The 71,587-nt window shown below is 41.8% G+C and overlaps 2 protein-coding genes and 1 long non-coding RNA gene across 8 annotated transcripts; all 3 read left to right on the forward strand.

Moving 5' to 3' along the window:
- Window positions 1-13,822: 13,822 nt before the first annotated feature.
- On the forward strand, window positions 13,823-40,011 carry ZKSCAN1 (zinc finger with KRAB and SCAN domains 1). Of its 3 annotated transcripts, none has more exons than XM_037044449.1 (6): window positions 13,823-13,954; window positions 24,246-24,749; window positions 25,834-25,984; window positions 30,444-30,535; window positions 30,815-30,941; window positions 33,265-40,011. In XM_037044449.1, exons 2-6 carry the CDS (start codon window positions 24,324-24,326, stop codon window positions 34,158-34,160), a joined length of 1,692 nt encoding a protein of 563 aa, XP_036900344.1. In that variant the 5' UTR covers window positions 13,823-13,954; window positions 24,246-24,323; the 3' UTR covers window positions 34,161-40,011. The 3 variants fall into 3 exon arrangements, with proteins under 3 accessions (XP_036900344.1, XP_036900507.1, XP_036900430.1); XM_037044612.1 differs by having other exon boundaries at window positions 24,257-24,749; XM_037044535.1 differs by lacking the exon at window positions 13,823-13,954 and adding an exon at window positions 13,984-14,003.
- A 4,006-nt stretch (window positions 40,012-44,017) lies between these two features.
- On the forward strand, window positions 44,018-46,957 carry LOC118985831 (uncharacterized). The gene is made up of 2 exons (XR_005066210.1): window positions 44,018-44,636; window positions 46,684-46,957. It is a non-coding gene; the product is annotated as an uncharacterized LOC118985831 (long non-coding RNA).
- Window positions 46,958-47,819: 862 nt separating this feature from the next.
- Window positions 47,820-60,092, forward strand: ZSCAN21 (zinc finger and SCAN domain containing 21). 4 transcript variants are annotated; one of them, XM_037044734.1, is made up of 4 exons: window positions 47,820-47,921; window positions 56,229-56,719; window positions 57,009-57,201; window positions 58,837-60,092. In XM_037044734.1, the coding sequence occupies exons 2-4, from the start codon at window positions 56,324-56,326 to the stop codon at window positions 59,673-59,675; spliced, it is 1,428 nt and encodes a 475-aa protein (XP_036900629.1). In that variant the 5' UTR covers window positions 47,820-47,921; window positions 56,229-56,323; the 3' UTR covers window positions 59,676-60,092. The 4 variants fall into 4 exon arrangements, with proteins under 4 accessions (XP_036900629.1, XP_036900672.1, XP_036900700.1 ...); XM_037044777.1 differs by having other exon boundaries at window positions 47,821-47,902; XM_037044805.1 differs by lacking the exon at window positions 47,820-47,921 and adding an exon at window positions 53,059-53,080.
- The last annotated feature ends 11,495 nt before the right edge of the window (window positions 60,093-71,587 follow it).

Here is a 71,587-nt window from a genome sequence, read left to right on the forward strand (position 1 = left end):
GATAAGGAGGTACTTGCTGTACAACCTGATACCTTCCCCTGGAGGGATGCCACATACCACAGAGACAATGGGTATGGCTAGTCTTTGCCAAATTATTCTGTGGCCGACATAAACCTAGGAACTCTTTGTTTGAGCCTCACAACAACCAACTGGAGAGTCTGTTGATAGCCCCATTTTACAGACAGGGAAAGTGAGACTCAAAGAGATTAAGTAATCTTCTTAGGTCCACACTACCAAGTCCAGTCTCTGTTTCATATACACAAAAGGTTAAGTAACTTTCCCAAGGAGGGCAGAGCAAGGATTGAAGCCTAAACCAACTCCACAGCCAAACAGAAAAATTCCCACATTGCTTTGCCTCTCTTCTCAAGGGAGAGCGGTGCTGAGGGCTGTCTTGTTAAGGTGGGGAGTTTTATTCTCAGTTCATCCAGAGCTTCAAGATATGCTTGTATATATTCAGAAATCATTAGCTTTTTCTTTTACCCTGAATCTTATCTATTTCTGACCTTTTATAATGGCTATTAGGCAGCTCAGTGTCACACCCCACAGACAAAACTCTTTCCCCACAATGTCCTTGGAGATGCTTCACATATGGGAAAGAAATTTGAGGCATTGGCTATTGAGGATAAATGGAACATATTCCTAAGTTCCCTATAAAGGATCCTTTCCCCTTCCTATGAGACTTTCTAATACTCGTTCTGGGCAGTTTCCTTTCATTATCAGCACTATGGCAAGAAGAATTTGATGTGGAAATAACTTTATGCAATAAGCAGGGCCTGTCCCCATCCCTTTCTAAGCCTCCTGTGACCTCCTAGCTATAAACTAGGGAAAAACCATAGATTTTGCATATTCAAAACAACCAAGAAACCAAGAGAGATTTGTGTGGAAGGAAGAACCCATCATATGCCAGTTTTGAGGAAAGTAATGGCCCGTACTGGGTGCAGTAGTGGCTGTCACCATCACAGTTTAGCAGGGAACTGCTTTTTCCAGGGAAACATTATGGTCTCAGAAACGAGGATGGCTAGAGACTGTTAATGGCACATCTTTAGGTAAGTCTGGGCATGGCTCACTTTCCCATGGAGGGGCTGGACATGCTATGATGAGCAGAGATCTGGAATTAGACTTTCTAGCTGGGGGGATCAGGGCACTAAGGTGGGTCAAATGCAACTGAGAACATCAGGAGGAAGTTCTGACACATTCGTGTGAAAACGAATGTCCCAAGGGTCAGGGACAGATAGGCAGAGTCGGTACTAGGAATCCCATGCAAAGTAGAGGCTCCAACACTAGCCAAGAATCCAGGAGGGGTGATACTGGGAAGCAGGTCAGCAGGCAGCACCCAGGTTTGCCAGGAGAGATCTAGGATCCGCTCACTGTGGACGATCAGGACATGGGCTCCAGTCTCTAGATGAGGCAGGGCCAAAGCCCCGTGCCTGTCCTAAATGGACCGGGATACTAGATAAATCCAGGACATCAAACACAGGCGCAAGACAGGACTCCAGATGTGGGAACTCAGATACAAGATGGGAGAAGACCTGATCTTTGAAATCAAACAGAAGTTCAGGTCACAGAACTGATGTCCAAGAACAGCCAGGGTGACCTTCTGCTGAGACCCTGTGGTCAGTTTGGTCCCCTTACATCCTTCTGATATTACGTCTGATATGAACAGACGTGCAAACAGAGGGGCAGCTTCCCTGCAAGAGGGCCACCAGGGGTCCCGGTTGGGTAGAATCAAGCAGGATCTGGCTTCCCCCTCCCTCTGGGGTACCTCATTTTGGTCCAGCCACTACTCCTGCTTTGTGCCTGTGCTTAAAAGTTAAGGACACAAGAAATGGCTCCCTGATCCAAATCATGGGGTCACCAGGCCCAATAATAGGTCATTTAAGGGGAGCACAATAGATATTTTTGTAACTGTGTGTGTATAATTCTCAAAAATTATCTTCAAAACGCTAGTCTTAAATAATCCAGCAGACATTTATGAGCTGTTCTTCATCCTGCCCAGCACCCCTCAGCATCAAAGAACCTCAGGCTGGTAGATGCATATTGAGGGATCGTCTAGTCTGCCTCTTCTCTGTTTTTTCCAGCAAGAGACTATCCACCCCCTCTCTGACCACCTTTGAAACCATCCCTTTCTAAGGCAAGGCTTTTCCTTATACCAACCCAGAATTGGTGTTCCTTATAACTCCCACACAGTAGTCTTTGTGTTGTCTGAAGGAATCTCAAAGGAGAAATCTATTTCCTTTTCCACGCGTGAAGGCAAGATTCAGGGACTGTTATAGGCTGAGTTGTGTGCCCCCTAAAACGCATACATTGGAGTTCTAACCCTCACCCCCTCAAAACGAGACTATATTTGGAGATAGGATCCATAAAGAGATCATTTAAATGAGGTCACATAGGTGAATTGTCATCCAAGGAGCCCTTAAGAGAAGAGGAGAGCCCTAACTGGTGTGTCTCAGTGGGTCGGGCATCATCTCACAAACTGAAAGGTCATCAGTTCAATTCCCCATCAGGGCACATGCCGGGGTTGCAGGCCAGGTCCCAGGTTGTAGATGTGCGAAAAGCACCTATTGTCACACATCAATATTTCTATCCTACTCCTTCTCTCTCCTGTCTCTTCTCTCTAAAAATAAATAAACAAGATACTGTGGGGGAGAGGGAGAAAGAGGAAATTAGACCATGTAAAGAAACAGGGAGAGGGAGAGAGGTCTCAGAAGAAGTTCACCCTGTTGACACCTTGATCTTGGACTTCCAGCCTCCAGGCCTTAAGGCAATAAATGTCTGCTGTTTAAGCTGCCCATCTGTGGTGCTTTGTTATGGCAGCCTCAGAAGACTAACACAGGCCCTTGCCAAGGCCCTGTTCGCCTAAACAGATGCTGCTCTTCTTGCTGAACCCCAGAGAAGTTTCCATTTCTTCTTCCCTGTGTTGCTAATCCTCCTCTCCCTGAATGCTGATTTGTTTTTGTGCCCAGAAGGCAAATCCCTGCACTCAGGTGGCCTGACCACTGCAGAGGAAGGCATGCCTCTCACTTTACATTTGGACTCTGTAGTCCTGCCCATGGACCCTAAGATTTGTTTAACTTTATTGAATTGCACTCTTAGCTCGCTTCGAGCCTACAGGCCATAAAGAGCCCCAGGTCTCAATCGCTGTCAAAAAGCCACATCTTCCACTTGCAGTACCTTCTTACTTATTTTTTTCCAGACTAATGTTCCATCTTGGATGACAAGCATAGGAATATTTTGTAGATTTTTCCACCTACATGCAGAACATTTGGCCTTTTTATATTTTAACTCATCCATTCCCTATTTGTGTTTCTCCCTCCGCCCCACCCCACCCAGGGAAGGGGGAGGAGTAACAAGGATTGCTTTTCTATCTTTAACATACCAATGAATACCATTAGCTAAGGTCGTGCACAAATCTAATTTTATGTCATGAACACTCTCATATATAACACTGATAAAACAGGAAACAGATCATATAAAACACATATAAGAGGATCCTGTTGAACAGGAAACAACAGGACCCAGGGGGATCTGACTCTGGGGACTCCATACAAAGCTGATATGATTTTTTTTAATGTAACTTGGGTTGGGTCCATCCAGCCCTGTCCTTACCTGCCTTCCATTCATTTAGCAAGTGTTGGCTGAGAGCCACGCATCTCCAGCTTGTCCCACTGTAATAAGATCCATAAACACACTATCTTGTCTATAAATTGGTATCGCTAGGTCTTTGCCCTTTATATCCCTACTAGAGGTTCTTCATTCTCGTATTTCAAGATTTAATGGTTGAGGTTTACTCCAGCCATGCCATCTATAAATTTTCACACTTACAAATCTTAAATATATCTCCTCCTGGACTTCTATTCTGGCTATATGGCAGACAAGATGATTAACGAAATCTTTCCCGTGTAGCTCACTCAAAAATTATGGGTTCCATGCAAAAGGCATTTTTTTAAAGATTTTTATTTATTTATTTATTTATCTTTTAGAGGGGAAGGAGAGGGAGAGAAACATCAATGTATGGTTGCCTTTCGTGTGTCCCCTGCTGGGAGTTGGCCTGCAGGGAACTGGCCTGCAACCCAGGCATGTGCCCTGACTGGGAATCGAACCGCGATCCTCTGGTTCGCAGGCCCGCGCTCAATCCACTGAGCTACACCAGCCAGGGCTAAAAGGCATTTTTTTTTTAATGCATGAATGAACTGACAAGAAAGTGAGGGAACTCTCTGGAGGCCAGAAATGACAAAAAAGCACAAATTCAGAGGAATAAGCACACCTTCGAGAGACTTTTCCCTGAAGTGTCTGCTCTTTAACAGACACGTGGGGGTAAAAGTTGGGGGGTCTGAGACCTCTGCTTAAAGCTTAGGACCTCAAAGGACAACACTGTGGAGGGTGAACAAAAATAATATTCATACCAAGGAAGAAGGCGATGGGAATACGTGGCCTTGTAGAATTTGGGCCTTGGAAATTTCCTAACCACGAAGCCATCCTCACAAAGTTTTGGAGCCTGAAATCACGCTGAGTGACCGAACAGATCTCTAGCTAAATTTAGTTTACTACGACCCTGGCTTATTCATGTTCCTGAGTATGAAACTGAATCAAACACAGATTCTCATGATAAACCCAGGGCTCATCTGGCTCCCACAGAGAACTCGGAGGACCTCACAATGAAAACTCACAAGACACAGGAGGAAATATGCCAAGGCCCCAGTGCTTGTGTTGGTGTCGTGCTCAGGGAGTGCCCCTTCAGTGTTGACTCCACCAGCTTTCACAACACGGAAGTCAAACTTGGGAGCCCAATTTCTGAAGTGCCCTTCAGCAACTTGTATTTGTTCAGGGCAGCCTGCCAGTCCTTAAGCACAGCTTCTATTTGTCATAGTAAATCATTATATTTAGTGGTTCTTTCAACACTTTTACCTTTGAGTTATTTCAGAAGTCTTGGGTAGATGCCACAGGACCACACTAGCTGAGCTGATCTGACGTTAAGTCTCGGACAGTGGGGGGACCAGCACTCTTTCATACAGACCCTCGGACTCTTTGTGGGAGCAGCAATCTCATTTGTCCTTAGGAAACAGTCAGGGATCTCTTTAATGATTATGCACAGAGATGTTTTGCTATTCTCATAGCACCATAGAAACTGTCTTATCTATTTATTTATCTCTTTTCCCCGTACAGATGTAAGCTCTATTACTTCCTCCTCAAGCTAAGATAAGAAGAATAACAGTAACAATAATAATGGGTAACATGCATTGAGTATTAACTGTGTGTTAATAATAATTTTGCTATGCACTTTTTACACATTACATCATATAACTCTCTCAAAAGCTTTTATGAGGTTAGTTTAATTATCATCATCAGTTACCATCAATAATTATCAATTATTAATTATCATAATTTTACAGATGAACAAACTTATGGCTTAGAGAGGTTATTAGAAAGCTTTCAAACACATAGCTAGTTAGTAGGGGAATTGAGACCTGAACTCAGCTTTCATTTGACTCTAATTTTTTAAATTTATTTAATTATTGTTCATAGAACAACTGTAATGGTATGATCAATAAAATATATTTTTTTAAAAATTATTGTTCAAGTACAGTTTTCTGTCTTTTACTCCCATCCCAGCCCCTCCCCCAGTGCTCCCTGACTCTAATTTTTATGCTTTGAATAAATACGCTATGCCTGGTAAACGGTGAAGCTTAAGAGGAGTCCACCAGTCTCACAGGTCATTCCAGGGAATAGGCAGTATCCCAGAGAAGTATCGTGGATATTTAAGTTTCCTGTCTAGTGGGACAGAACCTGCTGGTTAGTCTACTCAAATCTCTGCCCCTACACCCCTAGGATCTCAATTGTTCTACTTTTTTCCTCGCCCATAGAGTCCTGGTTTTGTTTAGGTTCTCACCATCCATACAGCTCACAGGTACTATATCCCAGGAAGCAAAATCTTCATAAGCCTTAGCCAGTTGTGCTAATTCCATCCTCTGTGTTGGCATTGATTGGTATGTGATTCTCTTTTAGCTGAGAAGATGTGCAGGTCTACTGGGAATGGGGGCGGGGCAGAGAGTAATGAGATTTTCCTTGCTCTTAAAAGGGGACACAAGACAGAGGATGACCCAGCCCTTTTTGCGGCCCCTGGGTGTGCTGTGCGAGGAGACAACTGGCAGCCATCTGGGGACCACACGGTGAAGCTGCCCAAAGCACCCGGCACATGTGTTGCAATTGTTCTCGCTTGTCTTTTAATTTTGTAAGAGATATTTTTTTCTTTTTTTAAAACTGCTTTTAACAAGATTTTAACTTAAAATCTATCATTTTTCTGGTTCCTATTTCTGGATTGTTTGAATTGGAAATTTGAGTGGTAAATGATAGAAACTGGTCTAAAATAAGCTTCGGCAAAAATGAGAATTTATTAATTCACATAACTAAGAAGGATAAGCATGTAACCTAGCATTGTAGGAAGGAGGAACTAGGCACCACCTCTTTGCTTCTCAACTTGCTTTTCTCTCTTTGTCAGTTTGTTTTCTGCACGATGGCTATATCCATCCACAAGGTCAGATTCACTTCCAAAGGCAATGCCAGAACACACATCTCTTCAGTTCCATGAGCAGAGACAGGTTCAAGGAATCTCAAGGTGGCTCAGAGTAGTGGCCAGGGGAGCCATCAGCCCAGTGTGGATGAGGAGCTCGCCTTTAGCCCAGCCACCATGGTCAGAAGAATTCGCACAAGGAGAAGACATATTCTGTTCAAACCACGTGTCCATGTCAGGGGATGGGGAGGGTGGAAGTGGTTTCTCAGAAGAGGGGTCTGCTGGGCTGACAAGCCAATACATGCTTGCCTCAGGTGTCATACTTAATAATCCCCTCATTCTCTGAAGTGTGCAGATAGTCATGCCCCTTTCCTTCTGCTACTCATATGACTTTACATTTAATTTTTTTTTAATTTTACTTATTTATCTTTAGAGGGGAAGGGAAGGATAGAGGGAGAAAAATATCAATGTATGGTTGCCTCTTGCAACCCAGGCATGTGCCCTGACTGGGAATCGAACCACAATCCTCTGGTCCGCAGGCCCGTGCTCAATCCACTGAGCCACACCAGCCAGGGCTTTACCTTTACCTTTACCTTTAACCTATCTGGAATTTATTCTGAAATAAGTATGAAATACGCATCTAATTTTTTTCCAGATTGTTAGTGAGTTGCCCCCAAACACTACTACACAATGAGTTACAGAAATAAGACTCATAGCAGCTATGCATATTTTTTCTTATTTGTATTATACTTTACATAAGTATTTATATTTCCATAAATTCACTAATCATTCCTTCCCCCACCCCTTTCTCTTATTATTTTATATAAAGATTGTCATTAACTTTACATCAGAAGTAGTTAACCTTACAGTTCCGATTTTAGGTTACAGAGTACGCAAGTGAAAGATTAGAACCAAATAAGAAGGTAACAACACCCAGTGGCAGACAGATATAGTGACTGATGAGACTTTGTGGAAAAGGCAAAAATGTTTTGTCTGAGGGAGAGCTGAATCATCTTAAATAAAAGCGGAACATGTTTCATTGTTACTGTTGTTGCGTGGAAGTTAAATCTGGATGGAAGAGTGAGAATGGATGTGATGGACTTTGTCTGTCTGCTCTCAGCTCAGTTCTCTCCCTTCTGTATTCCACTTTGTGTGGAAGAAGTCTAGGAACCTGCAAGTTACACTTTTTGGACTCTTTTGCCAACAGATGATTCTATTGTCATTTTCTGTGGGGTTGGTGGCAGCAGCAACAGCCACCACGGTGGTGATGGTGAGCCAGCAGGATGACGGCTGGTGGTGAAGTAGTAGTGGGGGATGAAGGTTCATAGGACCCCTGGACCTGGAGGTGGATTTACAGCCAAAAAGGAGGGCGTGGAGGGTTCTTCTCTCAGGAAATTGTGGTAGGCAGAATGATTCCCACCCACCCAAATACATGTCCTAATTCCCAAAACTGTGACTATGTTATCTTTGCAGATGTAGTTAAATTAAGGCTCTCAACATGGGGAGATTATCCTGGGTTGTCTGGGTGGTCTCTGCCGTCATGAGAGTCCTCACAGGAGTGAGAGGGGGCAGAAGGCTCAGAGTCAGAGGGTGACGATGAGGATGGAAGTCGAGGTTGGAGAGAGGAAGGGAGATCTGAAGACTTGAAGATGCTGCACTACTGGGTCTGAGGATGGAAGCAGGGTCCACGGGCCAAGGAATACTAGTGGCCTGGAAAAGATGGAAAAGACAGGAAATGGACTCTCTCTAGAACCTCCAGAAGGAATGCAGCCCTGCTGACAACTTGATTTTAAGTAATGCAACTTAAGACCTACCTTCGGACTTCTGACCTTTAGAATTGTAAGAGAATAAATTTGCATTAATTAAACCACTAAATCTGCAGTTGCTGCAGCAGTGATAGGACACGGATACAGAAACTAATTCGCCTCAGATAAAAGGATCCTAGAAATTAACCTGTGGGAATCTGCCAGAGGGAAAAGTTGGTCGGCAGTCCAATCACAATGCGATGACAACAACCAGGATTCAGTGAAACTGCTTTATGGAATTTTGCTTCTACATATATGCCCTAAGGGCTGTGAGACTGGGACAGGTAGCCACAGGGAGCCAGGTCATGGAGAAAATCTGAGGGGCCGAAGCATCATACCATGCTCAGAAGTGTGGTCCCCTGTGATGACTAAAGTGTTGTCTTTGTTGCAAGACTTGTCTGCCGGCCCCTCATAGGATGTGAGCAATGCCTCAGGCAGTTTCTCAGGCCTTGGTGCAAGTACACCTGAAGAGGACACATTCCTCCAGTTCAAACGGCCCAGACATGCCTGAACTCCCAGGGTGGATTCGGGTCGGAACCAAGGTGGCACCTCCTCACTGTCTATACCCATGTTGTCCTCACAGCACTCACAGTCACCTTTCAGGTAGGTACCATGGCCCCCAGTTTGGAACTGAAGAACTGTATTTGTTAGGGCTGCTGTGACAAAGTGCCAAGCACTGAAAAACAACAGAAATTTTCTTATAGTTCAGGAGGCTAGAAGATCAAGATCAAGGTGTTTGTGGGGTTGGTTCTTTCTGTGGGCTTTCTCTGTGGCTGGTTGATGGCCAGTTTCTCCATGTGTCTCTTCACATTGTCTTCCCTCTGTGTGGGAATGTGTAAAAATTTCCTCTCATTATAAGAACACCAGACGTATTGGATTTGGGCCCACCCCTAACTTAACTCAATTACTTCTGTAAAAACCCTACCCCCAAGTATGATCACATTCTGAGGTACTGGGGTTTAGGACTCCAACACACCATTTTTGGAGAACACAAGTCAACCTGTAACAGAAACAAAGGCTCAGAGAGGTTAACTAACTTGCCCAAACTCACACAGGAAGTGAATATTCCAGCAAAGGTTTAAAACCCAGTCTGTGTTACCTTCCATGTGTAGCCACCAGACATAGCAGGAAAAAATCATGACTCATGTATTTTTGCCTTCCAAGCTGAGTTTTGTAATTCCTTATGGCTTCTGGGGAATGTTTTCCATATCTTTGGGAAAAAGAAAGGTTTTCTGTTATCCACCAACCTGTCTCCACCCCTCCCCTTATCACACACACCTATCAGGTGCTTCTCGAAGCCTTTTCTCAGTGAAAGCCACATTAGTGCAGCATAAATCAATATTTGAGTAGCACTTATGAGACTTTTTTCCAGGTGTTGACTCATCTTGTGCTGGGTGGTAGAAAGGGGACTGAGATATTAATTCTGCTCGTTTTTTAGTGACCAGCTACAGCTGAGAGATATGAAGTGTCTGGGGAAGATTACCCAGTTCAGAAATGGTCGACTTGGATCTGGCTGAGGCCTCCTCGCCCAAACACCCGGGGAGCCTCCTGTGGCCTCCTCCTGCTCCAGCCTTCCACCCTGCCCAGGGAGTACTAGCCTTCCTGCAAGCAGGCCTAGTGGGCAGCTTACAGACTCCTCAGGAATGTGTGCATGGCCATCACACTCCCCATGGCACTGAGGGCCACGAAGAATTGGGAAGCTTGGTTCTGTTTTGAAATAGTGCTGCTAAGAATTAAAAACAACCAGCCAGCCCTGGTTGCTATGACTCAGTGGACTGAGTGCTGGCCTGCAAACCAAAGGGTAGCCAGTTCGATTCCCAGTCAGGACACATGCCTGGGTTTCGGGCCATGTCCCCAGTCGGGGGGCACATGAGAGGCAACCACACATTGATGTTTATCTCCCTCTCTTTCTCCTTCCCTGCCTCTCTCTGTAAAATAAATAAATGAAATATTTTTTAACTAAATAAATAAGTCAAATGCCCTGGCTGGCATAGCTCAGTGGATTGAGCAGGGGCCTTTGAACTAAAAGATCAGCAGTTCGATTCCCAGTCAGGGCACATGCCTGGGTTGCAGGCCAGTTCCCGGCAGGGGACGCATGAGAGGCATTGATATTTCTCTCCCTCTCTCCTTCCCTTCCCCTCTAAAGATAAATAAATAAAATATTTTAAAAATGTTTTTTAAAAATAAGTAAAATAAAAACAACCAGCCACATCCATCAATGTCCTCACTGAGGGCCTAGTGGGTCTAACTACAGACTGCATCATTTCCTCATACAATATGCAAAAAAAAGTCTATTTGTTGAAAGGGAAGGAATTGCAACTGTGCTTCTATACTATGGAGGAGGATCAGCATTCACTTCACCAGCAGATGGTTCTTTGTTTAGGCAAACTCCCTGAGGGTTCTTTATTTAAGAAAAGGAGGACCCCTTGGCTGTGAGGCCAAGACAAGTAGCACACACCACCTACCTGCAAACCTGTCTGCTTCCATCACAGAGGGCATGTGTGTGCATGTGCCCTGGGCACGTGTGCCCCTTGTTTGTTTGCTGGGTACCATTTAAAAATGGAGAAAGTTCACCTCAAAATCCCATTTCTCTTTTCTCCTTGGAAAAATGAGCCTGTCTGCTAATTGTGAGTCCACACCCCAGGTGGCACAATAGCCTAAAGAATGACTTCCTCCCTCAGCCAGGCTATGTGCTCAACATATGAGTGGGTACCCGCAGACCCACTTCACAGCCAGGTAACAATTAAATTTATCCCACCCATTGGCTGCCTGGCCCATATGCACTTGAGGGGTGGGGTGAGGCAAACTGAGGTACATACAGAGAAATTAATGCTCAGGATAATAAAGGCTCCAAGTAATTGTTAGGTTCATAGAAGAAAGACATAAGGAAGATCTGGATGAAGCAAAGAGTTTGTGGGGTGGGAGTAGCAGGGAGCTGCGGGGGCTAAGCATCAGAGAGCTGGCCAGGGATAAATCCTGCTGGCTGGGAGGCCTAAAAATGTGAATAATCACTTTGAGGTTGATTCCAGCCTTCATTATTACAATTTTCCTCACTGATTCAGAAATCTAGGATTAAATCTATTGTGCATAACAGTCTTGTGTTATGGACCTTTCATAGGTCCAAAAGGCTATTCCAAGCCAGGGAACTCAGAGAAGACAGCAATGAGCAGTGGCACTGAGGGGCAGCAGGAGGAGAAGCTGCAACACTGTTGACCTTGGAGCAGGCTTGAGACAACCCCATATTTCACTAGCAGAGAATAACCTTCAGAAGAGGGGCCACACAGAACCCTTAATTCTGCCCTGGAAAACCTGCAACCAAGCCAGAAAAGTGTGTTTATGTGGTGAGAGATTATGCATCATTTCACTATGCATTTCGGTGACCCACACATTGGTCACTGTAAGCTTCTTACAGACCAGCACAATGTCACTTTTGCATCCTCCAAAATCAAACATAATCCATGATACATAATAGGTGATAAATGGCTATCAATAAATAAATTCTGCCATAATTCTGATGCGATCCCATAAATTAAGCAAGGTCAATGGAAGGATATTTGCCACCAATCCGGTGTAAGTAACTTTGCTGCAGGATAAGAATTAAACATCTTTGGGGGAAAATATGGTAATATATATATTTCTAAAGTTCATATCTATTAACTCAGTAAACCCACTTATCAGAATCTGTCCTAATTAAATAAGCCAAAAGGTATATTCACAAAAATGTTCATTTAAATATTTTGTAAACTAGCCAAACTTTGGAAGTACTCTACATATCTAGAAATAGAAGAATTATTAAATAATTAAGGGTACAGCTGCTCAATGGAATACTACATAGCTATTAAAGCGTTAATTATCCATTCTGTGTAGAAAAATTTAAAGTGTTAATAAGTTCATATATACTACTTAATATATTATCTTATTAAGTAGTATATATGAATTTCACATCAATCACATTGGGCTTTTTCCAGGTGGTAAGGAGCAAAGTTAGACTCTTTTGCTGGCCAGGGGTTTATTCTAAGGACATGCAGGGAAGTAGGGAGACAGGGCATAATGACAGCTGCAGCAAAGTTAAGCAATGCAGAAAATAAACATTGTTTGAGGTCTGAAGGTTATTCAAGCCATCACCTCCATTATGCTGTGGGCCTTAAGTACTAGATGGCTGGGTTTCTTCAATGAGCCTGTTCTGCCATATGGTGCAACTGTCTTTGTTTCTATAGCTCAGTTTGTTTTTCTCTCAAGCCCCTGCTTACTCATGACTTCTGTGGCTTCATGGCTTCTATCACCTAACAGCTTCTGCTTACTGATTTCTGCTTGCCCTGCATTTTCTGTTTGTCTCACATTTAAACTCCCCAAGAAAAGGGATCTATCGTTCCATTAGTCAGAGCTCTCAAGCCAGGCCACCTCTATAGTTGCCAAGGTCAGCACATCTATAAATTGTGCTTTCATCGGGTGCCCAAACCTAATCCAATCAGCTGTGGTCCAAAAAGTGGTCGTTATAGCATGAATGTGGTAAGTACTTCAAGCATACCAGTCACATATACAATACAACTCTAGTTTTGAACTGTGTTTAAAATAATAAATTAAAAATACATAACACACATATGAAAATAGGAAAGGGATAAATTAAAGCCATCATAGTCAGGGTGGAGGGATTACAGATGATTATTTTTCTCCATTTTTCAATTTTCATTTAATGATACTGTAATTGCTTTTTAGTTTTCAAGGGTTTTGTTTTGTTTTTTAAATAATCTCCCCCAAGCAATTTTAGTCATGCCACCAATCTCTCCATGAACTTGTCTTGGAACATAGAGCAAAATCACAACCATTAAAGGTCGTGATCACCCTTGCAACTTGCCAGCTAAAGGTGAAGGTCATAATAGTAGATTGCAAAAGCACCTTGAAGGTAAAAGTGACTATTACTATGAAAACTCCATTAAACTGCTATAATAGCATATGCCACATAAGCAAAACAGACCCTTATAACTAACTTGGTTTTGGAAAGACGTCCTTTGTCCTCCCCATAATCCACCCCCAAGTGTTTGAAAAATACCACCCACTCAATTGGCAGACATGTCCAGGGCCCCAGAGAAACTACCAGGGCAATTTTGTGAAACCAGCCACCCCTGGCTTCACTTTGATCCTCCTCTGTTAACACCCATGTTTCACTTCCTCTGATACAAACATACAATTACTAAATATTGCTTGATAATAACTATAATTATTACAAGGACTACCCAAGATGGATGAGCAGAGAAACTGAATTTTCACATGAGTTGGTGCCTGGGCCAAACAGTCTGTATTTCATAAAGTTTGAACCGCCAGCACCACCTCGGGGCGCAGGAGCTGGGGACAGGAAACTCAAAGCTGGAGGATTGATCACCCACTCAAACAACTGGAGCCGGGTCCAGAGATTTGGAAACCGAGTAGCAAAATCCTCCAGCACTCCTAGAGAGAACCCGGAAGTGCAGCACGGCCCCGGAAGGCGAGGTGCTGACACACTTCCGGCCTTTGTGACTCATTGTGTCTGTGTCGAGGCGTCGGCAGGGCCTAGGTCCTTGTGCAGCGCCCTTTGACCGGTCTGAGCCCCAGAGCCAGCTCCCCTTTCTCTCCCAGCGCCCCAAGGCCGCTCCCAGGGCTCACGGTGAGACTTGGGCCGGCCTCTGTGGAGGGCGGGCGGGGCCGCCGGAGAGGTATGTGTGAGGGTGGGCTCTGTAGCTGCGTCCCTGGGGTCCCCTTTCAGGCACCCGGCTGGATGTAAAGAGAGTGCCTGTCCTCTCTCCAGGCTCGGCTGTAGGAAGGGCAGACGTCCTTCCTCGGGAGACGTCCCCCTCCCCCCACCCCCGGGTCCTGGCGGGAAGGGAGCGAGGGTCTAGTGACCAGGGGTGCGCGGGGACTGGGGAGAGGCCGGCTGCCCTTTTCGGGTCCCTCGCCCACAATGTCGACGTCGTCAGATGTGTCTGAGGACAGGGTCGTGAGCCCATGACCCCAGCCTCTGGCTTTTCTGCTTTCCCTCTGTCGCCATTTGCTTTGATTCCAGTGGGATTTTTTTTTCGGGGTCCTTCGGGGCCTTGAGGTGGAAAATGTGAAAGGCCGAGAAATGGGCACGTTTTGAAGCGCACCATGCATATTTCCAGATCATCCCTTCTCCTCACTCCACCCCCACCCCTGAACGGGGATTAAAGAATAGTTGAAGCTTAGAATGGATCAAGAAGCGATTCGGATCTAGTAGAGATATATACATTCCACACACTCTATGCTTTATGGAGTATTTTTGAAGGCTTTAGAAATCCACCTTACCTATCAGAAAGATTAGGTGGATTTTTTTCCGTTCTGGGTAGCTACTTTGACGTGATGTGGGTGAGAGTGAAGAGAACTTGTGGAAATTACACTGTGGGATCAGGGGAATGATTCCCTGAGTGACCTTGAATAAGACAACACGTTTTGTCAGCTGTCAGTTTTGTCATTAATAATATTAACTAGGTTTTCTCAAAAGGCCCTTCTCATTTTGAAATTCGATTTAGTCAGTGTATTGAATAATTAAAAAAGTCAGCTACAGTTTGCTCCGACAGTGCCCCCCTCCCCTCCCTGCAGTGCCAGTGGCGGTTCCATGGCCTGGGATCAAAGAAAGCATTTATTGTACAGGCCAGTGCTCCATGGATTTAGAGGTGATCAGTAAATATGTGTTGAACTGAATTGTGGACAATTCATTGTAACCAGGTCAACAAAGCACTCTTACTATAGATGCTGGCCAAATGAATAGCTTTATTACACAGAGAACCATAAGGACAGCTTGCCCCAGAATGTTTCTCCAAGTTGTATTGCCTCTGAATTACTGTGCAATATTCTTGTTCATTATTTTAGGCGGTTTCCACCATTTTTTTTAGAAGATTTTATTTATTTATTTTTAGAAAGGGGGAAAGAGGGCGAGAAACATCCATGTGTGAGAGATGCATCGATTGATTGCCTTTACATGCCCCCAGCTGGAGACCTGGTCTGCAACCCAGGCATGTGCCCTGACTGGGAATCCAAGCAGCAACCTTTCGGTTTTCAGGCTGGCACTCAATCCACTGAGCCACAGCAGCCAGGGCTCCACCAATCTTAAAATATAAAGAGGGAAGCTAGCTAATTAATGCCATAGTATTTTGCTTATTTTCCACTTGATCTAAGCATTTACATTGTTTTCTGACTTTATATTGCATCTAAATACACAGGGTTAAATCTTAATGTTTCTTTCTGGGGTAGTATTGACATTCTTTGCATAGCTAGCTGTCTTTTAAAGGTACCTTTTTTCAACATTTTAAAAGTTTATAGCTCTGTTCAAAAATGGGAGGGGGGCAGTTTGTTTAAACTTCGAAGACTACACCCTGGAAAGAAAATAATGATCTGTTTAGAAAATAGCCTTTGGAATAAAGTGAGCTTGTAACTCCAAGCCCTGTTTGTAAGAAAAGTTGTACAGGCCAATTTATCCTTGGTAAGAACCGGTTGCTGGGGGCAATCTTATCTAAATCAGATGGAATGTCAGAATGTTTTTCAGCTCAGAGAGACCCCAGAGGTAGTATTCTTCTCCCAGTTCCTTCCCTCTCCCAATTTGACAGGTAAGGATACTGAGTGCCAGGGAGGTTAAATACGAGGGAGGACCCCCGTCCCCCCAAATGGAATTTATTTATAAAAAATTGTGTATTCTTACAGTTTAAACTTTAGTCACCTTCAAAGTACTCTCCATTCCATGCATTAAACCTATTGAGAGTTTTTTCCACTGCTCAAAACAGTTTTTGAATTCCTCACTTTTGATACATTTTAGTGCTTTTGCTGTTTGTTTCACCTCTTCCACAATGGCTAACTGGTTCCCATTGAGAACTTTTTTCATTGGGGAAACAAACAAAATAGAAGTTGCTCTGGATGAGATCAGGTGAATGAGGAGGGTGGGGCATGGGGGTCATGCCAGTTGTTTTGGTCAAGATCAAAAACTGCTGAACACACAGTACAGTGTGGGCAGGTGATTTGCATACATAAATCACCCAACATGAAATGAGCAAAGGTGTTGAAAGTCTTCAAAAAAAATTCGCTGAAACCAAACACAGCCTCTCACAACGCCAGCTGGTACACTGACACAGATGGGTTCCTAGAACACTCAGGTAGTGAGGAAAGCCTGCACTGTAAAGGGCCTGCCCTCCAGAAGATGTTTTTTTGGGGTCCTCATATCAAGGATGAGTTACCATCCCATTCTTGGTAACTCACATATGTGGACTTATTTGTGAGACACTAAAATTTAAGTGTTCTAACCTGTGCTGCTTTTATTGTGGCAGGATTTCTCCCATTGCTTTTATCTTTTAAGTAGGCTGAAAATTGGGAAGTACGAGTTACACCTCCTAAGTTTATTTTATAAAATTAAAACACTTCTTTGGTGTCTACTAAATGCCAGCCAGACACTCTTAAGTGCTTTACGTGTGTTAACTCATTTAATCCTCACAAGAACTCTGAGGCAAATACTGTTTCTTATTGTTACTATATAGGTGAGGAAACATAGATTACTTTGCTTAAAATTATCTTGTGGTAAGTGGTAGAGCAGCTTCATGAAACTCTTCCAGCAACTCTGGAAGAGTTTGCCTCCAGAAACTCTGAAGGCAATATTGAATGCTGTGTGAATGGGCAGAAAAATAATAACATTCAAGTATTTTTTAAAAAACTGATGTTTGTGAGGAATTGTACTAAATGGTCCAATAGGTACAAAGAAGCATACCCTTAACAACAGTTCATTTGAGGAGGGAAGGCATGAAAAATTACAGAAAAAGAAAGCTTAAGAACTAAATAGCACATGGGTGCAGACCATTAGGGCCAGGAGGTTAGAAGTAAGGGGAAAGCTGTGTGCTCCCACACTATCTGGGAAAACTAAAAGAAAATCCAGCCCTTTTACTTCTGTTGTGACTTTCCTGTTGCTCAGAGTAGGAATAGAGAAATGCAGGGAGGGGAAGAAGTACTGTTGAATTGGGGGAACAGGGAGTGTGTCTATACTCTCACATCTTTTTCTTTAAGTCTTACTTCTCTTCCTTTTAAGTTCCACTGACCGAAAGAGTGTCCTGCTCTTAAAACTCTGTGCTGGATGTGGATATAAATCAAGATTCCATTCCTTCATTTTCCTTAATATAGCTAATACAGGATAGAATTTTTATGAAAAAGATTTCTGATGCTAGCGTAGTTACTGCACTATTTCTATTATTGTCCTGTTTGAACGCCCTACTTGGTTGATTTTACAATAGGTGATTCCCACTTGCATTTTCTGCTGTGTCTCTTTAGTTGAACAGCTCTCTAGTGGAAAGCAGTGGATGTCAGATGAGGCCCATTCCTGAGTGGTCATCCTTCATAGGCCTACCTCTTAGAGTCTGTGTATGCACAGAAGCCTTTCCTTACCCCACATGTTGGGACAGGGGGAGTTGATATGATAGAGCCTGAACTGAGGGGCGCTACAGACTTAATTTCAAATCCTGGCTCTACTATTTAATTGCTCTGTGACCTTGGGTATATTTAACATCAGTAAACCTTAGTTGTGTCATTGTAAAGTGAGATGGTAATTGTACCTACCTCTTACGATTGTGTGAAATGCTTAATATAATACCTGGTATATAGAAGGCACTCAATAAATACTGGTTCTTACTATTATACCTACTACAAGCGTCTTGAATTGAATACTGATGAGGGACAAGTGGCATTTTAGCTTAGTTCTGAAGGGTAAGTAGGCATTGAATATAATATGAGAGTATGGCAATCAAAATACAAGGTGTATTTAGGAAATGCTGAGTAAACTCATTTTGCTGGACAGCAAAGATTCTTGCAAGGGAGGGGGAGAAGTTGTTGGGAAATGAAGCTTAAGAGGAAACTAGGACCAGACACTGAAATTGTTGATTGCAAGGCTGTAAAGTTCAGGGAAAATAATCTGAGAGTAAGGTGGGGGGGGGTGGGGAACGGGGGGAGAAAATGAAGGCAGGGAACCAAAGAGAGGAAGCTGGACTTCATGGAACTAGGTAGAAAAAAATAAGTATGAACAAAGAATTGCTTCTCCCTGGTGCCTTTAAGGGAGAAAGCATATAAGAAGAGAGGAGTCAAGAAAGATTAGATTCTGAGCCTGAGTGATTGAGATATTGTTAATAAGATATGTGATCACTAGTTGACGGTAAAGGCAATTAGAAGATGGCAAGGGGTGGGGGGCTGTAATAGTTTGAGTAGTTCTTATTTCTTCTATTCATTTTAGCAGAATTAAACTGCTAGGTACTCTAGGAGGTAAATACAAATAATACAACAGTCCCTGTTTTTGAGGGGCTTAAAATTTAATTGGGAGGTGGAGATAACTGCAACCCAAACAATGATAATACAAGGAGAATCCAAGTGCGTTAATTTAGGGACAAAGAAAGTACGAAGGGTGTTCAAAGGAGGAAGGTAAACTTAATTAATTTGAAATGTCAGGAACATTATACATCTTGAAAAGTTAGTACAAATCTGACCATTACGGAACATTAATGGGCCAGAAAGGCTGAATTATAGGGAATCACTACTAAGAAGAGTAGTAGGAGGTGAGAGTGGAAAAGTACAGTGTGGTGTATTGTTTGAATGTTAAATTGGTGGATTTCGAGGATTCTGTGACAGTGATTGAGGGTAAGGAGGGAATGACCAGAAGCATACTTTGGCAACACTGTGTTGATCTTGACATACTGTCCATATTGGAACAGGGAGAAATTGAAGCTAGAGGAACTGTATTGGGGGGGGGGGGTGACGCTAGACTAGGCAGGAGATGTGTATATGTTGAATTATGGTAGTGGAAAATAACTGTGGGAGACGTAGCAGGGAAAGATAATCTTTCTTTTGAATTTTCACAATAAAGAAGTTAAGGTTTATAGGAATTAATTAGCCTCTACTTGGCTTAAGCTAGCTAGCGAAAGGGGTAATCTCCTGGGTTACCCACGCACTGCCTCTTCCTGCAGAGATCTTGGCTATTCTGACGCCCTGTTTCCAGGGAACCTCATCCTAGAAGCTGCCTTGTTAGTGTATCAGTTACTTCTCAGGGCTCCTCCAACACTTCCGTTGAAACCTTAGAACAGTTGGCACATTCTACTTCGTACTGTAATAATTTGTATAAAATTAGGAATTGTGCTTCGCATCTATTTATTCCCCTCAGTCTAGCAGGACACTTGCATATTGTGGATATGCAGAAATGTTTAGGAAACTGAGTAATTGTAGCCGTAAGGACTTTATTGGGAAAACTACTTTGAGGTTGAAAAAACAATATTCACCTCAGGGAGGAAGTGGGGTACAAAACAGGTCTGAAGGAATCAAAAGGAAAGGCTAGACTATGGTATGCAATAGGACTTTTTGCCAGTTTAATGTCATTGTAGAAATGACTTAATTACCCTGTTTCCTTTACATTTAAGAAGAAAGCCCTTTTGAATGTAATGTTCTTTATTGTTATAGACTACTAGTTTAATAAGGATTGTGGATTTCTATTTTTCACTAAGGACAAAAAAATGAGGTAGATTAAAATCATATTCTTTGTGGTTAAATCAGTCATCTCCAAACTTTTATGGCCACACATTCCTATCAATTAAAAACAGAATTACATGTACTGTTATATTTTGTATAACAAAATGAAAATACATTAAATTGTGCTATTTAAAAATAACTTTTGTGCTTTAAATGCACACAATCCCTTTGCCACCAAAATTACCAATAATTTTTTGTGGGAGCCATGTAATTAAAAATGCTTCACTAGTTTAAAGCTCTTGGCTTAACTCATTGTGATACACCAGTTGGATGCTCTGTGTCTAAAACTTGAATTTGTTGCTTAATTTTGATGGATGTAAAGGTGAAAAAGAAGCTTCACAGAGATTTGTCAAGTCTGGAAGAAACACCTTGTCATCTGGCTCTGTTTACCATGGCCTGCCAACCATGGTAAATTTTTGTTGAAGTTCAGCTAGTACCTTGATATTTCCATGGCCCTAAATCAATCACTGTTCTTACAAACTAATCAAAAGGTTTTTAATATTTTTAACAAACAGGCTTACGATCTACTAAAATTGTTCATCTGGGAGATTTGTAAACAGTTTAGAAAATAATTTGAAGTTTTTTAAATGTGTAGATAATAAGGATAATTAGTCATTTTTGGCAGTTAAATGTATGTAACAGCTTATGTGTCCCAGCATACATCTGTTACAATAGTTCTTTTCCTCACACCCTTTTTTTAAAAGTACCTACTTTTCTCTCTGTTTGACTCATTTGATTTAGGTTGACTTGCGTTTCACCTTCAACCCTGGTTGAGTAAAACCTTGCTCTGGATAGAAACTTCAGTTGTGCCATTTTCTTGTTAATGTGTTTGTGTCATTAGCATTTCCTGTAATTGTAGTTTCTCTAAGAATCTCTAAAGCCACTTTCTTTAAAGATATAATTGACATATAACATACTGGTTTCAGATGTACAACATAATAATAATTCAATATTGCGAAATGTCCACCACAATAAGTCTGGTTAACTTCAGTCACTATAGTTAGAAAATTTTTCTTGTGATGAGAATTTTTAAGATGTACTGTCAGCAAGATAACAGGGGGACTGCGACCAGTGGGGAGAGGGGAGGGAATTTCAGGGGGAAAAGGGAAGGGATTTAGAGGAACTAGTATAAAGGACACATGGACAACAACTAAGGGGGGTGGAAATGGGAGGGAGGTGGGGAGCACGGGGGAGGGGGCTGGAATGGGAGTAACAGACAGAAAACTGTACTTGAAAAATAATTAAATTAAAAAAAGATCTACTGTCAGCAATTTCAAATGTGCAATACAGTATTACTAACTATAGTCTCCATGCTGTATGTTACATCCCCAGAACTTACTTAATTTATAAAAAGTTTGTACCATTTGACCCCTTCACCCAATCCCCAACCCCATATTCATCTCTTTTTATACCTCCTTAACTTTATTTACTTATTTTTAAATTATATTTTATTGACTATTCTGTAACAGTTGTCCTGATTTTTTCTCCCTTTGACCCCTTCACTGACACTCTCCACTCCTCAGGCAATCCCCCAACCATTGTTATGTCCATGGGTCATGTGTATAAGTTCTTTGGCTACTCCATTTTTTATACTGTACTTTACATCCCTATGGCTGTCCTGCAACTACCTGTTTGTACTTCTTAATTCCCTTACCTCTTCACCCACTCCACTAAGCCCCCTCCCATCTGGCAGCCATCAAAATGCTCTCCATATCCATGAATCTGTTTCTGTTCTTGTATGCTTAGTTTTTTATATTTAATTGTTGATAGATAAGTATTTTTGCCATTTTATTGTTCCTAGTTTTGATATTTTTCTTGAATAAGTCCCTTTAACACTTCATATAATAAAGGTTTGGTGATGATGAATTCCTTTAGTTTTTTCTTGCCTGGGAAGCTCTTTATCTGCCCTCGGATTCTAAATGATAGCTTTGCTGGTAGAGCAATCTTGACTATAGGTCCTTGCTTTTCGTGACTTTGAATATTTCTTGCCAATCCCATCTAGCCTGCAAAGTTTCTTTAGAGAAGTCAACTGACAGTCTAATGGAAACTACCCTGTAGATAACTAACTTTTTTTTCTTGCTGCTGCTTTTAAGAGTCTCTCTTTATCTTACTTTTGGCATTTTAATTATGCGGTGTCTTGGAGTGGGGCTCTTTACATCCATCTTGTTTGGGACTCTGTGCTTCCTGGACTTGCATGTCTATTAAATGGTTCTTTACTTAAATTAGTGTATCCTTTGTTTCTGACTGGATCTTTTTTATGCTACTGAGGTCCTCATGAAGGTCCTTGAGCATCCTTATAGCCAGTGTTTTGAACTCGATATCCGATAGATTGTTTATCTCCATTTCCTTTAGCTCTTTTTCTGGAGTTTTGCTTTATTCTTTCATTTGGGCCATGTTTCTTTGTGTTCTCGTTTTGGCGGCCTCCCTGTGTTTGTTTCTGTGTACTGGGTAGAGCTGCTTTGGCTCCATGTCTTGGTACTGTAGCCTAATGTAGGTGTCCTGTAGGATCCAGTGGCACAGCCTCCCCTATCACCCAAGCTGAGTACTCAAGTTGCACCCTTTGTGTGGGCTGAGAACACCCTCCTCTTGTAGTTCAGCTTGGGTTGCTGTTGGCAGATCAGTGGGAGGGATTTACCGAGGCCAGTCAGCAGCAAGGATTGGCTGTGACCACTTACCACCAACCTCTGCCCTCAGTAGAGGATTAGCTATGCCGGGGCAGCATAGTGGTAACTCCAGTGTGGTCTATAGCTGTCCACTGGGTGCATTGGCTCTGGGTTTTCCTGGGTGGTACAAGCCAAGGTCATCCCCCCACCAATGTTTTTCCTGGTGCCACCCTGCTTGGGCTGTAAAGCAATCTGAGATGGCTGGTACTTGTGCTGGGCTTGGAGATTCCCAGGTGAAGCCGATCTATGAATCTAGGCTGGCTGCTGCTAATGCCAGGCCTGGGGCTCACTGAGGCCAGCTGTTAGTTGTTTGAGAGGTTTTAGGAAGGTTTGCAGCATGAGCAAATACCAGCCTTTCATGTGGAAAAGCAGCTTGGGTGGGCCCATAAGTTGGATGGGGCAGGGTCTGGAAATCTCCAAGGGGGTTAAACAGTGTTAGCCAGGTTGATGGAGTATTAGAGGCACCAGCTTTCTGACTCTGTGGCTCTGTAGAGAGAGGGTTTAGAAATGGGACAATGGCCTCTGCTCACCTTGATGCCTGACACCTCAGTTCCTCCCTGTCTGCCACTAGTGCCTTTCAAGCTACTATCCCAGTGCTGGAACTCAGAGGGAGTGAGTCTGAGTAGGTGAGTCCTTGTGTGTGTTCTTTAAGAGGAACTACTTGGGGCTCCAGAAGTTTCTTCCACCAACTCAATCCTCGCTGGTTTTTGTAGCCAAAAGTTGTGGGGACTTACCTTCTTGGCACTGGAACCCTGGGCTGGGGTACCTAGTGTGGGGCTGGGACTCCTTGTTTCCAATATATCCCTCCCAAACTTACCCACTACCCATGATTTGGGATCAGCCCATTCTGTGTCTGTGCTCCTCCTACCAGTCTGGACGGATGTGTTTTTTTTTTTTAATTCCATAGTTGTCAGGTTTCATCTAACTTGATTTCTGACAGTTCTGAGTGATGGTTGTTCTATATCTTAGTTGTAATTTTAATGTGGGTGTGCAAAGAGGTGAGCCATTTCTGTTTATGCCCCCGCCATCTTGACTGGAAGTCTTCTCCATGTTCCTCTTTTATACAGTAAATAAAGTAATCCTTTATTCCATAAACTTGTCTCAGTTAAAGCAGGAAACGTCACAATACCTAAAAGGAACTTGTGAATGAAGGCACCCTGGCAGCCTTCTGTGTGGAGGGAGAGGCAGCTCCCACATTTCCCTTTAGACTGACCACAGTACCCATAAAAATAATAGAAATAGCTACATGGTAGATTACCCCTTCTAGGGTTTCATATTTGGTATGAACATTGATTCTACTAAATAGGTAGCCATCTGCTGCTGAGAAAAGTACCTAAATTATCTAAGCCCAGTCATGTTATTTGGAAAGTGGTACTCATATTTGTGCCCACCTGCTGGGGTTGTTGTGGGATGAAATAATGTTTGAAGTCTCTGCCTGCACCCTGCTGACATTCGCTCTTGCCAGGTTAAGCACTAAAAAGGCATGATGTTGTAACCTGCTGTCCTCCTGGAGGTAAGGTGCTCAGAATCAGACAAACATTCTGGTGGTGGAATTTGCCCATTAGAGGCAAACCTTAATGTATAAAGTGACTGTGAAAACATTGTGACTCGGAGTGGGGGGCGTTTTCTCCTTACTATTCAGAGGCATTCTTAGAGCCTTGATGTATAGTCTTATATGAAGTGTTTACAGCACAGGTCACTTTTCATAAAGGTACTAATTCCTTTTTTTTAATACTACAGAAACATATCAGAAACCTCTCCTAGGACAGAAAGGAAAGCACAGACCCTGTCTGGATCAAGTCAGTTCCCTGACCCTGAATGATGACTGCTGAATCAAGGGAAGCCACTGGTCTGTCCCCCCAGGCTGCCCAGGAGAAGGATGGTATCGTAATAGTGAAGGTGGAAGAGGAAGATGAAGAAGACCACATGTGGGGGCAGGATTCCAGCCTGCAGGAGACTCCTCCTCCTGACCCAGAGATCTTCCGCCAACGTTTCAGGCACTTCTGTTATCAGAACACTTTTGGGCCTCGAGAGGCTCTGAGTCGACTTAAGGAACTTTGTCATCAGTGGCTACGACCAGAGATAAACACCAAGGAGCAGATCCTGGAGCTGCTGGTGCTGGAGCAGTTCCTTTCCATCCTGCCCAAGGAGCTTCAAGTCTGGCTGCAGGAATACCGTCCTGATAGTGGGGAGGAGGCTGTGACCCTTCTGGAAGATTTGGAGCTTGATTTATCAGGACAGCAGGTGAGAAGGGGTGAAATTTGTGAGCAGCCCACAGAGTTTGAAACTGGAACAAAGAGAAAGTTACTGATTTAAAATTAGTTTAGTCGACTTAGTATTAGATTAGTTATAAGTGTTAATATATAAGCTACTACTTATATATAATAGCTATATTTATTCACGTTATATATGTATTTATGAGGTCTGTCCAGAAAAAGTCCAGCCATTCTTAATATAATGAGAATGGTTTGCATGACATTGATGTAACCTAGCAGCCAAGGAGAGTGGACTGCAATGTGCATGTATGAACATTGATGACCTCACTGTACTAGTCAGTAGCGGTGGGTGGGTGCCATTGAGTGAGCATGTGTACTGTGTGGCTATTACATTCAAAATGACTGAGTGAGTAGAGCGACAAATCTGCATCAGTTTTTGGTAAGCATGAACATTCCTCCACAGAAACTATTAGGGTGATCCAGAAGACCACAGCTATGGGCTCCTGGTGATTGGCAGTTTCACCATGACAATATACCCACTCATGCATCACGTCTTACACGGAGGTTTTTTTTTGTGTGTGTGTGAAACATCAAATCCACCCGGGTAACTTAGCCCCCTTACAGCCCAGATTTGGTATCTTGCAACTTCCAGCTTTTCCCAAAGCTAAAATCACCTTTGAAAGGGAAGAGATTTCACACCATCAATGAGATTGAGGAAAATATGATGGGGCAGCTGGTGATGATTGGGAGAACTGTGTGAGGCCCCAAGGTGCCTACTTTGAAGGGGACTGGGGTGTCATTGTCCTATGTACAATGTGTCTTGTATCTTATATCTTCAATAAATGTCTTTTTCATAGTACATGGTTGGATATTTTGGGGATAGACTTTATATAATGTTATCTATCTATATAAAAAAACTAATATATAAGCTACTAGTAATATAAGCTAGTTATTAGTAGTCTGTAATGGTTATTCTACCTGCCTTGCTTAGAAATTAAAAAGTATTCTGGCCTTTTCTCCACTGCATCCTGGTATACTTTTGTTCTTTTCTGTTTATTTGAAGTCCGCATTAAAAAGTAACATATTAACAAACCCAACCTGTCTGTCCTCAGGTCCCAGGTCAAGTTCATGGACCTGAGATGATTGCAAGAGGGATGGTGCCTCTGGATCCTATACAGGAGTCCTCAAGCTTTGACCATCATGAGACCACCCAGTCCCATTTCAAGCATTCATCTCGGAAACCCCGCCTCTTACAGTCACGGGGTAAGAAGCAAGGTTTGTTGTGGGGGAAAGAAGCAAACTCTTCCAGAATGGGTGTGCCCTCTCTGTGTTGCTAAGTACCTGTAATAAAGAAGCATGCTTGTCTTTATTATTATACATTATTGCCATTATTAACTATTAGGAAAAATGTAACTTACAGACCAATCTCAGGAGTTAAGTTTTACTAAAGAAGTAAATAAAATGTGCATAATGAACTTGGATGGACATTACATTGTTTATTGACTTGTTAGCATTATGGATGACTAACAGATTTGGGGGGGGGTTGTTTGTTTGCTTTTTATAGAAAAGTGCTTAGAAGAAATAATATACTTTCAGCCTAGGTTTTGAAACACTAAAGTGCATCATAAATTACTTTATAGAATCAATTTTAAAATTTATTTTATTTAAAAAAATATATATGTATATATATAAAACGTCACTTTTTCTAGGTTACTTTCAAAATCTTCGAACAATGGAAAATTTTTGGTTTTGGTGGAAGAACATGAGAAAAAGCATTATTTCAGGGTCATAGAAATAAGTATCAGTTTAATTATTAGAGTTTAAGGAAGTATTCTCTTCTGTGCTTTCTGGAGGATAGCCAGCATTCATGCTGCAGCAACCCATATATATCAGTACATTGTGATGTTTAACCCACCACTGTCCACACAGTCCCATTTATGACCTCCTAGGGTATATAAGGTCTCCACACTCCACAAGGGGTGAAGTCAGGAAATTTAAGAGGGTATTCATGGTCTTAAGTGCCAGGTTAGAGTTTCAGGTTATCGAAATAACAGTTTAAGAGACCCTGGTATATACGGTTGTTACTTAGTAGATAATGCTGTAGTAAATTGAGGCATGTGCATTTATTCTCAATTTCTTCTTTACGCTATACATCATCTAGAGTGTTTCTTTCCTCCCAGAAGGTTAAAGTGCTAGGTACTTGATCTTTTCATACATTTGGCTTTAGCTTATTTTATTATTGTACTGTCTGAAATAGTTACAAGTTTAGTAATTCAGTTTAAATTCATTTCTGTATTACTCAGCAAGGGAGGATTTTAATTTTGCACTTTATTTTTTTTGATATTATTTATTTATTTATCTTTAGAGGGGAAGGAGAGAGGGAGAGAAACATCAATGTATGGTTGCCTTTCGTGTGTCCCCTGCTGGGAGTTGGCCTGCAGGGAACTGGCCTGCAACCCAGGCATGTGCCCTGACTGGGAATCGAACCGTGATCCTCTGGTTCGCAGGCCCGCACTCAATCCACTGAGCTACATCAGCCAGGGCCTTAATTTTGCACTTTAAAATTTTTTTAATTGGGACTCCCGGCCAAGATGGAGGCATAGGTAGACACACTGTGCCTCCTCACACAACCAAAATAAGAACAACAAAAATTTAGAAACAAAATAACAACCAGTACTGACAGAAAATTGAACTGTATGGAAATCCGACAACCAAGGAGTTAAACTAGACACATTCATCCAGACCAGTAGGAGGGGCAGAGTCAGGCAGCCGGGTGGAGAGGGATCACAGGGAAAAAAAAAAGTGGTGGCTGGTGGACCCTGGGCACGTGGGGCGGCAGCAGGTGGATCCAGTGAGGTGGCAGATCATGGAGGGGCTTGGCATGCAAGACGGTTTGCAGAACCGGGTGGTCCCACATTCACGTGCAGATAAACCAGGCACCCACAAGGAATCAGCACCAGAAGGGCCCAGTTTGCTTGGGGGAAGTGGCAGAAGTGATAAATCCGGCAGAGAGTGGAGCAAGCGCCATTGTTCCTTCTTCGACCTCTGCCCAACGTACAGCGTCACAACCCGGAGACTGGATTGACCCGCCCAGGTGAACACCCAAGGCTCCGCCCCTCATACATAACAGGCACACCAAGACCAAAAAAAATGGCCCAAATGAAAGAACAGATCGAAACTCCAGAACAAATGCAACTATGTGACAAAGACAGCTAGCCTATCAGATGCACAGTTCAAAGCACTGGCGATCAGGATGCTCACAGAATTGGTTGGATTTGGTTGCAAATTAGATGAAAAAAATGAAGGCTATGCTAAGTGAAATAAAGGAAAATGTATAGGAACCAATAGTGATGGGCAGGAAATTGGGATGCAAATCAATGGAGTGGACCAGAAGGAAGAAAGAAACAACCAAACAGAAAAGAATGAAGAAACAAGAATTTAAATAAATGAGAAGAGGCTTAAGAACCTTCAGGACATCTTTAAACATTCTAACATCCAAATTATATGGGTACAGAAGAAGGGGAAGAGCAACAAGTGGAAAAATTATTTGAACAAATAATAAAGGAGAACTTCCCCAATCTGGCAAAGGAAATAGACTTCCAGGAAATCCAGGAAGCTCAGAGAGTCCCAAAGAAGTTGGACTCGAGGAGGAACACACCAACACACGTCATAATTATGATTAAAATGAGGGAGAGAATCCTAGAAGCAGCAAGAGATAAGGGGACAGTCACCTACAAAGGAGTTCCCATCAGACTGTCAGCTGATTTCTCTAAAGAGACCTTACAGGGTAGAAGGGGCTGAAAAGTATTCCAAGAATGAAAGGCAAGGACCCACATGCAAGATTGCTCTATCCAGCAAAGCTTTCATTTAGAATGGAAGGGCAGATAAAGTGCTTCTCAGATAAGGTCAAGTTCAAGGAGTTCATCATCACCAAGCCCTTATTACATGAAATGTTAAAGGGAATTATCAGAGAAAAAGAAGATAGCCCTGGCTGGTGTGGCTCGGTGGATTGAGCGCGGGCCTGTGACGCAAAGGGTCGCTGGTTCAATTCCCAGTCAGGGCACATGCCTGGGTTGCAGGCCAGGTCCCCAGTGGGGGACACATGAGAGGCAGCCACACATTGATGTTTCTCTCCCACTCTTTTTCTTTCCCTTCCCCTCTCTAAAAATAAATAAATAAAAATATTTTTAAAAAAATAAAAAGATAAAAAACAACCATAGTAAAAAGACAGCAAACTCATAAGTATTAACAACCACGCCTAAGACAAAAACAAACTAAGCAAACAACTAGAACAGGAAGGGAGGGTTAGCAACAGGGGAGTGGGAGGAGAAGGGGGGGAAAGGTACAGATAATAAGTAGCATAGATGGTAGGTAGAAAATAGACAGGGAAAGTAAGAATAGTATGGGAAATGTAGAAGCTAAAGAACTTTAAGTATGACACATGGACATGAACTAAAGGGAATATGGGTGGGAGAGGGTATGCAGGGTAGAGAGGAGTGAAGGGGGAAAAATGGGACAACTGTAATAGCATAATCAATAAAATATTTTTTTAAAATTTTTTAAAGAAAATTTTTTGAATTTTTCCCCATTGCAGTTAGTGTGATTATGATATAGATATTTTTATTAGATGAGTATCATATACCTTTATACCTTTATAAATAGCTCATTAACATTTTGAACCATGTATATACATTTCACCAAAAAACTGGATATGGCCTTCACTGGTTTGGCTCAGTGGGTTGATCACAGGCCTGTGAACCAAAAGGTCACTGGTTCAATTCCCAGTAGAGGCACATGCCTGGGTTGTGGGCTAGGTCCCCAGTGGAGAGCACATAAGAGATAACCACACATTGAGTTCTCTGTCTGTCTGTCTCTCGCTCGCTCTCTCCCTTTCTTCCCTGTCTCTAAAAATAAATAAATAAACTTTTTAAAAACAGTAATACAAACTGGATATGTGAGGGAGAAAAGTAGAGGGGCAAAAAATGGCAAAACTTAACCCAGAAGTAGGAAGACCCCCCCCCCTTTCTACCTTTATTTCAAGATTACTACTAAATATTTGTAAAGGTATGTTGCATTTAACAAATGGGGTTGTTTTAAAATTTTTATTGATTTTTGAGTGGGCGGAGATAGAAACATCAATTTGTTGCCACTTATTTATGCATTAGTTGGTTGAGTCTTATATGTGCTCTGACCAGGGATCAAACCTGCAACCTTGGCATACTGGGATGCCTTAACCAACTTAGCTACGTGGCCAAGGCCTAAATGGGATTCTGATGTCCTATCACTTGTTCTTTAAACTGGAGAAAATTAAAATTAAATTTTGAGCCAGGCTTGAATCATGGGTTGAATGTTACCTACTTTTGTAGCTGAGAGTAGAACCTGGGTTCTAGATTTGACTTACCCATTCTTAAATGTATAACTTTGGACAAGTTATTTACTCTCTCAAGAGTACTCTCTCAGTTACCTGTTTATTCTTTAAAACACAGGGGTTGGATCGGGTAATTTTAAAGATCCTTTTATATGACTCCTTAGCCTGCCTAAGAATAGAAATAATTGGGAAAACAGAGGTCGTGGTTTTTCTTTTGTTAATTCTCTCTAGTTACCTATTCTGTAGTTGAACATTGAATATTCTGATACAGGAAAAAAAGAGTACCTCTGGGCTCTTCTTAGAGGGGAGGCCAAGAGCAAAGCAGATTTTACTCGGTTCTTTCTCCTCCCTCAGCTCTTCCTGCTACCCATGTTCCTGCCTCTCATCATGAGGAGAGTCCCAAAGACCAGGCAACGGCATCTGCACTATTCACGGCAGATTCCCAGGTGAGCTGTGGGCCCCTCTGCCCTCCTGAGTTCCTCATATCTGCGTCTCTTCCTAGAGGTTTTTTGACAATCTCCACCTAGGACACTCAACTCTTGAAGTCCCTGTCCACAGAGTAGCTGTACCCACCCACCCCTTAGTCCACCAGAGCCTGGCATAGTTACTTTTTTCCCCCAGCACACTGTAGGTTTGTAAATCACCTCTGTCCCTAACCCCAGGTTTGGGCAATGGGTTTGTCTCTGAACTTTGGGGGAACTGAGTCTGGGAATCTCATATTTCAGGCAATGGTGAAGATCGAGGACATGGCTGTGTCCCTTATCCTGGAGGAATGGGGATGTCAGAACCTGGCTCGGAGGAACCTCAATAGGGACAGCAGGCAGGAGACTTTTGGGAACGTGTTTTCCCAGGGTAAGACTGCAGGATTACTGTCTTATAAGATTGCTTTGCTTCTTTTTGTTAGTTGTAGATCTCTGATGTGTTCAATTGAGTGTTGGCAAGGATTTAGAGACTACTGAGCCCCTTGCTTTAGACCAAATAAAGAATGAGAACAGTTGAGTTAATTTAACTCCGTAAATCCTGGTACTGTGACTCCCTGATTACAAGTGGATCTTCTTTTTTTTTTTAACATTTTATTTGTTTTTAGAAAGAGAAAGAGAGGGAGAGAAACACTGGTGTACATTGATCAGTTCTCTCTTGCATGCCCCCCGAGCTGGGGAACTAGCCCACAACCCAGGCATGTTCCCTGACCAGGAACTGAACTGGTGACCTTTCAGTTTATAGGCTGGCATTCAATCAACTGAGTCACATCAGCCAGGGCAGATTTTCTCTTTTTAAACCACCTCTAGGTAGTTTTTACTGTTTGAAATCAGAAATACTCGCGTATTCTGATTCCTCACCGCTTCCACCACTCTTACCTGGGAAGATTCTGCTCTCCACTCCCTATGGATTACAATTTAGATACCTCTATTCGGGGAGTATCTGTATTTCCTAGTATAGAGGGGCAAGTGAGAATTCATCATTTGTTCTACTTCTAACTTGGGACCATGTTCCTAAACCTACCAAAGCAAGCAAGCATCCTTCTATGGGCTTTTTCTGTCTTCTTTCATCTTGTGGGTGCTTCTCTATGACAGCTTTGCGTAATTCTATAAACTTGCACCTATACCTCTTGTGATTAGGATCCCCAGTTTTCAAACCAAATAGTAATCTATGAAGAGCTCTGGCTCCTGGGTGTATAGTAAGAACAAAGAAGTTCTAAGCAGCCTCAACCAGATAAGACAGACACACTACTGACAAACATTCCCATTTGTCTCTGCTAGGTGTCATCCCGAGAGACAGTACTACAAAGGAGCTTCTCAAATAAGTCCTGTCATAGGGAAGTCCACTGTGAGGCTTCTGCCTGTGGAAGGCAGGGAGGATAAATAAAGGGAAACTTCATAAAGAATGGATGTTACTAAAGAAACCACAAATTTTGCTTCAAACCATAGGGATAACTGGGATTTATGGTTGCTTAATACTTACTCTTTGGATTAGTTGGAGATTAAGCCAAAGAACTGATCCATGTTTATGAGTTGGGTATTACCTACTCCAAGAAGAAAATTTTTTTAATTCAGTTCAATCTGGGGAGTATCCATAGAGTCAAGGACCTTGGCTTAGAATTCAGAAGTAGACCAATTTCTGCCTTACACTTGGTTTAGTATTTATGGCAATTTCATCACTAAAGTCGGGGGTTAAACATTTTCCAGCTCCCTAAGGAGTTGCATGCATTCAAGGGCCTGTCTGGGATAGTACAGACCCTCTGGGGCAAGCTTCTTAAGGTCAAATAAAGAATAGAGTTGGGATATTTGGGGGGGGGGGTCCTAATTAGTAAGTAAAGATAAGTAAAATAATATATTTATTGAACAGTTTATAATCTCACCTTAAAACAAAGTGAATATATCACTCTACAATAAAAGCATTCTAGTGTTTTAATATGCTATCTCTGGAATTGTTTCATTTTCTTTTCTATTCTCAGTTGTCTTTCAGTGAAGGTTTTGATTATGTTTGCTAATGCCCCAACCAACTTCTTCACTCTTGTTTCTATTACTTGAGTGCTGTCAGCTCTATGCTGCTCTCCCTGGTAAAGAGCAATTATTTCCTATGTCTGAAGGTCCAGAGCTCAGAGCTCCTTGTTTTGCCATTAACCATCTCCTTGCTGATAAAAAACTTCACAGAATGGAGTTTCTTCTTTTCCTTTACTAATGATATTCCTTTATTTCTGTTAATATCACTTACCATTTTCTAGGAAAGACTTGTCCATTCTCTTTTTAAGCTCAGATTCTTGTATTAGAAACAGAACATGATTTTTTAAAATATATATTTGTTTCTTCAAATTAATGATCACTTAACCAAATAGAACTGTGGGTTGTTACCTGTTATGTTCCTTGATTCCTCATCCTTCTTAACTGGTTCTGTTTCCTCTGTTCATTCCCCAGCAGGTCTGTTCATTCCCGTCCCCTCTGCATGTTCCTTCTGTTATCCTTTGCACTCTTCCTGCCCTCCTATTTCCCAACTTCATTCCCTGTTTACTCTATTTTTATCTTATTTTTCATCTCATTTTTCTATTTTATCCTTGATTAATATTGTGAAGTTGTTTTACAGGCATGTAGGATCTTCCTAGAAAACAGTGTCACTCAATTAACCTGTAGATTAAAAGGAAAAGGGTGCTATATGTATTTTCTGTTTATTGTGTCAGGTTGTGAAAGCAGGAATGAGAATGAGCAGTCAACCTCGAAGGCTGAAATCACAGAAGACTCAGCATCACGTGGGGACACAAGAGGAAGAACCCAGAAAGATTTTGGAGAAAAACGTGAACAGCAAGGCAGAACAGCAGAAAGGCCGCAGAGGAATCTTTCAGAGGAGAAAACTGGAAAAGAAAAGAAAGATTCAGGGCCAGCTGTGGTCAAGGAAAAAAAAACGAACACAGGAGAGAGAGGTCCCAGGGAGAAGGGTAAAGGATTGGGAAGAAGCTTCAGTCTGAGTTCAAACTTTAACACCCCTGAAGAAGTTCCAACAGGAACAAAATCTCATAGATGTGATGAATGTGGTAAATGCTTCACAAGGAGTTCAAGCCTTATTCGCCATAAAATCATCCACACTGGAGAAAAGCCCTATGAATGTAGTGAGTGTGGGAAAGCCTTCAGTCTGAACTCAAACCTTGTCTTGCACCAGAGAATCCACACAGGAGAGAAACCTCATGAATGTAATGAGTGTGGCAAAGCCTTCAGTCATAGTTCAAATCTCATTCTGCATCAGCGAATCCACTCTGGAGAGAAACCTTATGAATGTAATGAGTGTGGGAAAGCCTTCAGCCAGAGCTCAGACCTTACAAAACATCAGAGAATCCACACTGGGGAGAAACCCTATGAATGTAGTGAGTGTGGAAAAGCTTTCAACCGAAACTCATACCTTATTTTGCATCGGCGAATTCACACCAGAGAAAAGCCCTATAAGTGCACTAAGTGTGGCAAGGCCTTCACTCGGAGCTCTACCCTCACTCTGCATCACAGAATCCACACCAGAGAGCGAGCCTCTGAGTACAGCCCAGCCTCCCTTGATGCATTTGGAGCATTCCTGAAAAGTTGTGTGTAAAGTGAGAATTTGTCAACAAGCCATTTCCCCCTTTTGTTTCTAAAATTATTTCAGCGATGTGTGCTCATGGAAGGGAAAAGACATCCTCAACAGATTTTTTTTAAAGTCACACTTAAGGATCCTTATAGTTAGATTAGGAGTGTTCTGCCTTTGCATAGTCTGTAGGCATATTCTTCCACACGGCCCCTATAGGGAAAAGCTAGTCATGTGGATAAGCCACATACTTCCATATGAGATAAAAGCACACACAATAAAATGTCAAGCTTTTCAGTATTGAAGATACCTTTGAGGCGCTATTTTACTCTCAACAACCACGATATACAATTGAAAGATTGAGTTTGGCTCTGTAAAAATGATACTGTGGTTAAAAGCTGCTTGCTACAAATAAGCCCTTTTCTGCCAACATCTCGCAGAAAAGAGACAAAACAAAAACTACATGGGGACATGCTCAAACTAGTTACATATATGATAAGTTACATATATGATCACTGGTAGCCTACCAAAGCTATAGAAATCTAGGACTGTGCTGATGAGTATCAAACCAAAGATTTCTATCTCTTCCTGAGAGAGAGGGTATGTGCACCAGTCTATAGTTCCAAAGGACTGCCACAAATGTAGATGGTTTATCCTCATCGCTGAGATAAATTCTACTGATACGGCAATAATGATTCAAAACATTTCTCTCACTTCTGGAAGAAATCCCTAAAGCACTAGTCATACTCTGAAATGCCATTTCTCCACATGTTAGCACTTGATTATATGCTGTCTTTTAATCCTTCATTGTTTCATACAGGAAAGTTTTCATTACCCCCGAAAAGAGATGCTTTGATAGAGAAGGGGATATATTTATATCCCTGACAGCACTGGACACAATGCTCAACGCATAAGGCACTCATTGTGCCTGACTTCTAACAGGACTTTTGTACTTCTGAAGCCCTGTGAATCTTGAGTACCTGAAATATCATAGCCTGACCCAGCCTTTGAAGAGGATATTCAGAGCCTGAGGCATGCTAAAGCTCCAAGATCTTATGCTATTGTCGTACTTATAAAATAAAGGTGCCAGCCGCCCGCACAGACTCTAAGCATGGATCAGTGAGTACCATGGAATATCAGAAGTGACTCCATTGTTATCATCTTAAGAAAAATACAGAAACATACTAAGGCCATTTTTTGACATCTTTCTGTAACAAAGATGTTGGCCAGAATTTTCTTCAGTCAGCTACTGAACAATGTGATGATTTGGACAATTTCTGAATCATTTGTAACTTGAAATGCTACAGTTCAGACAATGTAGTTTTTGTTGCTTTTCAGAAAAAGGAAAATGTAGGGAGCATTTTTCCCCACACGTTCCAAAAACTTCACAAAAGCATTTAACGTTACCTGGCCATTAGTAAATGTGTTAGTTGCTCTGAGAAGTTCAGTGACTTGCTAAGATGGGGTTGTTTGTATCAAAGTCATACTGCACAATGTCTTCTCATCACTAAAGACTGAGGTGAGGTTACAAAACTTTGATCTTTTTCATCTGTGCAAGAGGATGCATTTGGTTGCCTAGAAGCTAAGACAGAATTTTCAGATACACATACAAGAGACCCACCTATCAGGAGGCTACATAAGTAGGCATGAGGGATTCGGGTAGAGATGACTCAGCTCATGAGAGCATGCAAAGGATTGTGGACAGCTCTGCAGGAACTTAGACGATAGAATTAGAACATATCTGAAAACTATCCCCATAATAGAAGAACCCCACATGGAGACTGAAATTTTCTGTCAAGAAACAGAACTAAAACTCATTTTGTTTGCTAACCAACAACTCAAGCCCATGAGACAGCATGTCTTTATAAGGAGCCAGTGAGGTGGGGGTAGCCATGACCTCAGTTCCAGACCAAACTAAAACTGCACAGCAATCATTCTTTGGCTTCTATTAACTTGGACCAACCACAGATTCCCTATACTTCCTAAGCAGTTTCATCTGTTTCCTGGGGAAACTTCAAAGAAGTCAGCTAGTGACTGGAGTATTTCTATCCATTCAGTATAAGAAAAAAAAGTATACGTAAGTTATGTGTTAAAGTACAGTAAAGTTAAATGCTTTTAGGATTTTCATCAGAGTGAGCCACATGATGGTTGCATGGAAAACTGCTGGTGCTTTTGAGAAGCAATTGAGAAGCAGTGAGCTGCTTTAACTCCAGGTCCTGATCAAAGCACTGACTTCTCTTAAGAGGGGATGAACTTTGGTTGGTTCCACATTGGCTTTTCTTTTTTTCCCCCAGAACTACATGCTGATGTAATTCAGCCATTTTGTTTAACAAAAGTTAAATACAACCTGTGCCCCCGCATTTAGTTCCCATTTTTCTGGGATATCATACTGTGTGGGATAGCCACTGCAGTTGCTTCAGATCTTAAGCAGATGCACTCCTTGAAGCAACTACTTAAAGATATGTTTTCTGAAAAGAAAAAAAAAAAGGCTACAAATGTTGATTTAAACTATTTACATTGCTTTTTTATCAGCTGCTCAATGCAAAGTATAATTGGGTTATAGACAAAAAGGCTTACAACATCTAATTAGTGCTCAGGATAGTCACTCAGTAGCTCTTGACTGGCTAAAGTCTGTTAACAGTTTATAGTTAAGCAGTAGCATGTTAGTCAACCTAATGGAAATTTTTGAAGGTCTTTTTAAAACAATACCCTAACCTTGCCAGAAAGTAAAGTTCTTCAAGCTGTGGGGTATTTGTTTCTACTCTGGCCTGGCAGGCAAGGGGAAGGCCTGAGAACAGAAGTCTATGAGGCTTCTTAACGTGTAAGGCACTTAGTATTTTATTAGAGGCATAAAAGTGAAACTATGCTGAATGTGTACACAGAGGTCGATATGTTTGTTATGTGAGACAATTCACATCTTACGTATGTCAGTGAATTCATTCTGGAAGGGAACCTCTTAAATGTGATAATGTGGCAAAGCCTTTAATCACATCTCAGCCCTTAGCATCAGAAAGCTTACACTGTAAATAAACTTTATTAATATTCTATGTGAGGAAACCTTTCATGTATAGCACTTGTTGCTTTGAATAGAAAGTAAATTCCATCAGTATGTTCCATTGGTAATGAATTTCAGAAACAATGCAAAGGACACTCAAATCAACTCCAGAGGATCCACAGAGGGAAAAAATGTGGGGGAAATAGCAAAATGTACAACTTCTTACAAAAATTGTCAATGTTGAGTACTTCTATATATATTTTGTATGACCTTAATGTCAGTGTCTGTGTTTTGTACCTCTAGCCCCTGTTGCTATTCTGTATACTCTCTGTAAACAGATAATGTATTTTAATCTATTTAACAGAACACATCACTTAAAAGAGCAGAGTTTTGGAGTGAGTAGTAAAAAGTTGATGTGATTATAGACAAAAAAATCAGCTCACAGAACTGAGGAGGAGGATATGAGAAACCTCATAGTTTGCTGCTTATCAAATCAGAAGACAAGGTGAGTAGATGGTTTAAGTAAGACAGGTTAATAGTGTGCTAAAATGGAATCATTCCTGTAAACATCTGCAGCTCCTTGGGAGTTTTCAAACCAGAAAGTTGACTTCCTAGCTGCCAGGTCACCATTTTAGGCAAAGAGAATGGGTTGTCTGAGCTCCTCAGAGGAAGTAAGAGGGTATTCTCCATGAATTGAGAGTAGAGAGAGTACTGGAAAGACTAGTGGGACCACTTAAGTTGACTGTATTCTATAAACCATAGTCCTTCTTCCCCCAGGAACTCTTAAATGTTTATACTTAGAAAATTTAGGATAGGAAAACACCAAGATGGACTCTTTCCTGGAAAAAACAGATGCCTGCAATTCCTGGCAAGGCAGGAAGTTTTTCTGACAGCATTTTGCAGTATTCCTGTTGGCTATGCTCTGGACCTGACCTGCTCCCACTCTTCCTGGTTATATGCTTATTAGAAGAGAAGGCTTGTGACGGTTCATAGCTGTGAATTTTTTTTTCCTAGTTTTTATCCTGGATTTGATTACCTTTTGTTCCAGGGTCTGATCATACTGATGTACTCATCTAAGCCAACCAGGTTCATCCTACCATCCTCATGGAAGATGCATTGTGTGAACTGGAGGAACTATTAAAATGTAGTCAAGCGGTGACAGCCATTCTTGCCAGAGGAGCCATATTTTTGTGTGTCCTCTTTGAGCAATTTCTCAAAAATAGGGGGCTGGGGTTCCCCACCTTGGAAACTAAATGAAGGTCTACAGATTGCAAAGTGAAATGTAGAATCAGAGAAAAGGAAATTAAATGGTATAAATAGATCTTTTCATAAAAGTTAGAGTAGACTTTTTATTTCAACTGTTACCGGAGAATTAAATAAAAAGCATTATTTGAAAAGCTTTCCTAACGTAGGCTTAGGTTTCATTTTTAGAATGGACACACTACTATACATTAAAAGTAGTTATTTTGCTATTAAAATTAATTTTTTATTATATCTGAAAAATTACCTGTTTTCAAAGCTTTGTGAAACAAACTTGAAGTTATAGGGAGATAAGCCATCTCCAGTTCTGCAGATCAAACAAAAGTTTGGGAAGTACTTTGGACATCTCATAATACAGACTGTCTTACATAAGACCTTAGTTTCAGATGGTCTAGTTCTATTCAGTAGTAGACACCACAACCTCATGGTTTTCTTTTCTCCTAAAACAGTGGAAGGTAAAGAGTGGGCATTAAGTTGACTTCTAAACAATGGTCTGCTGTTACTTTAACAAATTTTTAAGATCTCTTAGCATTTTCATCTCCACTTACTAAATCATGTCTCGCTTCAAATTACACAGTAGTCAGCAAAGTTAGTTGGTCATAAGATTTATTTTCTCCCTTTAGAAAGCACTCATTAAGCAGTGAGGACGAGTGTTTTAAGATACATAGAATGAGATCTGTGAATGAGTGAAAGGTGGTATTGAAACTTGGATATAATTCTGGTTTCGGATTTGGGTTTTAAATTCCTTTGATCCAGAGAAGGAACTAGGCAGCTGCTATTGTTTAGTCTCCTAACAGGGTTGGATATGCTGGGAAGGAGAGTGGGGAGAAGGGTTGTAACAGCTCTGCACTCCCAGCTGACGAATGAGGCAGCCTGGTGGAAGGAGAAAAGAACTGTGGGAGTGTGTTCAGGTCAGCGCTTGCTTGTCTTCCCTCTCACCTCAGCTAGTTAACAGTTGAAGGTTTTAGTCTGCCCCAGGAAGAACAAAGCATGTTAGACTTAGAGATGCTTCTGCAAGTAGCAGGGGTTCTTACAGGAAGACGTGAGGGGTGTGGGGTGGGAAGAAGTGGGTAATGGGGATGCAGGAAAATCTTGTTCTAAAAATACATGAGTTTAGGGGTAAGGGGTGGGATATGCAAGCAAAATCAATTATTTTAAAATGAACATGTATTTTTATTAACTTTCAGTTAAATATAGATTATTACAACCAGTTCAAAATGATGATAAGCCTAAATCTATAGAGAGCTAAGTCAGACATTGTCTTGCTTAAAACAAGAACAAACACTGTCTTGGATGGAACAAACCTTATCCTGTTTTGTCAGTTCTTGGTTTTATAGTTTAGAATAAATTAGACAAGAAGACACCTGTTTCTGTATACCTGCAGAATTAAGTTATTGCTGTCAAAACCTGGCCTAGTCTGAAGAGTCCAGATGCTTGGTAGGTGTTCAATAAATTATTTTAAAAATGAATTTGTTCTTTTAAAATACTAATAGTTCTAGAAAGACGACTTTCAGTAAATAATGGCATCTTAGAAGAAAGGGTTTTCTTTAAGGTAGGAAACCCACTGAAAATAATTTTAAACTTTAATTTACTGAAGGTGCAGTCATGAGAAATGGCAGCAAAGAGAAATGTATACACATTTGTACTCAATCCATTTTAGGAGGCTGGTGGTATCTGACAAATTAGTGCAGTGAAGTTGGGGAAAGAAATTGTGGGGATTCATAATATTCTCTTTATGTTATTTCTCTTCTGGGTCATGGTAAAACAATAAATTATCTCTAGGTGACAATGTGGGGGTGGTTTTGTTTTTTGTCACTATTGGTTGCATAAATAACATTTGAGGTAAAGAAAATACACTTTCTCAGTTAAAAACTGGAACTGCAACCCACAATCCAAATGATGTTTTAAGTACTTTCATAAGAGCTCCCTATGAAACGCCACCTTAAAGCTTTGGGTAGGTTCTTCAAGAGCGTAGCAAGATGAAAAGCTATAGAATGAAGTACCTTTTTAAAGATTACACAGTTTTCTTATAAGATGGAACCATTCAAATAATCTTTGACTAATTCATGTCTTTAAAAATTGAGCATCCTGGCAGAGGCCGCAGTTCAGTCACACCCAGGAACTACACACCCTTGAGGTGACTGGCCAGGAGACTGTTGCCCAGATCAGGGCTCAGGTAGCCTCGCTGGAGGGCATTCCTCCAAAAGATCAAGTGGTGCTTCTGGCAGGTACTCCCCTGGAAGATGAGGCTACCCTGGGCCAACGTGGGGTGGAGGCTCTGACCACTCTGGAAGTAGCTGGCTGCATGCTGGGAGGTAAAGTCCGTGGTTCCCTGGCCTGTGCTGAGAAAGAAAGTGGTCAGACCCCCCAAGATGGCCAAATGGGAGAAAAAGAAGACTGGTCAGGCCAAGCCACAGATGCAGTACAACCAGGATTCTTAAGTCCTTTGTAATCCTGGCTTTCTCTAATAAAGCCACTTAGCCCAGTCAAAAAAAATTTTTTTGAACATCCTAATAGTATGGCATATAATCTCATAGTTTAGACCAGCCATTTTCAACAGTGTGTAGCAAGAATTTTTAAAACAATACCTGACTAGTCAGGGGCATGGACATCTCTTTCCTTAGATTGTCAATTTTTTTAAATGACAGTAGCCAGCACAACAATAGCTGTCCAGTGTGATGAATCAAAATTATACCTATTTTTGTCAGATCAGCAAAAAATATTTTTTAGTGCATTGCAGAATTTTAGTAATTGGTTTATGTGTGCCATGAGATGAAAAAGGTTGAAAATTACTGGTTTAGACTTTAAAACTGATCTCTAACCTAATAATCTTGTTTTGTCATTGCATAATACATTGAAACAAATTCAATGTGATTCTTTTAAGTAAATAAAAAGCAGCACATGTGAATAAACTATATTTTTACCCAGGTAGCTTCACAGCCAAATCCTTGTTCAGGGGAACTGCTCGCTGTCCTAACTGTGTTGGCCTGCATCCTCCAGAGAGCAGAACCAGAGGTGGGGACTCGAGGGCGAGTGATGTACTTTAGAAAATGATTCCAGAGAATAGAAAGGGACAGGGTGGACAGAAAAGGGAAGAAATCCAGTATTTTTTTAAATCCTTAACCCAAGGATATGTTTATTGATATTAGAGGAAGAGGGGAGAGAGAGATCGGTCAGTTGCCTCCCAGTTGCACCCTGACTGGGGGGTTGAATCCACAACCTTTTAATAAATGGGATGACACTTCAACCAACTGAGCCACCTAGCCAGAGTGAAATCTGGTATATTATTGAATGTAGACTGCTGTGGACAAGGGCCCTGTGAGATTCCGGTCCCAAGTTTAAAGGCTTGCATATTGAGAGGACCAGAGCCTTACAGTGCCCCCAGTGCAGACAAGAGTCCCAGGAGTCGTAAGGGTCAGGGTTTACACCTACCAAGAGCTGATTTTAGCCTCTCTGTTCAGTGTAGTTCAAGCTCTGGACTGGTTTCCTCCATTCCTAAGTCTTGGTTACAGAAAGCTGCAGGGAGAAAATACACAGACATGGCCACTTTCATTCTTACCCTTTCTCTGCTAGACAGTCATTCTCTTCCTTAGTCTTGGATTCAGAGTCTGGGTTTCTCCTGCTCTCCAAACTCCCAGGCGCCTCGCCTCACCCTTTCTCAGCAGATATCCTCAGTATTCTTTCCCAAGGGCCTCGGGCCATCAGATGTAATCTTCACTTTCTGCCCCTTGGGGCCCCTTTCCTGCTGCCTGCCAAGGGGTATGGACTCGCTCTGGTGCCTCCAGGCTCCTCACCCCTTAACAACCTGTTCCACATTTAAATAAGTGCAGACCTGTAGCTTTGGGGAGCAAAACCAAACTTTTAAATATCTTTTATTTGACCTTGCTCTTTTTAGCTACCAAATTACCAGTTGGGCCATAACCAGTTTTCATCTCTTCACTGTTGATATGCCCCCTCTTCAGGCCCCTTGTACCTCGTGTCTGAACCACTCAAATGGTCACCAGTGTTCTGATGGGGCATTTCTTTCCTCATCTTCATTCTTCCTTACGTTTCTACAGTATTTGACCATTTCCTTGAAACCCTTTCAGTTTGTATTCCTCTGTCTTTCAACTCCTCTCTTGCACTCATGAACAATAACCATGAATTTTCTCTAATCCACATATGATCTCTGCAAAGTTGGATGGAAGTGGCTTACCCATTAAGTGGCAGAGCTAGACTTTAAAACCAGGTGTGTCGGACTCAGCAACCAAGTTCTTTCCACTACTTCGTCGCCCCTTGTTCTTTATGAGCTCTATTCTCCCACTTTCAAACATCACCTATGTATGAAGCCAGAATGAATTCTTTATCCACCGTTTACTTGCTGTGTATTAGTTTCCTCATCTGCAAAATGGACATAGAGTTACTATAAACATTAAACAAGCCATTACATGTAAAGGACCTACAAACCATAACTATTCCAAAATGTTAGCAATTATTATTTCCTCCATGGGCCACTAGCTCTTTTCTTTTGAATATTCATTTACCCCTCACTGAAGTCCCCTTTTTTAAAGTGAAACAGGCTGGCCTCGTACTATATCTGATTAGTCCCTAAAACATGTAATCTTGAAATCCGATGTTTGTGAAAATTGAGGACCCAGGCTCTGGGCCCATTTTAGTCCCAGATGTTATGTACAGGTCTCACACAGCCTCTGTGATTCTCTCAAATTGCCCCAGTCCTTGCTTAATCCTTTCCCTTGCCCCAGTCCTTCTTCAGCTGATGCAATTCCTTTTGCAATCCCAAGCATGTCCTCTGAGGAATCAGATTTCCCCTGGAAGGATGAAAATTGCTGCACAGGTTTAAGCGGCCTTTCTTGTCCCATACTACTCATGTCCCTTTGCCAGTCGTTATTACCACTGCCTCCAAGTCTTAGAGGTCTTTCACTCCAGATTCTTAAACAAAAAGAGGTGCCAGGTTACTCTAGGGTTACCTGTCACTGTGTGCCCTGCATTTGGTTCTGGATTCCACTTTTTAAAAGGGAGAGAGGCTGATGGCAGGATGGCAAAAGCAAAGTGACCTTGTGTGCAACCAGGGGTTTTGTTTGACGAGGAGAAACCTCACTGGGAACTTGGCCTGCATCTTGGAAGAGGATTTCAGTTTATTTTGCTTGACTCCAAGAAATAGAATTAAATCCCTTTCAATAAATAGTACTGGCAAGCCTTATGCTGGGTATTAGGAATAATAAAAGGAAAGATACAGCGATAAGTAAGGCAGATAAGTAAAGCCAGCTCTGCCTAGCTGCTACCAGGATTTTGGGCAAATTAGGAAAAGGTGCCCCTTCCTCAGTAAACTTGACTGCCTTCTGCTGGCGAATTGAGATAACTGTACAATCCCCTGATAAAATGAATGGTGGTCCCTGGGATTGTGCAGGGCACAAATTGCACAACCAGGAGTGACCAGTAGAAGCCACTGGGATTAGAAAGAAACTTGTTGCAGAGCCAGCCAAAGCAGGTGGCTGCGTCGTCAGTTCATCCAGGAAGCGGGTGGGGAGGAGGGGATACTCAGGGGTCCTAAACAGGAAGGGATTTTGCATGGGGAGCGGGTGGGGGAGATAGACCAGATACCCTTTGTAATCTTCTTCTCTGAGATTATGCAAATTTGGGGGAGTGGTTCTTCCACAAACTGAGGGAACAAGCCAGTAAGTAATGTGCTCTTGTGAAAGTCTTGACAGGAAACTACCCTTACTAAGGAGAAGGTAGGTGGCCCGACCCCCAGAGTGGATAGGATGAAAGAAATGATCTGTGATAGGTGGAGCCACATCTATCCCTTGGTGGGGGCAGACTTTAAAACAAAGGATCAGAAATAATAAATCAGGAGTTTTGAAAATTAAAAATCCCTTACTATTGGTATAGCTAGTTGCAAAGCTAGTTCACTCTCACATGATCCAAACACTTTAAAGTTATCAGAGCAGATATTATTATACCATTTTCAGATAAGTCATATATCCAAGTCTCCCAACGCTCATTAGCAGCAGAGCTTCAGTGCTAAGCTGCAGGGTTATCTAACTACACCACTCCATTTCTATTTTCATTTTCTCATTTTTTTTCATTCGCAGCTTCCCAACATGCCATATATGTGGACTCCTTCTAGAAGGAAAACAGGAAAGTTTACAGAACTATAATGGACAAGAAACTTGCCCAGCCTTGTTCTAAGAGAAATCAAAGTTTGATCACCCTCTACTGACCAAGGACAGTAATAGCAGCAAAAACAGGTGATGGCAGATGCCAGGAAGATCCAGACAGCATCGGTTTTAGAGAGAATCATTTTCAGAGAGAGGAAAAAGCAGGGAGAAAGCCAGGGCCCACACTGGTAGCTTTTCCCCTTCCAGATTTCTCTTATAAAGTGGAGAGGAATCCTTTTTCTTTTTCAAGCCAAATAATTCTTCGAGACAAAAGGGAACCAAGTACTGTAAAAGTGGGAGAGTATGGAGGTCATTTAAATGAGAAAGAGGAACTGTGGGCCCTCAGAGTGCCCAAGGGCAGGCAGTTCAGACTTTTGACATTCCAAGATTCAGAAGTGATTGTGGAACTGCTATAGGTGATCTTTGAGACAATCATATGCGATAATTTAAAGGGATAAGACGAACATCTATATGCATTTTGTGAGTGAAAAAGGATTAATCAAGACTAGGATCAATGAGTTGAAATTACACGAATGCAGATTTTTGCTTTAATTGAGAGAATTTTTACCAGTGAGAACTCTACTGAAAGAAGGACTGTCCTCTAAAGTAGTAAGCTCCCTGTGACAGAAATGGTTAGAAACAGAATTGCTTGGCCAATGTGGTTTGGTTGACTGGAGCTTCATTCCCTACACTAACAGGTTGCAGGTTCAAACCCCGGTTAGGGCACATACAGGAAGCAACCGATTGATGTTCTCCCTTGCATCAATATTTCTCTCTTTCTCTCAAAGCAATGAAAAAATGTTCTCAGGCAAGGATAAAAAAAAAAACCAGGACTATCACAGAAAGGAAGTTTTCATGTTACAATAGGTCAGACTATAGATTCCGAAGATGATACATTCAATTCAGTCACTACTTATTGGTCTCATCTCTATTATTGACCATATCTGTAATTACTTGATTACATGTCTTCTAAGAACTGCATGTACTTTTCACTTTTCCCTGGTGGCTTAACACAATACCTGATACATTGTAGGTTCTTGGTGTTTTTTGGATGAATTCACTGAAAGAGTATGAGGTCCCTAAAAATCAAAACCATTCAGAAAAGGAAATGCCAGGGATACATCACAGCAAGTCACCAGCACATTGGCTAACTTTTCCATTGTCTTGTTGTGCTCTTGTCATATGGCCAAGGTTATATTAATGGAAGAAAATAATATATCATTCTAAAGTAACTTGTTTTAATACCGTATGATTTGGATGGACAGCATCTTGGTATCTCTAACTATATCTTTTAGAATCTGTTGAGACCTAGTAATGACACAGGATTGAATTAGAAAATTTGGATTCTACCTTAAGCTCTGCTACTAGTGTGCCTTGTGTCTGACTTCTCCAGGCATTGGTTTCTTCATCAAAAAACAAGAACTTAACCAGATTGTACTTAAGGCTTCTCTTGGCACTAATCTTATGTGACTACGTCCCTCTGCTCAAAATTGGAAGGATTCCTTAAGCCCCCGAACCACAACTCACTGGCTGTATAACTGACTAGGTGAAGATCAAAGATCCTTTGATTAAGTGGCTGGATAGAGCATGACCAATGCATCAGTACGTGTGGGTAATGGATCAGATGCAGGTTTCCTCCCTCAGTCCTAGTGATTCTGTTCCCTTTAACCATTTATTCTTTCTCCAGCCTATGCAAAGGAAGCATAGAGCTTAAATAAGCATAGGCTTTGGAGAATGAAAGCCAAGCTTGAATCTTAACTTTCCCATATATCTGTTGTAGGACACTGGAAAAGTTACTTTCTTTTCTGAGCCTGTTTCCTGATCTACAAAATAAAGATTTTACTATTTCACTGGGGTAGGTATTCTCAGGATTATAGTATTTCATAGGATTGATATAATGAAGATAAATGTGTGTAGTACATTGTTTCCAAAGACAGCCACATCATCTCCCAGCCCACATACTCTTGCAGTGTGACTAAAAGATAGAATCTGTTTTTCTTCCACTTAAATCTGGCCCAGAGCCCTATTTTAACAACAGAATGTGGTGAAAATGGTGCTATATAACTTATATAACTTCCAAGGCTGGGCCCTACACATCTACAAATTCCACCTTGACCTCTTAAAATACTCCTCTTAGGGAACCCAGTCATAATGTGGAAACAGCCCCAGCAGCCATGCTGAAAGACTCACATGGAAGAGCATGGAGGCCCCAGACCAACATCCCCATTGAACTTCAGTCTGTGGACCAACACCAACTGCCAGCCATCTCAGCTCCTTGGTTGATACCACAGGAAGCTGAACAAACCAGCCAATCCACAGATTTGCGAGATCGCGTGAGAAACGATAATTATGTGTTAAGGCACAAAGTTTGGGGGTAGTATTTCATTCATCAATAAAGAACTGACACCAAGCACTTAACCCAGTATCTGGCCCATAGTAAGTACTCAAGGGAGGTGTGCAGAGGGAGTGGTAATGGTGAAAGTGTTGTAAAAAGTTTCCTTCTCCTTGCCCAGGCTTCTATGACCCAGGTGGTTGGGTGTGATTCCACAAAGCAAAACTTCATGGGTTTGATTCCCAGTTAGGGCACCTGCTTGGGTTATGCCCAGGCCTCAGTTGGGGTGTATGTGAGAGGCAACCTGTGTTTCTCATGTTTCCCTCCCTCTCCTAATTTTTTTTTTACAGTTTCCTTCCCCCTATTAAGGGGAAAACTAATAGGAGTCTAGGGCAAGCTGAAGGAAGGTGTTAAAGATCATCTAACCCCCCAAAATCCATTCTGCTAAACTGTCCTTCCCGTTCCTAGGGCTATTCCACTTCAAAACAACACAAGATGATGCAGGAAGTCGCTAAATTTTAATAATTCTTTTTTAATAAAGTCCTGTATTGTACTTATAAAACCAGTTCCTTGGTTCCTATAATATAAACTTCTTTTTCAAATGACAACTCTTCACATTAGAAAACTAAGACAGCTTTGTCCCTCACTCGCCCCGTCTTCTAGCTAAGGTAAGAACAAATGCTCCAGATTCTCTCAGATGGAATGTCACGGTGTTCAGATCTGACGCCTCCCGATTTGCTCATTTCTGGCCAAAGCTGCCTTCACATCGGACCTTAGTAAAAACCTAGAAGGGGCGAGGCGACAAGATCCGTGAGCGTTTACGTTAGTGGCAACTCTGTTCGCAGTGGAGAAGCCTCAATCTCCTGCGTACACCAAGACACCGAGATGCCGTTATCTCTCGAATTCCTAGAGGGTTCTCTGCGGCCGCGCAGTACTGTGCGCGGGCGGCGCTATGACGCACTTCCGGCTGCGCCTGCCGCGGTGCGCGTCTAGGTGTCCTCGCGCCAGGAGTGACTGACTCACGGTGAGCCTCCTCATCCTCGGTTAGCTGGACCGGGGGGAGAGGGAGCTTAGGTGGAAAGGTTCGGAGAGGAAGGGGTGGGTGTTCGGAGAGGAAGCTGTGGCCCCCGAGGACCCCGCCAGACCGGTCTTGGAAGGGCTATAGGTAGGAGCCCCGTACCCCTGCCCAGTCCCAGAGGCGCTTGCTCCTTGGAAAGTCTTTTCCTCCTCCCAGGGCTTTAACAAATGAAACTTTGTTTCGCATTTTCCAAGCAGTTTTTTATGCGCTCCCTGAGCCGAGCAGGGGCTGCCATTTCTATTTTCCTGGCTCTCAATGGGAGTCCGAACTCTGAGCTAATTGATGAAACATGCGGGAGGGGTTTGGGGGCCTCCGCTGAGAAACCCAACCCTTTTAGAAGTCCTGGGTTGTGTCTGATCCAAGGGAGTGAATAGTCAGTCCCCTTGGTCTTTGATTAGGTTAGAAAGCGTACCAATAACAGGAATCTCTGCTCAAGTTTGGAAATACGGTATCTGGGGACCATTTGTTAATAAGAGTTTATTCAGAGAAAGGTGATCTGGCTGGTGAGGTACTTGGAAACCTATGCTATTTAAGGAACAGTTGAAACAACTGTGGATAAGAAAAGGGTTAAGAAACAAGAAGATTGTTTTCAGGCATTATAAGGTTACTATGGAGAAAGTAAGTGTTGGTCTAGGACTGAAGTGTAAAGGAAGTGTGAAGACAAGTTAAAAAATATGCACAGTTTTATTTGATTTAAAGAAAAGTTGGAACCGTCTAACAGAATTTTGGGCCTCAAAAATGATCAAATTTTCGGCCTGGGAGTTTTCAGGTACAGAGTTTGAATCTATTAACGGCATTCTAGCATTAAATTGTTAGAATCTGTGATCATTTGATTTATTTATGCTTCATTTTCCAAATGGATTTGGGGCACTTTTATAAGAATACACACGCCTTGGGAAACTGGCATAAAGGGAGGGGAGTGAAGAAAACGGGAACTGAACAAAAGCTTTCTTTTTATAGATCATGAACTTTTGCTTCATGGATGTCTTTAGTCTAATGTTCTAGACAGCCTGAAAATGTAGTTCACAGTAGTTGAAGACAGACATTGTCTCAGAAGACAATCTGAGTTAGTAACAAAGCTTCCATTTTCTCTCTACATGCTTTTTGATTTTATGAGCACTTTATTAAGAAAAATTCAGCCCTGACTGGTTGGCTCAGTGGGTTGAGCCCTGTCCTACAGACTGAAGTGTTGCCAGTTTGATTCCTGGTCAGGGCATATGCCTGGGTTGCAGGGCAGGTCCTTGGTTTAGGGGCATACAACAGACAACCCATCGATGTTTCACACATCCATGTTTCTCTCCCTTTTTCCTTCCCTTCCTCCCCCTTCTCTAAAAATAAAATATTTTAAAGAAAAAAATTCAGAAGCCAAGACCTGGAGGGCTCCCCTAAATGAACCTTTAGACAAACTGAGCATGAACAGATGTGAAATTACTGGCTTTCTTAAGGTGTGGACGGGAACCCAGTGGGTTATCAGATTTGTTTTTTTAATATTTGCCAGTCAGAGGAGTGGGAGGATTTCTTTTATTGTAACTAAGGTTGAACATCTTTGCATGGGTTAATTGTTGAGCTGAGACTTGAAAGGTAAGTAGAGTCTACAGCCATACCACCCTGAACACTCCCAGTCTCATCTGAAAGATGAGTAGAAGTCTTATGAGAACTGGGCATTGAGTGAGCATAGGGAATAGAAACGGAGTGATGACTGAAAAGGGAGGCAGAGGCCGGATTGGGATTTGTTTGCCATGCAAAAAGGTTAAGTAATTGTAAACAGCTGGGTGACATGAGCAATGTGTTTTTAAAGTATTTTAAAAGTTGTTTTCATTTGTATTGATTTTAGAGAGAGAAACATATATTTGTTCCACTTATTTATGCATTATTGGTTGCTTCTTGTATATGCCCTGACCAGGGATCGAACCTGTAGCCTTGGCACATCAGGACCGTGCTGTAACCAATTGACCTACCCAGCTAGGGCCAGCAGATTTTAAAACTCTGCAGATAGCCTTTGAGCCTGTGGAGATAGAATTGCCAAACTGGAAAATGGCCTATGTGATTTCAGAGGATGAAAGACTATTATAATGTTGCCAACTAGTTCAAAGCTAAAAGTATTTGATAAAATTTAAAAATAGGCTTTGGGCTATATTTGAAATAGATCTGCTAGAAACTATTTCATTAGGCCAGTATTCTGACAATTACTGGAAGAAAGTAAAAAATTAACTGTTATTGCTCACAAGGCATGTGCCTTTAAAAAAAATAATTAATCCTAGCCCTGGCTGGTGTGGCTAAGTTGGTTGGAGCCTTGTCCCATAACTGAAAGGTTTTAGCTTTGATTCCTGGTGAGGGCACGTACCTAGGCTTTGGGTTTGATCCTCTGTCCAGGCACATACGGAAGCAAACCATTTGATATCTCTCTCTGGCGTTGATGTTTCTCTGCCTCTCTCCTTCCCCCTCTCTCTGAAAGCAGTGAAAAAAATGTCCTTGACTGAGGATAATAATAATAATTATTGTTATAAAAAATGGCTTCACAACTTTTTTAAATGTCTAGTGAATTCTAAAAATGGCCCGCTTTAATATCATAAGTGTTGAAGTTAACAGTCACATTTCTCTCTACCATCCTTCCATAATAGAACAGCATTTACTAAAGCTGCTCTTTACCCCCAAAGCCCATATTTTTAATTTAAATAAACATTTTAGGATAGTTTTAGAGAAGCTCAAAGATAATACAGTGAGTCCCTGTTTTTCACTCAATTTCTCTTGTTAACATCTTACAATACTGTGCACATGTCACAACTAAGGAACCAACACTGGTACATTACAGTTAACTGACCTCCACCATTTATTCAAATTTTATTAGTTTTTTCCTAATGTCCTTTTCTGTTCCCTGATCTCATCGAGGATACCACATGACAGTAATCTTCATGTCTACTTATATACTTTGGTCAGTGGCAGTTTCTCAGTTTTCTCTTTTTTGTTTTTGTTTTGTTTTGTTTTTATTGATTTGAGAGAGGAAGAGGGAGAGGAAAACATCAATTTGTTGTTTCACTTATTTGTGCATTCATTGGTTGAGTCTTGTATGCGCCCTGACCAGGGATCGAACCCACGGCCTTGGTATATCGGGATGACACTCTAACTAACTGAGATACCCGGCCAGAGCAAAGTAATCTTTTCATATCAAGTCACATGACTTATCATTGATGCCATTAATCTTTTTAAAAAAATTATAGGGCAGACCTGTCTCTTCAGTTCCTTTCCTTTAAGTTCTGAGCTATGAAATACTGAATATTAATTCTTCCCTATATTAACTTCTATAATACTTCTATTATAGTAATAGAAGTATTCAGAAACACGTTGAGGTAAAGTTGTTATACTGTTTACATTATTTGCTCAGATGTTCGTTGAAAAGGACCAAAGAATTTTAAAAATTGTTTTTATTAAGGTAACATTTGTAGTATCATATAAATTTCAGGTGTACATTATAGTTTGATATCTGTATACTCTTATTTCATACTTCTTACACCAAAAATCTAGTTTCGTTCATTACCGTATATATTTTGACCCCTTTACCTATCTTGCCCTTCCCCCTCTGGTAGCTACCATCATGATGTCTGTATCTATGAGTTTGTTTTGTTTGTTCATTTGTAATTATTGTACTCCAAAAATTACAAATGAACAATTTATAATTTGTTTTGTACTCCACATGTGAGTGAAGTCATACAGTTATTTTCCTTTTTTGGCTGACCTATCTCACTTATCCTCAAGAACTGACCATATTGTCGCAGATGGCAGTGTTTAACCTTTTATGGCAGAGTAGTGTTCCATTGATGCGGACACTGGCAAGCAGTGCCCGTGGTGTTGTGCCTAAGACGAGACAGATTCACACGGATAACCGAATGCTGTGGAGGAAAAGGAACTGCTCTGGCCACTCGAGGGGAGAGCAAGCCAACCCTTGCCTTGATAGGCTTTTATTGACTTTAATTTGCATAGAAATACAGGGTTTTTATGGAAAGTTCATCAGTCATTGTCAGGCAGTAATAATCAAATAGATAACATTCAAAGAACTCTGAGGACTTATTTTGAGTCATGGTCAGATAGCAAAAGGGCCGTAAAACTTTGGGGAAACAAACTCATTTCATGCTTGGACCCTTATTTAAATTGAGGGTATTAGCATAGCAGGTTTCGCAGGACTTTTTGCATTCTTTCTTAGGCCTGATCGCCCCCAGGAACCTGCCCTTTCCAGCACAGGGCCGCACCCACCTCCAGCATTGTTTCAGGCTTAGCTCAAGCAGGGGAAGTAAGATGGCCAAGAGATTAGGAGACATCTTGCAGACAGAATGAGGACTCAGGCTTTGTCAAAGCTGAGGGGCGAGGGTCCATCTACTCCTTTCTCCATAGCCCCCCAAGTCCTTCCCTGAAGGCCCGCTAGTGACCATGCCTTTAGGTAGGCCCGCCCTTGAGGAATCTTACCTGTCATTGGCTAACCGGTCATGCACTGGGTGGGTGGGGGGGGCAGGCAGGGTGAAGTAAAGTAGACAGAAGCTGTGCTCCCGCCGGGGAGATAAGCTTTGTCTCCTTAGTGGCTTAGGGTCCCAAGTTCTCTCACTCAGCCTTAGCCAGGGGAGGTTACAGTTTCTGAAACCAGACAGGTCAGTTCCCAACATTCCATAATGATATTAATTTTGATCAAGTGGGTGAGTTGGTGTTTGTCATGTTTTTCCACTGTAGTTACTTCTCCCAGCCCCTTTCTTTTTTTTTTAATTTTTAAATTTATTTCTTAATGTTTTATTATGCTATTATAGTTGTCCCAATTTTTCCTCCCTTGTTCCCCGCCACCCAGCCCACCCCCTGCTTCCATAATCTATCCTCACACCGTTGTCTATGTCCCTGGGTCCTTCATTTATGTTCTTCGACTGATCCCTTCACTGTCTTTCAAATAGTTCCCACCTGACTCCTCCACTCTTAAAGCCATCAATCTGTTATGTGATTCTCTGCTCCTGGTTCTATTTTGCTCATTAGTTTATTTTGTTCATTAGGTTCCTCTTATAAGTGAGGTAGGTCATGTGGTATTTGTCTTTCACTGACTGTCTTATCTTAGCATAATAGTCTCCAGTTCCGTCCATGCTGTCACAAAAAGTAGGAATTCCTTTTTTCCTGCCATATAGTGTTCCATTATATAAATATACCACAGTTTTTTGATCTACTCGTCTATTGGTGGGCACTGAGGCTGTTTCCAAGTCTTGGCTTTTGTAAATAGTGCTGCTATGAACATAGGGGTGCATAAGTTCTTTTGAATTGGTTGGGGATTTTTAGGGTATATTTCTAGCAGTGGAATTTCTGGGTCAAAAGGCGGTTCCATTTTTAATTTTCTGAGGAAGTTCCATACTGTTTCCCATAGTGACTGCACCAGTCTGCATTCCCACCGCAGTGAATGAGGGTTCCCTTTTCTCCACATCCTCTCCAGCACTTGTTGATTTATTAATGATGACCATTCTGACCAGTGTGAGGTGGTATCTCATTGTGGTTTTAATTTGCATCTCTTGGAGGGCTAGTGATTTTGAGCATTCTTTTATGTGCCTATGGGCCCTCTGTATGTCCTCCTTGGAGAGGTGTTTGCTCAGGTCCTTTGCCCATTTTTTAATTGAATTGTATGTCTTCCTGGTGTTGAGTCCTATGAGGTCTTTATATATTTTGGAGACTAAACCCTTGTCCAATGTATCATTGGCAGATAAGTTCTCCCATATTCTTGGTTCCCTTTTTGCTGATGGTTTCTTTAGCCATGCAGAAGATTTTTAATTTGATGTAGTCCCATTTGTTTATTTTTTCCTTTGTTTCCCTTGCCCTAGGAGATGTATCAGCAAAAATACTGCTATGTGAGATATGTGAAATTTTACTGCCTGTGTTTTCTGCTAGGATTTCTATGATATCACAACTTATATTTAAGCCTTGTATCCATTTTGAGTTTATTCTGGTGTATGGTATAAGTTGGTGATCTAGTTTCATTTTGGTTTTGCATGTTCAGATCTCCCAACACCATTTATTGAAGAGACTATCTCTACTCCATTGTATGCTTGTGTCCCCTTTGTCAAATATTAATTAATCACAGAGACATGGGTTTATTTCTGAGCTCTATTTTGTTCCATTGATCTATGTGTCTTGTCTCTTCTTATGCCAGTACCAGACTGTTTTGATTACTGTGGTCTTGTAGTATAGTTTTATATCAGGTATTGTAATCCCTCCAACTTTGTCCTTCTTTCTCAAGATTGCTGAGGTTATTAAGGGTCTTTTTGATTCCATATAAATTTTTGGAGTGCTTGTTCTAGATCTGTGAAATATATCACTGGTATTTTAATAAGAATTGTGTTGAATCCATAGATTGTTTTGGGTTATACGGACATTTTAATGATGTTAATTCTTCCAATCCATGAACGTGGTATATGCTTCTATTTATTTGTATCTTTCTCGGTTTCTTTCTTCAGTGTTCTATGGTTATCTGAGTATAGGACTTTTACCTCCTTGGTTAAATTTATTCTTAGGTACTTTTTCTTTGGTTGCTATAGTAAATGGGAGTTTTTCTTACTTTCTCTTTCTGATAGTTCATTGTAGGTGTACAAAAATGCCATGGATTTGTGAATATTGACTTTGTATCCTGGTACTTTGCCAAATTTACTTGTTAGGTCAGATCATTTTTCAGTGGAGCCTATAGGTCTTCCATGTACACAGTCATGTTGTCTGTGAATAATGACAGTTTTACTGACTCCCAGTTTGGATGCCTTTTGTTCTCTGATCACTGTGGCTAGGACTCCCAGTACTATGTTGAATAAGAGTGGTGGAAGTGGACACCCTTGTTTTGTTCCTGATCTTAAGGGGAAAGCTTTTAGTTTTTGCCCATTGAGTGTGATGTTGGCAGTAGGTTTCTCATGTATGGCCTTTATTATGTTGAGGTATCCTCCCTCTATTCCCACTTTGCTGAGTGTTTTTATCATAAATGGTTCTAGATTTTATCAAATGTTTTTTCTGCATCTATTGATGTGATTGTGTGCTTTCCCCAGTCCCTCCTATACTCTTTTGGAAGCAAGTTGGTAAGTATAGCCTATACTCAAGGAATGGAGAGTTAAGCTCCACCTTATTGAGGGGAGTATCTACATAAATTATTTGGAATAATTCTGTATAGGAGATTTGTCTTTTCTCCCCTGTTTATTCAGTCACCTTTTTTTCACATCAATATTGCCTTATGGATATTTATTTTATACTTAAGGTTACAAGCTGGTACTACATTATATATTTTGTAATTCAGGCCTCTGTGTTCCTTTGACATGCCTCACTGTTGTTGATGGTTTTTTTTAATACCTACTGGCATTACATGATACTCCAGGTTCATCTTCCGTATTCTCCAACCTAGAATTAGCCATTTCTCCATCTCTGGTTCCTTTTACTGGAGAATGATGTTTAGAAACCAAGACATGGGCACACACACTTATCCAATTCTGTATCAACCTCTGTCTATATTACACTGAACATAAGTTCATACTGCCCTGTTTTTCAAAGACTTTATTATTTTTAGAAAGAGAGGAAGGGAGGGGGAAAGAGAAGGGTAGAAACATCAGTGTGACAGAGTAACATCAATCAGCTAAATTTTAGAAAAGATAAAATATATAGTATTTGTATGGGGGTAATTGATTTGAAGGAAAAGAGGAGGATACGGAGTTCCATGTAAGGGAGGGTAGTGTGCAGTTTAAAACAGGATGGTCAGGGGTGCCTCAGCCAGAAGGTGACGTCTGAGTACAAACCTGGAGGGAGCAAACCTGGCGAGGGAGCCAGGCATGCATCTAGAAATGTGCAATCTGCAGGAAGTATTAGTGGGAGCAGCGTGGACAAGGCTCTGAGGTGGGAGGGTACCTCGCACGTCCAGGAAACAGTGTGGCTGGTTAGAATGAGTAGAGAGAAGAATAAGATGAGATCATCTTCAGCTTATATAAGCTTTTTATATACCCTTTCTATGGACTCTACCTTTATTATCAATATAATTTCATGTAACAAATACCCACCTATATTTTTATGTTTGGCTCATTATTGAGACTGCTGGAGTTTTCCTGCTGTAGGTATTCAAATCCAGGATGGAAACACCTGTGAAGATTGCAGCTTAGTTGAAAACATGGTCAGGAAGCCCAGTCGCAACATAAAAGATTCACTAATTTATGCAGTTTTCTTTCAAAATATATTTAATGAGTGCCAGTTATGATAAACTGATTCTGTTGTCTGTTTACTTGTATATTTTCTTAAGTTGACTCTGTAGCCCTAAAGAACCAGAAATCCAAAGGAAGTAGTATTCCTACTACACAGAGCCCTGTCTTTAGTGAAGTCATTTCCGGAGTCCATATGATGACCAAAGTACCGCGCATGGCCACAGGTGTGGGCCCCAGGCCTCCACAGGAGCACGTGGGGCCTGTGATTGTGAAAGTCAAGGAGGAGGAGAAAGGGAAGTGCTTTCCTAGGCTGGAGATGTTCCGTCAACGCTTCAGGCAGTTTGGGTACCATGACACACCTGGACCCCGGGAGGCCCTGAGCCAGCTCCGGGTGCTCTGCTGTGAGTGGCTGAGGCCAGAGATACACACCAAGGAGCAGATCCTGGAGCTGCTGGTGCTTGAGCAGTTCCTGACCATCCTGCCCCGGGAGCTGCAGGCCTGGGTGCAGGAGCACTGTCCAGAGAGCGCTGAAGAGGCCGTCACTCTCCTGGAGGATCTGGAGCGAGAACTGGATGAACCGGGACAGCAGGTAGGCTGGAGGAACTCTTTTTTTATCCTCTGAGATTGGGAGCATAATATTCTAGGCAGGAACGGGTTTGTCCCTACAATACAAAGAGGTAAATGAAAGTTTCTGCTGAGTTAGATCACATGTCATCCTTTTTTCCCCACTACCCTATACTAGCTTTAGCCTTGAGAGTTGAATGGGAGGTGTTTTTCTTTTCTCTTCCCTAGAGATTCTACATAGCTCTCCTAAGATTTTCTTGGATTTTAGTTAAAGTAAGCTTTGCATAAACCTAGCTATTCCTAATTGTCTCTAGGTTTCACCTCCTCCAAATGAACAGAAACAGGTGTGGGAGAAAATGTCATCTTCAGGAACAGCAAAGGAATCCCTGAGCAGCACACAGACATGGTCTGTGGAGACAAGTCCCAAATATGAATCTTGGGGACCCCTGTACATCCAAGAAACTGGGGAAGAGCAGGATTTCACTCCAGAGCTGAGACAGAACCAAGGTAGGAACCATCTGTCAGATCCCGCCTCAGTGCTCCCAGGCCTTTGTGGTTGAAGAAACTAACTAATCACTGATTGTGAGGTGATTCCCTGGATTGACCTGCCTGGTTTGGCTGACTAGGCAGAATGAGTTCCATCTCCTCCCTCAGGTGCGTTTCAGTCAAGGTCCTAGCATGGGAACAGATGTTGCATTATAATAAGTTCAGCTGAAGTGAGTCTAATAAAGGGACTGTTTATGGAGGAGTGGACAGGTTGAGTGAATAAATTAAAAGATGATGCTTGTTGGTTTGTTAATGATTTACTGGACTTGTTATAATTAGCTTTGGATTATGTGGAAATGGTCCCTGGTAAATTCTCTTTCAACTTCTGCCTTGTTAGGCTATTTAAAATTTTTAACTTTTAAGTTACCTATTTCCCACACATAGTTCATGGCAACTTGAAGGGAAGCCTGTATGAGTAGCCAAATGATTGCTCATAATGGAGACTGAAAGAGATTTGAGCTCCTGCTGCTACAGTTATCAGCAGACAGTGAGTAGGGGTGAGCCTGGAAGCAGCTGAGTGGTTGCACTGGCAAAGGATGGAAATAGATGGTCAGGTGGAGACAGATGGAAGGATAAGTAAGAGAAGAGGACTATAGAAGAAAGTACCCTTGTCAATTGGGGCTTCTGTACCTGTGGAGGGATCACCGAGCTTAAGTAGAGCCCATTTTTCAGACGGAGCTTCTCTTACTCCCTTTTTCCATGTGTGTGGATGGATAAATGGAGTTTTGACAGTATGACTGACTGCCTATGAAATGCTCTAGAAATCTGATTGGGAGCATAATATTCCAGGCAGGAACGGGTTTGTCCCTACAATACAAAGAGGTAAATGAAAGTTTCTGCTGAGTTAGATCACATGTCATCCTTTTTTTCCCCACTACCCTATACTAGCTTTAGCCTTGAGAGTTGAATGGGAGGTGTTTTTCTTTTCTCTTCCCTAGAGATTCTACATAGCTCTGCTTCAATCTGATTTCAACAGTGTTATTTTATAATGAAAAAATTATAAGACATAGCCAATGTATAATACATTAAATGATGAGTTGAACTGTGGGGGGGAGTTAAGTACTTACTTTCATTCAAATTAATAAGGATCTGGGACTAGAATGATTATGAATGGATGGAACATTCTCTTTTATTGCTTCTGTATTCAGCTTCTGTGAGCATATGGGTTTTTCTGAGTTTGCCACTGGCCTCTTTTCCCTTAATTATCTTTTTTATTTCCCTTAATCAAATTTGACCCTTCAGCAGTCTTTCTTGTTTCATTCTGCCTGGGCATCACCCATTTCCTTTGCTACTATCCCAGAATGCTTGGTTTTGCCTTATTGCCCTCTGTATAGGAAGTTTTTCTCCTGGCAGAAAAACACCAGGTGCTTTTTATGTCATAATGGTTTCTGGCAGGAGGCTTGTGTGACAGTCTGCTGTTGTAAACTGGATTTGATTGATGGCTCATTTGTATCATTGTAATACTGTGACCTCTCAGAACAGTATTTGGTCATCCTCCAAAACTCATCAATATCACCTGGTGGTTCTCTTCATCTTTTAACGGTTTCTTCTCAGAACAGGAAACAACTCACATCCTTATTGTGTTTATTGTTTCAGATTGTAAATCGAACACCCAGGATGATGAATCAACAGATAAGCAGCAAAATTCTGAAGAGTCTCATGCAGAAGAATTCAAAAAGGATATTATTCCTATGGTTATTGCCAGTAAATGTGAGGCCAGGTCAGAAAGGCAGTGGGTAAATCTTGAGAAAGAAAGAGGAACAAAAACCCCTCTCCTAGGCAAAGGTTCAAAGAAAAGTAGAGAACTAATGCCCAGTAAGCCTGCCCCAGGGGAGAGACGTTACATATGTGCTGAGTGTGGAAAAGCCTTTAGTAATAGCTCAAATCTTACTAAACACCGGAGGACACACACTGGGGAGAAACCCTACGTGTGCACCAAGTGTGGGAAAGCCTTTAGCCACAGCTCAAACCTTACCCTTCACTATAGAACACACTTGGTGGACCGGCCCTATGACTGCAAGTGTGGAAAAGCCTTTGGTCAGAGCTCAGATCTCCTTAAACATCAACGAATACACACTGAGGAGGCACCATATCAGTGCAAAGATTGTGGGAAAGCTTTCAGTGGTAAAGGCAGCCTCATTCGGCACTATCGAATACATACTGGGGAGAAACCTTACCAGTGTAATGAGTGTGGGAAGAGCTTTAGCCAGCATGCAGGTCTTAGTTCTCATCAGAGACTCCACACTGGAGAGAAGCCGTATAAATGTAAGGAGTGTGGAAAAGCCTTCAACCACAGCTCCAATTTTAATAAACATCATAGAATCCATACCGGGGAAAAGCCCTATTGGTGTGATAATTGTGGGAAGACTTTCTGCAGTAAGTCCAATCTTTCCAAACACCAGAGAGTCCACACTGGAGAGGGAGAAGTGCTTTAACCGTCACATGTGCTCTCTTGGTGATTTTTTGTTTTTGTTTTCTTAACTTTAGAACAAGAATGCTAGGGAGAAGCCAGATGATTGTAATAAAAACTTCAGTGGTAGATTTTGTTTCACTCAACATCAAGGGACGCTGGAGGAGTGAGGGCGGTGGCGCTGTAGGGTGAAGGCCCTGATTGAGGGGGGGTGGACTCTGCACTCGCCAGCTTAACTGGTTCAGGATCCCCTCACCAGGAACACTGGACCCGTTAACCATGCCAGCATTGCCTTGTGTATAGTTAAAATGATGTGTATCAAGTATAATTATGGAAAAACGTTATAACTGTTTTAACATGTGTTCAAGATTTGTGATTTGTAAAGAATTGAGCCATTTGAACACAATCTGATCTGATTCAGAATAAATGTATAATGTCTTGTAATGCTTCAGGACTGTTATTATAATAAATGGTATGTTTATCAAACTATTCTAGAGAGGAAAACTGTTCCTACCGGTTTAGCTTTTGGGAAATTTGGATTTTGGATAAAGAGAACATTTAGTACTTGCGAATGAACGTGTGTATTAGGAAATTGGAGTGGAGTATAGAGTAGCTGCAGCTTGGACTACATTGTGCTGTTTTTTCTACCTACTGAAAACATTTTATCATTGGGAACATTTTGTCAGCCTCTGTGCATTTTGGTTGTATATATTCTGTCTTTGCCAAAGTCTGAAAATCTGACACTTCCTGAGAAGCTTCATTCTTCTGAACTCCAGAAGTCAATAACACCACAATTTGATTACCTTAAGTCCATCCTGTCTTTTCCTTCTGACTGCAATCTCTTTGATTTCTTAAGATTCTTCTCTATACCTTATAAAAAGTCTTTTGGCTGGTCGGTCCTCCTGTTTAACCTAGAAACCCAGCTGCTTCACGCCTTCCTCCTGTCACTTGCTTATCGTGGTATTCCAAGTTGTTTTCACCTCTTAGTAGTAGTCACTAAAATATCATTTTCTCTACTGCTGCAGCCATAATGGTCAGGCAAACCTGATATGCCAGGATTAGAGACAGCAAGAAAGTGTCATGTCTAGTGCGAGCTCTGACCTTTAGAAATTGCCTGCATGTCATCTTAGGATCAGATTAAACTACAGGTAACAGGTCTTTATGCAACAGCAAAATGTATCAGGGAGGGAATCATTACTGGAAAAAAATCAATTGTGCTTGAAATCTGAAATATTCTTACTTTTCCCGTAGCTTGCTGATAACCTGGATGTTCTGTTAGCACCTTAACTCGGTACCTGTTATGTAAGCTCTACTGTTTATATGTTAACCATGATGGAGGCCCACAGAGAATTTCATGATTACCAGTAGATAGCCACTGATTATCTGTAGGGCCCCTGGAGCTGCTCCACATGAGGGAAATGAAGAAAGAGCCTGCTAAGCCGGAAGGCCTGCCTGGCATCCTACTTTGGTGAGGTGACTGGATCCAATATCTGTCCTACCCCTCATTTTCCTGACACCTGTGCAGTGGGTACTTTCTGAGGGGCATTGATGTGTGACACAAAGATCTACACACTTCATTTCAGTTTCCATAGATCCCTCTGTAAATTGAAGTCTTCCTCAGATCTTGTCTCCAGACTCAACCTTATTCTTTGCTGGCCCCTCGTCTAGACAAGCTGTTTGCCACAGCCCAGGAGACTATGAAATCTCTTACTTCAGGCCACTTCTCCCTCCATACAAAGTTGGCGCCAGATACACTGCTTGCAACTCACCTGCTGGATTTCTCACACTGGCCCTAGGGCCATACCTGAGGAAAGTGAATCAACAATGCCTTCTTTATACACACATTACCTGATCTCTGCAAAACTGCAGTTTCTTCCACCAACAAGTCTAAGGGAGCCTTCCATGGGTCCATAGGCATGAGCTGAGAGAAGCTTTAGCTCAGCAAAGGCAGGTGACAGGAGTATGAGCTTGCATAACCTGTGACTTGTGGACAATACTGCTAATGAGAGCACAGATACTGCTAAGAATTTCAGTGACGTTCAAGTTTCATAACTATTATTAAGCTAATGCTTCCCCTTCTATGTGTGCTTCATCTCTTGCTGTAACTAGTAAGAAGCTTAGAAATTGCCATACTACAGCAAGAGAAGTTTTCATCACTGCACCTATTACCAGGCTCCTTTTTAAGTCATCTGACCAGTGAATGGCCTGTTCCAGAATCTGATCCTGAGAACTGCATTTCTAGGGCCACATCCAATACCAACTGTCATGACTTGGATTTCCCCCAAAATAGCCAGGGACAAGGGCTTGGGGCAGATAGTTTATTTAGGGAGGTGACTTGAAGCAGGAATGAGGGAGAACTGGGAGAGAGAGGAGGAGGGAAAGGCCATAATGGTGCATTATTGAACCAGTGACTAATGTAGGCAACTAGTGCTCAGTTCTGTTGGGGGCCTTCAGAGAAATGTAACAAGTGGGGTAAGTGGTACATCAAGCACCGCTCCAATCCAAGTGCCCACCTTCCATGGTTAGGAAGCTAGTGCCTGGTTGGCTCCAAGAGAGGGAATAAGGATCCCTGGTGACTGGAAATGACATTGTCCCAGGGGGCTTTGAGGTTGGCTTGGTCTGAAGATGACTGTGAGCATCCCCCCACATCACATACAGACACAGATGTTGACACACACATGTACACTGTACCCTTGGCTAGGGCAGCCAGATTTAGTAAATCACAAAACTTAACAGTTAACATCTGGGTTCCAGATAATTATTCAATGTTTATCTGAAATTCAAATTTAACTGGGCATTCTGTACCTTATTTGGCAGTCCCACCCCCAACATGAGTGGGCAGCAATGCCCCCACTCCTTTGACTTTCCAAACACGGTGATCTGATAAATTGAGGCAACTCAGTTACTCCAGTAAAATGTGTAGTTGCTGATGAGGTGGCAGCTTTGTGCGGCTCAGGAAATACATTGTGACTTTAGATTAACCTCAGAGTGCTAGCCCAGAAATGTGAGCTAAAGAGGACAGGAGCTGTTTCCTTGCGGCCCACCTCCAGAATTCTCTCTGGTGGAGATTGTCAGCTTCTAGGAGAGAGAAGGGTCTGATCTGTCTTGAGATGACAAGAATTCAACCAGCTGTCTCAGTTCTATATAATGGCTTAAATTCACAATTAGTCTATTCACAATTACTTAAAATACAGTTTGATATGTGATTCATAAACAAGATTCTAGATAAATAAACCAATTTGACTCCTATTGTTACATTTCCAAGTAATATCAGAACCAATATATTCTTACATTTCAATTACTTTTCAAATTGTAAAATACACATAACAAAATTGATCATATCCCTGTTTTTTTAATATCCCTATTTTAAGTATGAGGAAACAGACTTGACCTCCAAGCAATTAAGTGGTGGAACTAGAATGCTCACTGAAGCTCTGTCTGCCTCCAACACCCAGACTACCTGCTCATTTACATAAGAGTTGTGTAGATCATTCTGGACATTTTGTAGAATTTCTCCTGACCACAGAGATGGATGATATTTGCCTTTGCTATTTATTGTCTTAGACCAAAAGTGGACAACCAGAAATGAGCTGAATATTCCACAGTGGAATGATTGTGAAGCAGCAGATATGACAGGAAGATTTGAAGAGTTACAAATCTCTGAGCTGTGAAGAAAAATAGCAGCAAAAGTTCATAAGAAAGAAAAAGTATACCATCTTGCAGGTTCTGCCTAGCAGAGCAGCAGTCATCCCCCAAACCACACCCCCACCATTGGAGAAAAAGCCTATAGCCATAAGAAAGTTGGCATTTCTGTAAGAAGACAGATCTTGTAAGAAATGTAAGATCTGGGGTAGCTCAGCCATTGGTAATCATCGGAAAATCCCCAGAGTAAAGAAATTTTATGAGTGTAGTGACTGTGAGAAGTGCTGCCTTGTAATGCATTTGAGAGAAAAATACTGGAGAGAAGCCCTCCATGCGTAATGAACGTGGAAATGCATGCACTGGGAGGGACACCCTTACTTAGTATTGTGAAATCCATGCTGGGGAGAAGCCATTTCAGTGCAGTAACTGGAAAATCCTTAAGGCAGAACTCTTACCTCATCATACATCAGAGAATTCATTCTAGAGAGAAACAATATACCAATAAATGTTCTGAGTGTGGAAAAGCCTTCAGGAATTGCTCATGGCTTTCCTAACATAAGAAACAAACTGGAAAGAAACCGTATTCCTGCCATCGGTGTGAGAAAACCTTTTAACAGATCTCAACAAACATCAGAGGTCCCACACTGGCGAGAAACCTCATCAATGCAACAAGTGTGGGAAAACCATCAGAAATCATATCTGATCACACGTTAGAGGGTGCACACTGGGGAGAAACCTCACACAGAGATTCACTATGGGAAAATTTTCTACCAGCCATCAAGTCTTATTGTGCACCAGAGAATCCACACTGGAGGGAAAACTCATAAATGCAATGAGTGTGGGAAAGCCCTCTGCAAAAGTTCAAACCTTGCCACACACCAAAGCATTCACATCAGAGAGGCCCTATACATATGACTGGTGTGAGAAAACCTATCTGAGTAGGGATGTCACAAAATACCAGACTGTTCACACTGGATAAACACCTTATTAATGCAAACAGTGTAGGAGACGCTTTTGTCGAAGTTTGAATCATCTTACTCATTAGTGCCCACACTGGAGACCTTATGACTGTGTCTTTATAACCTTATGTAAGTGTAAGGAGGCATTCCACTTAAGCAGTGATCTCAGCAGACACCACAGAGTATCCACACTATACAGAGAAACATTGTCAGTGCCATTTATGTGAGAGAGCTTTCAGCCAGAGCTGAAGCCTTATCAGTCATCAGAGTGTTCACACCAGGGACAAGCCCTATTGCATGTGGTCAGTGTGAGAGAACATTCTGTCTCAGGAGGGATCTTACTAAGTACCTGAGAGTTCACCTAAAGAGATCCTTGAGAGAGCCTTCAAGCAGTTAGGATTTTATCTCATATGTAGTATATATATCAGGTTATAATAGTTTAGGAACTCTGCAGCAGAGAGGGGCCCTATAATTGTTATAAAATGGGAGATATCCTATATCGGGCATGTACAGTCACCCAAACTTATACTTCAGGAAAACTGTGATGTGCCAAAAAGATGCCAATATTATGAATGTACTAAAGGTCACTAAATTATACACTTAAAATGGTCAGAAATAGGAATATTTATGTATATTTTACCATAATTTTTTAAAATTTTTATTTATTGAGTTTTAGAGTGGAAGGGAGAAAAGAGGGGAACACTGATTTGGTGTTTCACTTACTTATGCACTCACTGGTTGATTCTTGTATGTGCTCTGACCAGGGATTGAACCCACAACCTTGGTATATCAGGAAGATGCCCTAACCAACTGAGCTACCCAGCCAGGAATATCTTACCACAATTGTAAAAATCACCAAGAAAGTATTGCCCTGGCCAGGCGGCTCAGTGGCTTAGAGCATTGTCCCATATACTATTAAAGGTTGTGGGTTTGATTCCTGGTCAGGGTGAATTCAGGAGGCACTAATTGATGTCTCCTTCTCTCTCTCACTCACCCTCTCTGTCCCTTTCTCTCTCTCTAAAATTAATAAATATATTCTTTGCTGATGACTTTTTTAAAATCACCAAAAAAGTACTGCTTGGTGTATACAATTAATGGTATATTTTAATATATTTTATTAATTATGCTATTACAATGGTCACATTTTTTATCCCCTCTACTCCCCTTTGCTTTGCACCATTCTCCCACCAGCATTCCCCCACCTTAGTTCATGTCCATGGATTGTACATACAAGTTCTTTGGCTTCCACATTTCCTATACTATTCTTAACCTCCCCCTGTCTATTTTGTACCTACCATTAATGCTTCTTATTCCCTGTACATTCACATTCCCAGGTACTCTGAGACACAAAAATATGGCCCAAATGAAAGAACAAATCAAAGCTCCAAAAATAGAACCAAGCAAAGAAGAGATGGCCAACCTATCAGATGCAGGGTTCCAAACACTGGTAATGAGTATGGTCCCAAAACAGAGGGAGAAGTGAAGGCTATGCAAAATGAAATAAAGAAAAATACACAGGGAAGCAACACTGAAGAGAAGGAAACTGGGACTCAAATCAATGATTTGGAGCAGAAGGAAGAAGTAAACATTCAACCAGAACAGAATTAAGAAACAAGAATTCAAAAAAATGAGGAGAGGCTTAGGAACATCTGGGACAACTTTAAATGTTCCAACATTCAAATCATAGGGGTGCTAGGAGAAGAGGAACAGCAAGAAATGGAAAACTTATCTGAAAAAATAATGGAGAACTTCCTCAATTCAGCAATGGAAATAGACTTCCAGGAAGTCCAGAAAACTCAGAGAGTCCCAAAGAAGCTGGACCCAAGGAAGCACACATCCAGGCACATCCTAATTACATTACCCAAGATTAAAGATAAGAAGAGAATCTTAAAAGCAGCAAGAGAAAAGGAGAGTTACCTACAAAGGAGTTCCCATAAGACTATCAGCTGATTTCTCAAAAGAAACCTTGAGAGCAAGCGGGGCTGGAAAGAAGTATTTCAAGTCATGAAAGGCAAGGACCTACATCCCAGGTTACTCTACCCAGCAAAGCTTTCATTTAGAATGGAAGGGCAGATAAAGTGCTTCCAAGATAATGTAAAGTTAAGGGAGTTCATCATCAACAAGCTCTTATTATATGAAATGTTACAGGAACTTATCTAAGAAAAAGAAGATGATCAAAACTATGAACAGTAAAATGCCAAAAAAACTCACAGCTATCAATAACAACCTAAAAAAAAACAATAACAAATTAAGCAAACAAGGAATGGAATCACAGAAATGGAGCTCAAATGGAGGTCACATGGAGCGTTATCAGTGGTGAGGGAGAGGAAGGGGAGTGGGGGAAAGGTACAGAGAATAAGAAGCATAAATGGTAGGTACAAAATAGACAGGGGGAGGGTTAAGAATAGTACAGGAAATGTAGAGGCCAAAGAACTTACAGGTACAACCCATGGACATGAACTAAGGTGGGGGAATGCTGGTGGGAGTGGGGGTGCAGGGTGAAGCAAAACAGGAGAGAAAAAATGTGACCACCCTAACAGCATAATCAATAAAATATATTTAAAAGAAATAAATAAAACAAGAACTTAGCATTTTGCCTTCCAAAAAAAATTATTTGAGTGTCGTCACTTCTGTCTGGAAAGACACCATGGGACCTCACTGGCACCTCCCTAAACCATGAATCGCTCCTGGTAGGTCCTCCTCTTGATATGAATGATTAGTAATGTTTTTTACTACTAGACTTTGTTAGCCTCTATGTAAGCACTTTAGAGGTATGCACTCATTTAAGCCTCACAAAAAAAACTATGAAATAACTACTGTTTGTAGCAGTGAAAATTGAGGTTTAGAAAAGGTGAGTAATTTGAGTGTTGAACTCCTGGCACTAAAAAGGAGCATGAGGACTTCTGCCAAGATGGAGGCATAGGTGGAAACACTGTGCCTTCTCCTACAACCAAGTTTGAATACAACAAAGGTTTGGAGAAACAAAGACACAACCAAAGGACAGAAAATTGAATTATACGGAAGTCCGACTACATCTAACTGTTCAACGGGGACGGTAAGAGGGGCGGAGCCAGCAGTGAGCAGGGTCGGGCAGGACAGGTCCCCCAACCCAGGCATGCAGGCAGCTCAGAACAAGTTGGGGTGCAGGGCAGACTGACCGCGGTCGCACATTCGTGCACAGTGAGACGGACCACGCAGGCCCCAGGGGGCAAGGGCTGACAGTGGTGGCACACTCGAGTGCAGTGGACGAAACGCGTGGGCCCGGTGACGGCAGCAACTGCGGCACTGGTGAGGGCCACGGCGGCAGGCGGCAGAAAGGACGCCACAGTACCTCTTTGACCCCGCCCCCACATACAGCATCACAACCCAGCGACTTAGTTGCCCTGTTCTAGTGAATACTTTAGGGCTCTGATCCTGCTATGGAACAGGCATGAACAGCCCAAAAGATGGTGCAAGAAGAACTGAAAGTCCCAGAGCCAATAACTCTCAGCGACCGACAAATTGCCAGCCTCTCAGAAGCACAATTCAAGACACTATTTATTAGGATGCTCACAGAACTGGTAGATTATAGTCACAAATTAGAGGAACATAGTCACAAATTAGAGGAACATATGAAGGCTAAACTAATTGAAATGAAGGGAGATGCACAGGAAACCAATAGTGATGGAAAGGAAACTGGGACTCAAATCAATGGAATGGACCAGAAGGAAGAACAAAACATCCCACCAGAAAGGAATGAAGAAATGAGAATTCAAAACAATGAGGAGAGGCTTAGGAACCTCCAGGACATCTTTAAACGTTCCAACATCCGGATTATAGGGGTACCAGAAGGGGGAAAGAAACAGCCACGAGTGGAAAACTTATTTGAACAAATAATAAAGGAGAACTTCCCCAGTCTGGCAAAGGAAATAGACTTCCAGGAAATCCAGGAAGCTCAGAGAGTGCCAAAGAAGTTGGACCCAAGAAGGAACACACCAAGGCACATCATAATTACATTAGCCAAGACTAAAATGAAGGAGAGAATCCTAGAAGCAGCAAGGGATAAGGGGACAGTCACCTACAAAGGAGTACCCATCAGACTGTCAGCGGATTTCTCAAAAGAGACCTTACAGGCAAGAAGGGGCTGGAAAGAAGTATTCCAAGTCATGAAATCCAAAGACCTACAGCCAAGATTGCTTTATCCAGCAAAACTTTCATTTAGAATGGAAGGACAGATAAAGTGCTTCTCAGATAAGGTCAAGTTCAAGGAGTTCATCATCACCAAGCCCTTATTATATGAAATGCTAAAGGGACTTATATAAGAAAAAGAAGATGAAAAATATTAACAGTGAAAGGACAGCAAACACACAGTTATTAACAACCACACCTAAAACAAAAGCAAACCAAGAGGACAGCTAGATCAGGAGTGGAACCATAGAAATGAAGAACACATGGAGGGTTAGAAACAGGGGGGTGGGAGGGGGAGAAGGGGGGAGAAGGCACAGAAATAAGCATAGATGGTAGGTAGAAAATAGATAGGGGAGAGGGCGAGAATAGTGGGGGAAATATAGAATCCAAAGAACTTGAGACACATGGTTATAAACTAAGGGGGGGAGAATGGGGGGGAGGGAGGGTGAGGGTGGAGGGGAATGAAGGGGGGGAATAGAACAACTGTAATGGTATAATCAATAAAATATATTAAAAAATAAAAAATAAGAAAAGGTGAGTAATTTGCCAAAGGGTCAGTCATAGGAAGCTAAGAGGCAAAGCTAGGAACATCCGAGTCAATAACTCACCATGTTTCCTCCATACATATATGGACCATATCTTTAAAGAACAAGTTTCAGACTTCCACCAAGATGGAGGCGTAGGTGGAAACTCTGTACCTCCTCTTACTACCAAGTTTAAAGTCAACAAAGTTTCAGTAACAAAAACGCAGCCAAAACACAGAAAATGGAACTATACAGAAGCCCAACAACAATGAACCATTCAGCCAGACTGGTAAGAGGGGCGGAGCCAGCAGCAGAGTGGGTCGAGCAAGAAAGATCTCTCGACCCAGGTGCGCAGGCAGCCAGCTGTGGGCAGATCCCAGGTGTCGGGTAGCAACAGACGGGCCCAGTGACAGCGCAAGGCCGCAGGCTGACCACGGTTACATGTTCACGCACAGATAAACCAGCAAAGGAGCGAGCAGTGAGACAGACCACACAGGCCCCAGTGGCAGGAAGCAGCAGAGGGGACTGCCGTTGCCCCTCTTGGACCCCGCCTCCACATACAGCGTCACAACCCAGCGACCTGGGTCGCCCCACCCTGGTGAACACCTAGGGCTCCGCTACTCATACCTAACAGGCGCAAACAGACCAAAATATGGCTCAAGAAGAACTCAAAGCCCCAGAGCCGATAACTCTAAGTGACCAAGAAATAGCCAACCTTTCAGATGCACAGTTCAAAATACTGGTGATCAGGATGCTCACAGAACTGGTTGATTTTAGTCACAAGTTAGAGGAACAAATGAAGGCTAAACTAATTGAAATGAAGGGAAATGCACAGGAAACCAATAGTGATGGAAAGGAAACTGGGACTCAAATCAATGGAATGGACCAGAAGGAAGAACAAAACATCCCACCAGAAAGGAATGAAGAAATGAGAATTCAAAAAAATAGGAGAGGCTTAGGAACCTCCAGGACATCTTTAAACGTTCCAACATCCGGATTATAGGGGTACCAGAAGGGGAAGAGGAACAGCCACGAGTGGAAAACTTATTTGAACAAATAATAAAGGAGAATTTCCCCAATCTGGCAAAGGAAATAACTTCCAGGAAGTCCAGGAAGCTCAGAGAGTCCCAAAGAAGTTGGACTCAAGAAGGAACACACCAAGACACATCATAATTACATTAGCCAAGATTAAAATGAAGGACAGAATCCTGGAAGCAGCACAAGAAGGGGAAAGTCATCTACAAAGGAGTTCCCATCAGACTATCAGCAAATTTCTCAAAAGAGACCTTACAGGCAAGAAAGGGCAGAAAAGAAGTATTCCAGCTCATGAAATCCAAAGACCTACAATCAAGATTGCTCTATCCAGCAAAGCTTTCATTTAGAATGGAAGGACAGATAAAATGCTTCTCAGATAAGATCAAGTTCAAGGAGTTCATCATCACCAAGCCCTTATTATATGAAATGTTAAAGGGATTTATCTAAGAAAAAGAAGATGAAAAATATGAACAGTGAAAGGACAGCAAACACACAGTTATCAACAACCACACCTGAAACAAAAGCAAACTAAGAGGACAGGTAGATCAGGAGTGGAACCATAGAAATGAAGATCACATGGAGGGCTATCAACAGGGGAGTGGGAGGAGAAGGGGGGAGAAGGTACAGAAAATAAGTAGCATAGACAGTAGGTAGAAAATAGATGGGGGGAGGGCAAGAATACTATGGGAAATATAGAATCTAAAGAACTTGAGGCACGTGGACATAAACTAAAGGGGGGAATGGTGGGGGAGGGCATGTGCAGGGTGGAGGGGAATGAAGGGGGGAATTAGAACAACTGTAATGGCAATCAATAAAATATATTAAGAAAAGAAAAAAAACAAGTTTCAACAGTAGCTAGCTGACCATCAGAGAATCTTTTTAGGTTAATGATAAGACTGCATATGGAAAACAGACTTTGAAGTCAACAGAAGTAGGAAATAACTTGATAGGTAATGCCCATGAGGTCAAGAATCTGATCCAATTAGTTTGGCTCAGTTCCACCTGGACTTGATCACATTTTGAGTTCATTACACTATTTGCCAACTCAAACAAAATGCCGAGTCCCTGTTGCTTTTCCAGCCACAGCTAAATAGCAGCCCATATTTAGGGCATATCACTTTCATTCCTAATCCAGATTTTTCCTTTCTGCTCCCCAACATGACTCTTTGGTATCATAGTGAGCCCTTGTCAATGGAGGTCAGACCATGGATGGCCTTTCTGCTTAAGCCCTCCCACGACTCAGGCTCATTCAGGGAACTGGTCTAACTCCCAACAGTGGCTGACATTGTCTTACATGACATGCCCACTACATCAGAGGAAAGAGACTAAGAGGTTTATTGCTAGGCAGTGGCTTAGTTGATTTTGGGGGTAGGCCATAAGGAAGGCAGGCTGGAGCTCAAGCTGACACTGCTGCCAATGGGAGACTTCCTTCTAGGAAAGGAACTCTGCTCTGAAGGCTTTTCAACTGATTGAATCAGTCCCATCCAGAATACCTAGGATGATCTCATTGACTTAAAGTCAAGTGATCATCTCATTGACTAAATACACATCACAACTACACAGAGATTAGTGTTTGATTGATGTCAGGGGATTATAGCCTGGCCAGGTTG

This window comes from Sturnira hondurensis, unplaced genomic scaffold (genome assembly GCF_014824575.4).
Source record: "Sturnira hondurensis isolate 20B ecotype Veracruz unplaced genomic scaffold, ASM1482457v3 Scaffold0000059, whole genome shotgun sequence".
Classification (NCBI taxonomy): domain Eukaryota; kingdom Metazoa; phylum Chordata; class Mammalia; order Chiroptera; family Phyllostomidae; genus Sturnira; species Sturnira hondurensis.

Bases quoted from the DNA above. Each gene is read 5' to 3' on its own strand.
- ZSCAN21 (XM_037044734.1), top strand. From the start codon at position 56,324: ATGATGACCAAAGTACCGCGCATGGCCACAGGTGTGGGCCCCAGGCCT. The intron at 56,720-57,008 runs GTAGGCTGGAGG...AATTGTCTCTAG, and splicing joins TGGATGAACCGGGACAGCAG to GTTTCACCTCCTCCAAATGA. The intron at 57,202-58,836 runs GTAGGAACCATC...TTATTGTTTCAG, and splicing joins AGAGCTGAGACAGAACCAAG to ATTGTAAATCGAACACCCAG.
- ZKSCAN1 (XM_037044449.1), top strand. From the start codon at position 24,324: ATGATGACTGCTGAATCAAGGGAAGCCACTGGTCTGTCCCCCCAGGCT. The intron at 25,985-30,443 runs GTAAGAAGCAAG...CTCCTCCCTCAG, and splicing joins CCGCCTCTTACAGTCACGGG to CTCTTCCTGCTACCCATGTT. The intron at 30,536-30,814 runs GTGAGCTGTGGG...CTCATATTTCAG, and splicing joins TATTCACGGCAGATTCCCAG to GCAATGGTGAAGATCGAGGA.